The 72,089-nt window shown below is 27.3% G+C and overlaps 3 protein-coding genes across 3 annotated transcripts; all 3 read left to right on the top strand.

Moving 5' to 3' along the window:
- Positions 1–3,476: 3,476 nt before the first annotated feature.
- On the top strand, positions 3,477–6,186 carry LOC119683236 (phenoloxidase 2). Its single transcript, XM_038096873.1, has 7 exons — positions 3,477–3,697; positions 3,758–3,933; positions 4,002–4,182; positions 4,257–4,706; positions 4,768–5,395; positions 5,482–5,737; positions 5,877–6,186. Exons 1-7 carry the CDS (start codon positions 3,521–3,523, stop codon positions 6,070–6,072), a joined length of 2,064 nt encoding a protein of 687 aa, XP_037952801.1. The 5' UTR covers positions 3,477–3,520; the 3' UTR covers positions 6,073–6,186.
- A 37,477-nt stretch (positions 6,187–43,663) lies between these two features.
- LOC119674734 (odorant receptor 2a-like) lies at positions 43,664–45,068 on the top strand. The gene is made up of 4 exons (XM_038085889.1): positions 43,664–43,778; positions 43,833–44,427; positions 44,487–44,847; positions 45,063–45,068. Exons 1-4 carry the CDS (start codon positions 43,664–43,666, stop codon positions 45,066–45,068), a joined length of 1,077 nt encoding a protein of 358 aa, XP_037941817.1.
- A 6,252-nt stretch (positions 45,069–51,320) lies between these two features.
- LOC119674733 (odorant receptor 2a-like) lies at positions 51,321–57,989 on the top strand. The gene is made up of 6 exons (XM_038085888.1): positions 51,321–51,417; positions 51,490–52,075; positions 55,920–55,932; positions 56,440–57,239; positions 57,294–57,654; positions 57,939–57,989. The coding sequence occupies exons 1-6, from the start codon at positions 51,321–51,323 to the stop codon at positions 57,987–57,989; spliced, it is 1,908 nt and encodes a 635-aa protein (XP_037941816.1).
- Positions 57,990–72,089: the final 14,100 nt, after the last annotated feature.

Raw genomic sequence — 72,089 nt, 5'->3', positions numbered from 1 at the left:
TTAATTTGAGGCTTTACAGTTGAATTGCTTTCGTGCTTAAAACTAATACAAATAAACTTCAATTATTTCGATTGTGGTTATTTGATTTGAATTTTCAAAATTTATTGCATATTACTTTAAAAGTTTGGGATAATTCCTCAATATGAAATAGTTGAAATATTGAAGTATTAGTAACTACTGACTTATTCACTTGTTAGCAAAAATTATACTTATCTATGCAAAACTGCAATGTTCGCTGCTTAATATATTTATATACCAAAAGTTGCCATTACTTCAGATTTATTCAGCACAAATATCAAGAATTTATTGTCATAGATAAAATATTTATTAAATAACTGAATGACACATAGACAGATGCCTTCATTTTGAGTAACAGAAATCTGCTGTTGGGTAATAATTTACGCTCAGGTGGCTCCAGCCTTCATACTTTTATTCAACTGCAAGCAAAGTTACATTCTTGCTATAAGTTCATCCATAAATTTATGCTATCAGATAAACGCACTTTATACGCACTGCCTGCCAATTATTCTCGCAATGTGTGAATCGCATAGTTGAACAGAAACATTTAAATTATTCAGTATTATTAATTGTAAGAGCAAACTATGAAATATTTGATCTCCTCCAGAATTACTGACATTTGTGTCTGGTGTCTGGTATTTACTCGTAATTTGACATTTGACATTAATGCAAAAAGACTTACAGCTGCTAACGATGAAACTGTTAACATTTTATCTGTGCGCAATGATAACAATAGCAAATATGTTGTTGATATAATCTACTAGATACTATGTTTTGTTTCATTCAAATAAATGGGGTAGAGAAATCCAATTTGTAAAGTAGTTTTGCAGCTAATTTTCTTGTTAATTAGTAAAACTAATCATTCGAATAGTGAAAACAACTGGCATATCAGATTAGGAATTGCTAAACTTTGAAGCGCTTCAAAGTGACTAACTAAAAAGTAAAAGTTCGAGTGTATGTATTTGTTAAGACTTGTGAAAAGTTTCAAAGGCTTTGAATGATATATACTTTACAAACTTTGAACTTTTAATAAGTATAAAAATAATTAAAAAGTTCTTGTTAAGGAAATTGCAAGAAATTATTTAAAGTTTGCAATTATATAAAAAAAAAACAAGTAAGGATGTTACTTTTGTCTTTGCCGAAGCCTAGATACATTAAACATAACATTTTAAATTTATATAGAGGTGTCATTCACGTGATAATATTGTAGAAATATAATACATAGTTAATTGTTAATACAACTAATTTTATCAATAAGAATTTTAATTTCTCGGGTTTAAATCGTTTATTTAGCACATAAAAATGTTGAAAACAATTTTATATATTCATTTTTTCGTGTTATTAGTGATTAGTAAAAATCAGTACAACATAGACCATAGAACAAAGAGGAGGACATATATGTAGTTTTAATAATATTAACTTAAAGTATGTAAACATCACATAAAATTCTTATTTAAAAACTTTAATATATATAATTCCAAAATATGAAATAATTTTATAAAAAAATACTTGTATGTTTGTTGCATATTTTTGTTATGTATTCATTATTAGTCATAAAAAAGGAAAAATGAAAATATTAAAAATTGTTATAATTATCTTCATAGATCGATAATTATGATGATGACTCTCAAGGATAATCAAAATATAGAGTATAATAAAAGAAAAAAATTAAACAGCCAGATTAAAAATATATATAAAAAACCATTTTAATAAACCGATCAAAAAATAAATTAAAAAAATTTTATATTAAGAATGTGATAAATATTCTTAAAAAATATTTATAAAGCAGATAGAGACCATCTTTAAAAATGATTAATGATTATCTCCTCGTAGAACTTAATATCTATGTTATAAATACTTTCTACGAAAATACTTTCTAAGTGTAGTTTTTTTATCATTTTTATGTGTTAAATAAACGACTTAAGCTCGCAGCAAATTAAAAATCTTATTGATAAATATATTGTAATATATATAATAATAATAATATATAATTGTACTAAAAAGAACTGTTTTTTGTTAATGCTTATATATTTTTAACTATTAAAGTTAGAAATGCTTTTGCTGTTGATGGCAGTAGACATAATTAAGAATAAGATAAATCTGAAGTTTGTAATACAACCATATCCAATTCTAAAGCTTTCGATATTATTTTTATCACAAATATGTCTTCTGTACCAGATACATATTTCAAAGTGAAATCAAATATATTAAAATTATATTAAAATAAAAAGTTGTTCTATTAAAATCATATTCTTAAATAATCGGCTTAAATGGGAACTATATTTACCGATCTTTATCTTTAATTTAAACCACTTTTGATTTACAGGATGCATTTAAGTTTTGCAGGATGCTTAAGTTTTAAACACATACATCGGAAAATAAAATGTTTTCTAACAAAAAAATGTGTGTGACACTGCACTTTATAAGGCAATTATATCTGAATCTGAAAGGATATGAATAAAATTTTGTACAGAGTCTTTTAAGAATATAAGAACATTCTTTTTCACATTGTATTTATAAATATTTTTATCCAAGGCGAAAAAAAAGAGACAAAAATTGAATGGTTTCGGCCTTTCCGACAAATAATCAGGGTTCAATGCCAAGTTATTTATTCAAAATTTCATTGGAATAGCAAATAAACCTAGCGACTACGTTGAACTGAAGTATACAGACGAAGAAGACTTAGCTTGTTCAGCTAATCAAGAATATGTATACTAGTTAGAATCTGTAGAATTATCTCTCATTTCAAATATGTTTTTCGATATTGACTGTTGTGCAGCATCTATATTTTGACCACATGTTTACTATTTATATTCCAATATAGTAAGAGTAAGTTACCGCTTACACGATCCCTAGTCAGATCAGAGAACGTAATATACGTTTTTCTCCCCATTTTGAAACGCCAGCAGTATTATTTCTAAATTTCATTCCATCGGCTTGGAATATACCATTCGAATATCAAGACTGCTAGAATTTTGGATCGATTCGATTCATGAGAAAATATTAAAAAAAAACGGGCAGGAAAAGGAAAAATATTGTATATTGCCTAAACCGCTTCGAAAAAACATAGAATATAATTCTAATAACAGAATTCATTTATTTCTATAATTCATGTGCATGAAGTGCTATATAAAACATATAGCTCTCTATGGAATAGAATCAATTGTAATGAAAAACATTATTTACAAAAAAATTTTAAAGTAAACATTTCTTAGTAAATTGCGGTTTTCTAGTTGAACTCGTATTGTCCGTGTGCAAAATATCACCTTATCATTTCTTTACTAAGCTTTTATAGCTTATCCATATAATGTTAAAAGTTTCTTATCTAACAAAATAATGCGGTTAATAATATTTAGGTATATTTTACAAACTAACGGACACCAATAGTCTACAGCACTAAAAAATGTAATATAAATAAAAGCCCAGCTCTTGGAGGAAATCAAATCATAAAACGTCTTTACACTTGTTTCATTTAGTAACACCAGCAGTAACGATAGTTAAAATGACGGACCAGAAAGCATTGGAACTTATGTTTCAACGTCCATTGGAACCTATCTTCACTTCCAGGGATAATGGTAAAGCTGCGTTTGATGTACCTGATAGCTACTATACGGATCGCTATCAAAGTGCTAGAGATGAAGTGCAATTAGATCGATTTGGTGATGATGTTGAAACTAAAGTAACGTCAGCACTACTAAAATTAAGAAAAGAATAATATACTTTTCTGTCTTTACTACAGATTCCTCTAAGAGAATTGGCAAAGAAGCCAAATTTAGATTTCACTAAGAAGCTTGGAAAACGCCAACAATTTTCTCTGTTTAATGACAAGCATAAGGAAATTGCTGGTAAACTTATAAAAATATTCCTAGATGCACCAGATGTAGCCAGTTTAATTCCACTTTGTGCTTACGTCAAGTATGTGTATTATATAAAGTATCTATATAAAATATAACTGCATTTACACCTATTTATTATTTTACAAGGGATCGCGTTAATCCAGTACTCTTTCAATATTGTTACTCAGTGGCTATACAACACCGACGGGATACACGGGAAGTACAAGTACCACCAATCGCTGAAACTTTCCCAGCTAATTTTGTAGAACCGGCTGCATTTTTAGATGCCCGCGCTGAAGGTTCTCTTATTGGCAATGCTGGTTCCAGGGTGAGTTTTATTTTATAATTATATACCATGTTAATCTGATTATTCTTCGTTTCTTCCATTTATTTCGTCTTTAGGTACACATCGAAATTCCACAAAACTATACAGCTTCGGATCGTGAAGATGAGCAACGTTTAGCTTTCTTCCGTGAAGACATTGGCGTTAATATGCATCACTGGCATTGGCATTTAGTATATCCTACTGAAGGTCCACGTGAAGTCGTTGCAAAAGATCGTCGTGGTGAACTTTTCTATTACATGCATCATCAACTGTTGGCACGTTACAATGTCGAACGTTTCGGTGCTAGTTTAGCAAAAATCAAACCTCTTAGCAATTTACGTGATCCGATAACCGAAGGATATTTTCCTAAAATTTTGAGTTCCGTTAATAACCGAACATATCCTGGTCGTATATCTAATCAAAAATTGACTGATGTTAACCGCGAAGATAATAATATTGAGATTTCCGAAGTTGAACGTTGGAGGGATCGTATTTTCGCTGCAATTGACCAAGGCGTTGTTTTTGATGTAGATTCATATAACTTTTACTGATTTTTTTTTCAATATATTCTAATTTATTTAATTTTAGTCTACTGGAGCAAATATTCCACTTGACGATGTACGTGGTGTTGATATACTTGGTGATTTAATTGAAGCTTCATCCCTATCCGTTAATAGACAATTTTATGGTAATCTACATAATATGGGACATAATCTAATTTCACTAGCACATGATCCTGATGCGCGCCATTTAGAGGAATTTGGTGTTATGGGTGATGTAACAACCGCAATGCGTGACCCCGTCTTTTATAGATGGCATACGTTTATTGATAATATTTTTGCTAAATTTAAAAAACTACTTGATCCCTACAATGAGTCGCATTTGGGTTTTAATGGCATTACTGTTGATTATATTGAAGCTAAAATTAGATCCAAAAATTCTCGTCCAAATACTTTATTGACTTATTGGCAAAAATCTGATGTTGATTTAGCTGCTGGTTTAGATTTTGGACCAAATGGTAATCTTTATGCTTCATTTGTGCATCTGCAACACGCACCGTTCGACTACACATTCAATGTAACCAACGCTACTGGTAGTAAAAAGAAGGGCACATGCCGCATATTTATTTGCCCAAAAGTAGATGAACGTGGTACACCTTTGAAATTGGAAGACCAACGTTTATTGGCTATTGAAATGGATAAATTCACAGTTGATTGTAAGTAACTTTCGGTGAATTGGTATTTTCGTGGAAGTTTTTTCATGTTTCCGTTTATATACAAATATGCGTTCTAATTCTTGTAGTACAAGCTGGTGAAAATACTATACGCCGTCGTTCGGATCAATCATCGGTAACCATACCATTTGAGCGCTCATTCCGGCGTATAGGTGAACAATATCAACCGAAAGCTGCAGATGAATTGGCAAAATTCCGTTTTTGTGGTTGTGGTTGGCCACAACATTTGTTATTGCCTAAGGGTAGAGCTGAAGGTATGATGTTTGATTTATTCGTCATGATTTCAGACTACGAAGGTGATAAAGTTGAAGAAACTAATACAAGGTCAGTATTATTTTGTCGTTATTTTTTGGTTAAAGTGATTTTACTTTTAAGTTTTCATTGTACTTGAGTTTATTTAAAATATATTAATACTTATTAAAAAATTTTTAATATTAATTGTATATTCTAATCATTTATACAGTCCTGATGTATGTGGCGATGCTTATTCATTCTGTGGTTTAAAAGACAAAAAGTATCCAGACAGACGTACCATGGGCTATCCTTTCGATCGACGCTTACCTGGTGATAATCTGACTGCATTAGTCGGATCATTCCCAAATATGAAAAAAACTGATATCAATATTATTTACAATGACCGGGTAGTTGAGAAGATGTAGACATGCTAAAAATAATTATGATACTGAAATTGGCCTTTGACGTTTCAAAAATGAATATATTATACTAACAATTTTTTATATAACCTTTTATTCAATTTAATTTAATTTTAATAAGCTTCTGTACACTTAAATTACTAAATAAAAAACTAATGAGAGAAATGCACTTTTTGATGTTTTTATAATTAACTTTTGGTGGATATGAAAGCAACGTATAGTCATTATTTGTTTCCATTGTTGTCAGTCACTAAAGGCCGCCAATTTTTAATTAAAATATTTGTAAAATGCAACAAAAGTTTTACACTCGTGTTTATTAAAATTGTTACAAAAAATTTAATTGCTTAAAAATAGATATATATATATATGGCACACATATATATTAATATATAATTTATAAAACAAACATATTTAAAATAAACATATTAATTATAGTTAATATATATATTTTTTATAATGTAGAATAATATTATCATAGTTTTTGGGATTGTACTTTATAATTAATGGAGGAGGTGTGTTTGTTGCTAATTAGTTAGTGGTGATGTTTAAAAAGATATTCAGTTAAATAAACTAACATATAATGGACATTATGTATCCATATTACACATACTCGATTTCAACCTTAACCTTTTCAAATTTTAATGGTACTTAATTGATTCCACTTTTTATATCACTATACATATTTAACTTCCTTTTCAACATATATAATTTTGGTCAAATGCACAAACTTAACTATTGCGTTAAATATATATTTCTTAAATGTTACAATCTTGGAATAGTACCAACTCAAATATTTTATCACATTAAAAGAGTTGTGACCTGAATAGGTCACAACTGAAAAAAACAATGAAAGTTTTCGGCAAGATGAGTGCCACGTTTGGTCACAATTGACTAAAAACCACGACGACTTTCTTATTCAAAATATTGTTTATACACAATCTAGCTGACTGTGAGCATCGAATAGTGACAATTGATGAAACATGATCTACTACTTCACACCTGAGGGAAAACAACAAGCCCGAGAATGGGTACAGCCCAAACGACCACGAACTCAACAATCGTCTTGAATAGTTTCGGCTTCCATATTTAAGGATTTAAGTGTAATAATTTTCATAGATTATTTGGAAAAGGGAAAATGGAAATTAAATGAATAACGGTACGAATTGTTTCCTCACCCACCGTATTCTCCAGATTTGGTTCTCAGTGACTATTACCTGTTTCTAAACTTGAAAAGATTCTCCAACGAGAGATATCCATCAAATGATGAAATAGAATGAGAAATTGAGTTATACTTTGGAAGACTTGTTAAGTTGTGTTATTTAAAAGGTATCAAAACGTTGAAAAATCGTTGGACTCGGTGTGTCGAGCTGAAATGGGACTATATTGAAATGTAATATATAATTTTGTAAAAAAAGCATCAGTTTTTACTACTGCGGCCGGGTATTTATCAATCCATCAGTTTGTATAACCTAGTATTTATTAAAATATTAATACGGTGGATTTATTCTTTCGAAATAATCAAGTACTGATAATATGAATCGAGTTAAAGGAAGAATGAACAAATTTTATCTTGTAGCTATTATAACTCTATTGAAAATAAATTTAATATTTTGCTAAGCTGAAAAATTAAAAAAATGTTGTGGTTGTGGTCGTGTCAATAATGATATTTTAAGTGAAATTCTTCCAAAGGTGAAGACTGGTGTTATTTATCATTTTTTATTTCGTTTTGTTTAAAAAAAAAAACTAATAAATTTCGTTAAACTATTTTTCACACAAAGGCAATAATGTCCTTTATATATAATTTGTGTATTAGATATTTAGTATAATTTCAAATACTGTTAATATTGACACATTATATAATACTCAACAAGACACTCAAATATCCTATGGTAGCATAGTTCAGTCAAAGAATCTATAGTACTATAGATTTTTTGGTTCAGTGATACGTATATCAACTTTGTTGTGGCTAAGTAAAATGAATAGTTCAGTACATTTAAATAAATTTTGTATACTTTCTTCTCAGATACTATTATTAAGTTAATAATAGTAAAATAAATATGTTAGTGTATGTAGCAATATTTTTTCATGAAATTTTTAATTTTTCGATAATAGATTATAATAGTTATAATTGATTCAAAATATTTATTTGAAGAAGTTGTAAGGACAACATTTTGATTGCGATTTTTCTGAAAATAAAAAAAATCTCAACTTAAAAAAAATAAAATATACAAAATAATTGTATATTCTTAACAAAAAAATTGTTAGAAAACCTGGAACTTGAGTATTGAAAGTTTCTGCAGCCTTGGCTACTTATAGAAAAATCCGATTAATCAACGCTTCTAATTTGAAAGGCACGAGTACTAATTCTGGCACTTGCAGTCCAAACAAATTATATATGGACTATTAACCAATTAAAAAATTCGAATATATCCTAAGACCACTGATAATTACAATTTGGCAAGACTCGAAACGGCGTTGTATGGTCAGTCAAATATCAATAAATTAACTAAATTTTTGTTATTGTCTTTTCTTTTCTATTCGAACTATTCTAACTTTCAAATTACTGTGTTGTTTGCCACAACAAAACTACCATGACTTGTGATTATAACCCAATGCTTACTATATGCAGAGCAAATAAAAAGTAAGTATAGTAAATAAGTAATTCATTACCTGAAATTGTTTTTTTTTCCAGTGTATTTGTGTAACAAATTATCTTTAGCAAAACTTTGTACATAGAATTATGGAATCCACATGAGCAATCAACTTTTCTATGCCTAATAGGATTAGCTTTTGTCACTTTCTACTGTCAGTGACATATTTACATTTATTGTACATTTTTTGCTCTATTTTCATATTTAATTTTGTTTATTATTCTCATGTTTATTTATTTTTGTAAGATGTTTTTGTTTGCCATTACAAAAGTTTTCCAGTTTTCCACAAAAGCCTAACCCACAAAATATGTTAACGTATGATGTGAGTTCGGTATCATGTGTGGCTTATAATCTCGTTGTCAACTACGAAATTGAGGAACACAATACTCTTATGTCTGCGAAAAGTCGAGGAATGCTGGCAAAGTACGTAATTGTTCCATGGTTTCGGTCAATTTTCTTCAATTCAACAGTTTTGCAAGGATTTGTGTATGAGTTTGCATTTATGTAAGTTAAATAATGTAATAAATTTACATACTTTCCGCCTATATTTTATTGTTACCACAAATATTAAGTACTTAATTATAATGTCGCAGGCGGTGTGAGTTTTAGTTTTAAACACCAACAAGAAACTTAAAACCACATAACAAATTTATATCGCATTCAATTATGTGTCATTTAAAAATAATTGTCTGAAAATTAATAATACTAAAGTAATTAAATAAAAACAAATCACATAAAATAGTTTTAAATTTATTTACAAACTTTTCACTATTATTGCTTGTTATATATCAATAAAATTGTGTGTATAACTCGAACACGTATATATATTAAAGAGTTAAGACATTTGAGAGTAGTACAAGTCTTTTCGAGTTCGGAATGGATATAGAATGTATCTTTCTATCTTAAAATTAAGATTTAGACTCCATCTTAATAGACATGTGATAGTAAAACGGAAAAAATCATTAAATGACGTCTATGGAATGTTATCTTCTGACCTGCCTTTGCAACCAACTAACCTGTATTTCGTCTCTCTTTGTGATGGATTTCGAACTATGAAGAATACGAAGATAAAGAAATAAATTAATAGAAATAACTGAAGGCCTTTCCAAATAGATAATCTAATCTAATAACCTTGATCTCTAAACCATTCTGCAGTTTTATGAAGACAGCACATTGTAGAAAAACTCAGATATTAGAAGGAATGACTATTTAAGAACTTCTGTACAAAAAACTAACCAACTAACTCAACCAACCTATTCAAGGCAGTCTCAAATAGACTCTTTACTCTAAACTATAAGGTTGCAAAAATTCTTAATATTATATATTTATATACCATACAGTATATATAAACCCTAAATGACAGTCTAGACGACAATTACGGACTTTAATACAAACACTAAGCTATGCAATTTATGAACTCACTATCCATGATATTACCATAGTTAACTTGAACATAAAAAGATCTACACTGATGGTTGTTATTTTTCATAGTCACGTAGAAGTAACGTACCACGGCATTTTTTACTTTAAAGTCGCACAAAACTTATATTATTCCCATACTCATTTGAATTATATTCACCATGTATAGCTCATTCTTTAAGAAGCAGAACGGATTTTTACCTCATCGTCCTAATTTTTTTTATGACTTTTTTTTAAGAATTTCTTTTTAAAACAACGTATTTGCATTTCGGATATAAGAGATTCAGACTCATTGGGTTTTGAATATTTAAAACCAATGTTAAAATGACCATATCTCGGGCGCTGTCAATTGTAGTCACGAAGAAGTAAAGTACCACGGCATTTTTTACTTTAAAGTCGCACAAAACTTATATTATTCCCATACTCAATTGAATTATATTTACCATGTATAGCTCATTCTTTAAGAAGCAGAACGGATTTTTACCTCATCGTCCTAATTTTTTTTATGACTTTTTTTAAGAATTTCTTTTTAAAATAACGTATTTGAATTTCGGATTCAGACTCATTGGGTTTTGAATATTTTAAACCAATGTTAAAATGACCATATCTCGGGCGCTGTCAATTGTAGGTATAAATTTCCTCCATGGTAAAAATAATTGGTTGAACTTTGTACAAATAATATAATATAAATATATATATATATATAAATATAATATAAATATGCATAAAAATTTTAATTTAGATTTATTACGAAATTAAATTTAAAACTGAAATATCTCTGGTGGCATTATTTTTAGAATTATTTTTAAAAAAATAATTTAATATGCACTTCTCATATAAATACAAAGCATATAAGAACAAAATTCCAGTTTAAAAAAATATTAAAAAACATGTCCCCAAAAATTTATCAAGTTCTATTTAAAAATAGGGATTTCCGGAATAATATAACTTTTAGAATTATGATAAATAATATATCATTCAATTTACATATAGTACGCATTGAGTTTCAATGAAATTAAGTTTTAATAAATGTATAAACAGAAATATTATTTTTTTTAAATTCTAATTATTTCTAATATAGTCAACATTCTATTTTACTTAAAAATTATTTTGTTCAAGATAATATTATCTTAGAAGTATTTTGATTAAAAGCAATATTAAACAAATAACATAGCATATCTACCTATATAAAGTATATTAAACATATGACAAAGGGAAGTATGAAGTCTATAGAAGCATATATTTTTCAATAAAAGTATTTAATTTATTTATGTTTTCTATATATATAAATAAAAAAAAATAACGCATATATCAAAGTGATCATTCTGTTTTACTTAAAAATTATTTTGTTCAAGATAACAATTTTGTTCAAGATATTATCAAGATAGAAGTATTTTGATTAAAAGTAAAATTAAAATAACTAATTGATTCATAACAGATCTACCCATGTAAAGTATCTTTAAGCTATGTCTAAAACAAGCAAAAGGTCCACAGAAGCTTATATTTTTCAATAAAATGATTTAATTAATTTTCGTTTTCTATATATACCTTCTGCTCAAAAAGTATTCGGATTTTGTAAATAAAATACACAAATTTAAATTTTATTCCAAATTTATTGTATTTCCTTAAAAATATGCTTCTTCTGAAGCGATACACATATGCCAACACTGAACCCAATCTTCCATACACTTTTCGTAGGCCCCTGCAGGTATGGCTTTTAGTTCCTTCGACGAATTCTATTTTACCGATACAATCGACTCAAAACGCTTACGACAAAGGGGCAATTTGAGTTTCGGGAACAGAAAAAAGTCGCACGGATCCAGATGTGGTGAATATCGTGCCTGAGCGATGACAGTGGTGCCGGGTTTGGTCAAAAAATCGCGTACAACAAGAATTTTCCATAGTAAAACTCGCTTAATGCACTTGAGGCAATCTCACATTAACAGCTGCTGTAAACAAACTAATTGACAGATGGCGCTCAAATTTGTACCATATGTCAAGAAAAGGTGTACCAACATAATAAAAAAGAATTTTTTGAAAAAGGTCTATTACTTAAGGAATATTTAACAAACGACAAAATCCGGAACAGAAGGTATATAACTAAACAAATTAAGCTTATGGTACATCGGCAGATATAAGATGACATTTATAGAAATATATATACTACATATCATAAAAATTAAAACAACATTATCTTGATATTACTCTGCTTACTTACAAGATGAAAAAAATAAATAAAATTAATTAAACTAAAAAAATGCTAGTATTATCAGAATTTATTATCTTTAGTTTACCTGAAGCACAATAAAATTTCCTAGAACTAAAGTTAAATAACATCCTTTTAAAATAATTAAACTAAAATGAAATAAATTAAATTACGCTAAGGACATTTTTAAAGAGTATAATAAAAGGAAATTTCTTGATTAAATGTGCTCGTTACCTTGTAAACTGCAGGTATTTTTAATTCCAGCTCTAATGAAATAACTCGATTAACTCGACTTTTTTATTATTATCCTTTTTTCTTGAGATGTTGAATATTTCCTTTTATTTGAAAATTCACAAGTAACCTTTTTTGTCATTAATAATCTTTACCATGTTTCTCTCTTTTACTCGGTTCCATTTGCTTTTGTTATTAAAACCAAAAACCTACCGCAAGGATACCTCAACCAAACCCTAGCAGATAATATAATTGTAATTAGAAAACTTTTACCAAACACAAATTTAATTATAAAAAATTTTATTTGATATTGCAAAAGTATATAGAAATAAGAAACTATTTGTAGATAAAATCAGAAAAAAGAAACTGCAGGGAATTTAAAGAAATTGTTAGATTGTTATGAGAAAATTTATAAACTGTTTGTTAGGTGTGGTTTTGAAGTTTTTGGACACAATAAAAAATGAGTTAAGAATTTTATTGGAGACATTAATAAATTTTACTATAATCTTTTATATGACAATAATTTTAATGTGTCTGAAACAGTCGAAAGATAATAACTAGATAGCTATTAAATTTTTATTAAAAAAGTCACATTCCAGAAATACAAAGTCAGATTAAAATTTTAATATGTTTCTGATTTAAAAACAAACTGCATAAATCTATGTTGTCCAAAATTGTTACCATTCAGTTTTATGAGATCACATCGACTTTTCATTCAACAGCCATACATTTTTACAAACAATGTCTAGTAAATGTATTTCAAATCAATTTCTAATGTATAAAAATGGTCACCTTTATTACGGTATTTGGAGCAATAACTTACGTTAAAGTTGTTATAAGCATTCCTAAATTTTTTTTATAAAATAATGTTACAATTTATTCAATTCTTTGAAACATTTGTAGCCTCAAACTTAAGCGTAAAATAATTGTATTGCCCTTTATAAAGATTGAAATGGTTTTCATTCAGCTCACAGGGTTATATATTATTATTATCAGAACAGAACTATTATGTCATAACCAAACAGCGAAAACATACTCAACTGAAGGACAAACTTATTACATATGGAATGATTTACAACTGTGAAAGGTGCTTTCATTCATTAACACCACAATAGACTACTAGAATTGAGTTGTATAGTATTATTATTATTTTGTATTAAAGAGTTGTCCTAAGTTGTATTAATTCAAGATAACAATTTATCAGTGTTTGTGACATGCCTACAAAAGACCATAATCATAGATTTACTGAGGTCAACTTCTATATTCCACAAAATTACAGGCTTGGATACTATACTCGAGTATATAGATTTAGATACTGTGTGATATATATGGTATGGTATACAGTGATACACTACATATTGTTTAATAATATTATGAAAATCATAATATTAACGAAATGAAAAGGTAAACGGTTGCATTCTCTGTAAAATAAAATTAAAAGGAATTGCATCGTATATATATAAAGTACATTGACCAAAATCAATAATTGTAAGAATATTTATATTTTCTATTATATGGTGTTTCAATATCGCACTTCTCACCCAAAATACGGTTCTGTCATATATACTTTAGATCCAGCAGAAATGATATCTTGACAAAGTCTAATTTGGAAAGAAAAATAGTTAGAAAATAATTCTAATTTTAACTAAATTAAAATTAATTTTAAAGTTCAGTCCATCAATGATTACTCGTATGAATCTTGAATGCATCACAATGTATCAGAGAAGAATCAGCACAATTATTTGAATTCAGTAAAAGAGAATAGTTTAAATAAAACATTATAAAAATTGGACCATTCAGTGTTTGGGAATGATTTTATAGAATTTCAAAGATTTGTTTTTGATCGATTATTTTTAGTAATCTGAAACTATTAACAGTTGAAAAAAAATTTACTTTAACTAATCAATCAAACGATTTCACTATTTAGTTCAAAATCATTCATTGGTTCTATTCAATGAAGTAAAATTCCAAAACATTTAATCTCTTTGAGTATTACCTAAGAATATTTCCATAAGCTTCTCAGTTCGGAAAATAGTTATATCACATGACGAAGCAATTTAAGTGATGAACATTTAATTTATTTTTGAATTTTGAGTTTACTATACCTGACATTATAATTTTTTGGTTGTTCAGATAAAGATATAAAATGTGTCTCAAAAAATTTTATTCCAAAATTTTTCCATAAAATCTTGACAATGTTGAAGTCAGATATTAAGGTACATTTGGCAAGATTCCAGCATGGATCCAAGGAATATATACTGTTTAAAAATTTTATATGGTACGTTTTTGACAGAAAATCCCTATTTTTTCAACTGCCTGAATATATATGGGGATTTTATTATTGCATGCTGTCTCTAATATGCTCTTTAATTTTTTTTTTTGTGAGTTGTTACCGATACTTCTGGACTTTTTCTTTCGTTATTATTAGCCTTTATTTTTTCTTTCAGAGTAGGAAAAATATACTCGAAACTTTCGAAAGTAAATATGTGAAGCAACAACTATGCTCTTAAAATCTGCAGAGTTAGGTTTTACTTGCAAAAAATTGTAAGTATTAAGTTGCAGTGCAGCCAAATTCAAAAATCTGCTTATTGTGAGTGTTCATTGAAAATATGTTGCAAAACTTCAATCATTGCTTAAAATCATATGAGCATTTACTAGGAAATTCAAAAACATAATTAAATAAATTAATTTAAATATCTAAGATGAAAATGCTAACCATTGCCCTTCTGATATTCATTTTATTGCCTTTTATTTTTATTAATTAATTTTTAGTGTTTACAATTCTTATATTTCATATTATATACAAAACAACAAAAAAACATAAGCCAAAAATAAACATTTAACATATTTCAAGTGATGCCAATTGGTTTCAACCAGATCTAATGCTTTTTTTTTACAACTCTGAAATAAAAAATAACGGCTATTGTAATTTATGAATGCGTGTATGCGCACATATGAAGAAAATTTGTAAATATTAAGTTTATTAAGATGTGAAATTAATCATAGTTATTGTTGTTTAAGTTTTTGTTTCAAGTTTATTTATATGATAATATAGCCTATCTAATAACTTATTATAAAAAATAAAAGTTTTTGCATATTTAATTTATGGTCAAATAATAAATAATTTAAACTTTTAAGTTTTATATTAAAGTATAAAATTAATGTATACTTTAAAGCAAAAAGTGTGAAAATATTTACATCTAAAATTTTTTAAATTAAAATGGCACCCTAAACTTTGTTGATTATCTTAAATTCTCAAAGGAGCGCAAGCATAACCTATTCCCTTTTTTTTACTTGTTAGTATTGGTAAACAAAATTAGCCTATGCAAATGTCCTTTGATATACATAGTAAAAGTATAGCAGTTGTTAAAATATAGCAGTAAACTAAGCAAACCAGAAGTAAAAGAAAATCTACAAAGCAAATTTATAATGAAAAAATTATTTCAAAATTACAATATGGAACCTTTATCTTTAAACTAATGCTTTATCTCCTCACTGAAATTTCAGTTTCAGTAACATTTCAGTTTCACATTCATAGTCAACACGTATATATATGAATATGTATATTCATTATTTACAACCACAAAGTTTTTATTAAATAATTTCGAAAAAGCTAAAGGCTCTTATATGTACTTTAAGTAGTCAACCAAGCATCAGTAAATGTTTTTCACGTACTTGGATCATCAATTGTGCGGTAAGTGAAATGCGAAGTACTTCTCGGACATGCATCGAAAAATTGTGGAAATTCTTCCACAAAATAAAAAACTTTTAAGTAATTTACTTTTAACTTTGTTAAAATATAAGAAAAAATTTGTTGCGGAATGAATGTAACTTAACAATTAATTAAAGTAATTGTGGTAAAGAAGAAAAATATTTGTAGCGAGCAGCGAGCATTTCTATTTGAAGTAAAGTAAAAAACTAGAATATAGTAATTACCAAAAATATCTAATCAAGCTAGCGATTTTACTTTAACTACAATATTTCACATTATTGTATATATTTAAATACATATATATAAATATATAGTTAAATTCATATGTACTCATTAACATACATATATTTATCTATCTACTACATAGCTACTATTATTTATTTTGAAAAGTATTTAAATAAATTCAAATATGCAACAAAAAATGCAACAAAAAATGCAACATATAGTGCTCTAGAACGTATGCATATCGAGGAAATTGCTGTGAAGGGAGCAAAATGTATTTCTGAAAAAAAGAAATACATATAATAATTTTTTTTTTTGGCACAGGAAAACTTTTGGAATTTTGTTTTCATCTGAACTTTAAGGAAATAAAAATAACAAATATCATTTAAAATGTTACTCAGCATTTAAGTTTGGAAGTGTATCGAAATTTTAGTGAATTGCGTAAAAACTTAAGCAAATAGCAATTTTAAGTAAACAAAAAAATAGTTTTACATTGACTTTATCATAGCTTAGAACCCTACACACAGATAAAATATATTACTTATGTTGCACACAGATTTATATCATAACCATTAACTGAAGCGTTTAAGCATTAATATACTCAAGAGAATTTCAAATAAGAAATTAAGAGTGATGGCTACAATAAAAATGTTAAATAATTTGATTTCGATAGCGAGAAGTACTGTCTCATAAGTTAAGAAGCATCAGTCACTCCGTCCAAGTCAATTGAATAATCCTAGATTTCCACAATACATAACCTTGAAATCGAAAACTATGAACTGCATTTGGTGGTGAACTGCGATTTGAAAACCAACATTTGTGGCAAAGTGGTATTGAATCATGCGTACTACTAAGATCACATATTGTGGCCTGTACTCCTAAAATATAGGCTATACAGTTTTGTAAAATGCAGCAAAGTGCACGCATATCAAAATTCTCTTCTCCAAATTTGAATTCATTATGCACTCAGAAAAATTATTTGGTTGATTAATCAGATTAGTTGATTTAATCAGATCAGTTCATTTAATCAGAGTCAAATTATTCTTACTCGACGTATCATGTTCGTTCAACCATATCATATGTTGGTTGTCATATGCTCTTTACCACATGAGCTAAAATTTTGCTAATAAAATAATTAGATCAATGTAACTAATATGTGATAAGCATATTTTTTACTTAAGGCGTTTTCTAAATCCGTACTTCCTACTTCAAATTTATGATCAACAAGTAATTGGCTGAGATCTGATGAAAAAAAAACAGAAGATTCTTTATAAGAATAATTATTTTTGCCTGAATTGTTAGAGTATCGTCCACCATAAAATATAAACAATGGTCGTGGTGCTCCGATCCGTTTGAAGACATTACCCTGCTTATTTCTATTCTAGGGAATAGTCACATGTAAACGTACCCTAATCAGTTAGAAGATACTAGAAACTCATCTATTTCTAACGACTTAGCCTGATTTCTCTAAATTGATGCCTACTGAAACCAGATTAGCTTTTAATCATTATTTTCTTTCATTTATTCATTATTTTCTTACTTCAAAAGTATCCATCTGCAAATGTTGTAAACGATTTTGTTTCTCCCATTGATCCTCTACCATGTTAACTGATTTGTGTTTTTAGCTAGGCAATATTTTTGAGTAAAGACTGAACGATACAGTTTACAGTTTATACCAATAACATCAACAGTATAATTACATATAAATGGAAATGTCTAGAACATACTACGAAAAATAATGCATTTTTTTCTAATCAGTGATGTTTTAAACTTTAAGAAGAAGAAGACACCTTCTTCATGTTTCAAGAGATGGAATAATAACTAAAGACCTTCAGAAATTTTGAATCCCCTATGCAAAAAAACTGGGATGTTCAATAAGGTATAAACTAATAAATAAGTAGATAAGTATAAAAAACTGTATCATTTTGTTTAACTAATCCATCACCTATTTATAGTTTGTATTACAAACATCTTGAAAAACTTAATATACCATTTGTGAGTAAATTCTATACAAAACTAAGTAGAAAACTGGAAATGAAAAATTCCAGTTTGTTTCTTACTTGCAGTTTGTTCTGCAAGTATTTTGTAAGTTGATAGTTGGATAAATGTAAAAACATAAGCGAAAAGCGTAATACTTTTCATAAATAAAAAGATATTTGTGCAAATAAAAACTTTAACTCATAACTCAACAGAGTTTTAAGTTCAACTCTGTCCTTTGAACGAAAACACATAAAAACCCTTAAGTAGTTGCAAACAAAGTATATTGTGTATTGTATACAGTAAGAAATCATTACAGTAAGAACATTTTGAAAATATTTCTCGTTTATTTTTTAAATACAGCCATTTTCTACTAGTTTATTTAAAAGATTCTAACAATTGCCCTTTTATAAGCGTGCATGATAACACAAAACATTTCATTTCGATCTTTTAAATATTGAGAAAGTGCAATATGACTTATCACGTACAGCTTAAATAAACTGCAAAGCAGATTAAGTCTTCTATATTAGTAGTGAAGTGTTTAATTCCATATATTTTACCTTTTATATTAGTAAAGTATCTTTTGAATCGCTCTGTACTTGTATAATATATATATACATGGAGAGAAAGTATACCCCATCTCCTTCAAAAATGAATATCTTTTCTTTAATCACGGAGTATTATGGTTGCAGAATTCTTCTCAACTGGAAACCAACAACCCTGTAATCCAGAAACAGAATTTATTTATATATTTATTAAACTGAATCCAACTGTATAAGCAGCAAAGTAACTGCTTATATAGTTAAATTAGAGAATGTATAAAGAATTTCTAATGAATTATATAGAATTATGTAGAATGAAGGCAAATTAAATTATTACAAATAAATAATTTTCTTTTTTAAATATATTAACTTGCCTTCACATCCAAAGTAAACATAGTCAGCTATTGTCATACTTATCGTAAACATATTATTATAGATTATAGAAAGTTTATTAGTATTACAAATTTATAACAATAGTTAAGAAAAGTTCGGAGAACATATAAACAGATTATATCTCTCTATATATATATCTGCATTACTATCTCTCAAGACAGATAGTAATACATAGACAGACAGAAATAGTCTCTAAACAAATAAACCAGACAAAAAATTTAAAAAAAAATTAGATAAAATCTCAAGTCTATTTTGTCTCATCATTATTGAATCGGTCTCATCGAATCAGTCTCATCGAATCAGTCTCAGATCTTATAAGACTGATTTCATCTGTAAGTAAATCACAAGACATGACTGGTTTACACTTTACCTACTTACTGTCATTTAAATTTAAGGAGGTAACTTTCAATTTCATTGTGACTAGTCTTTTCTGCAATTTTATTTCGTTTACATTGATCAAAAATCATATAAAATAAAGAGTTAATATAAATTATATATATATGCATTCGTATTATATAAATTATATTATATGAATGCATGTGCCGCAAATATATTTTTAGTATAGAACTTTAAAAACGTTGACCAAAAACTAATATCAAAAACCACTCGCAATGGAAAGTTCATCAAGAAACTTAAAAAATTTTTTTAAAGTGATAACAGTGTGTCTGCAAGACTCATTAAAAACAAAACTCGGATGCTGGAAAACAAGCGCATCAAGCTTTGAAGGATGATTTGACATATAGATACATGGCAGATCTATATGCGATTCATACCATTCACTCTGTTATATGACCAAAAATATTAGAGAGTTCAGCATAGTAAAAATTTGTTAAAATTTGTCCTGAACAAATCCGAAAAGTACGTCAGGCATTTTAATTGATGAAGCTCTACTACCAGCTGAAAACAAATTATCAGTGTGTGGCGTGGTTTTCAGTGGTGAACGTGGTTTTTGATTTAAAGAGAAATATCCGTAGTGAATTAATTTCAGAAGCTCGCAAAAGAAATACTGACTATTATCTGTGTGTTCTGGAACTATTGTAGCGCACAATTCTATGATTTAGACTGATATGTCAAAAACCTGACAGGTGGTTTTTTGTTGCATGATAAGTCGCCATCACAAGAAGCCAACATGGCGCCTGAGTTCGTGATACAAAAAAAAAATGTTATGTTGAACTCATACCCGATTCTTGCTATGGCCTGAACTTTAATTGACGATGAAAGGAAATTATTTAGACACATTATTCATGGTCATCCACAAATCTTTAAATAACATTAAAATTAAATCGTAGCGCTGAGTATAAAAATTGTTTATAAAAATTTGTTGACTAGGAATTCGATAATTTAAAAAACAAAATACAGAAATATTTATCAAAATAATAAACGCCGTCCAAAGCACTGCCCATGAACCAAACCGTATTTTTAATGTTCTCCAAGAAAAAACTATGCACAATGAATTTTATTGGTCCGCGATCGTATAAGGTCTGGACAGCTCTGATCTATCATATGGGACAGACTGTGTATTCGAATTATATTAAAGCTTCTGCATAATCGAAGATGTCTTTATTTCCTGTTTAAACTAATTTCATAAATCATATGTAATTTATATCATGTCAAAAATATTATTAATTAAAAGTTCTAATGGAACAATATACAATTTTTTGAATACTAAAAAATGTATTTCAAAACTTTTTGAATGGAATAAGTTTTTAAAAAAGAAACATTTTTCAGTAAAATTTGAAATATATTCGTTGGAAAGGTGACATGTGGTATCATTCACAAATTTTTATTAATAATGCTGCCATATTTAACAAAAGGGAATTTTTAAAGATATTTTTTATTTTAAGAATTTATTTTTGTATTTTTTTTTTATTCAGCGAAATTTATTCTCGTCGCTTTATTTTACTGAAATATGTAGAACAAAACAAAAGAATTCAATTTGTGGAATTAAAAACATTTATCAAGTGCAAAGCCAATACCGATACCAATAGAAACAGGTGTTATGAGCAGTTTTTCTCTTAAATTTGCAATAAATTCCAAAAGGTGTTGAAAATTTATGCCTCAATCGTGCTGTGCAGGAATACTCATCCAGGCCATACCGAACAGCTTTACCACTTTACCAAGCACAGCGGGTCGTTCTTCTGGAGTAGACAGACGAGTATAAACATGGCCACATAAAGGCGTGTGTATATTTATATCGGTGGAAGCGTGTCTGCCAACAGCAATAACAAGGTAAATGCCCAAATTGCTTTGATGCAAAAGCCAATTTCGCCAAAGGCATTTAAAAACAATTTGACGCAACTGTATTTTTACCGAAATACAGTTACCGAATTACCTGTAGAAATCGGAAAAATTGAAAAAATTGTACTTTAATTTTGTCTACGCAAAGCAAAAAAATAGAAAATTGTCGATATCGTGACTTGCATTTTGGTAGCTAAATTTGGTTAATATATGCAAAAAGTTTAGATATACATGTAAATGTATAAAAAGAGGAAATTTTAGTGAATACGAAATGCTTTCACGCAGATCCTAAGGCTACTCTATCACGCATCAATTACAGCAAAAGTTTCTACTTTCTCTATTATGGAAATATTTTCTCACTGCTCGATATTACGTTGTGTCACTTAATTATTGGCCACACAAAATTTTTTTCCATACTTCGATATTAGGAGGGGTCTATACCTTAAATTCATAAATTTCTTATCTTTTTTTTAGATTATTCAGTACGGGTACATTTTAACAAAGGCCTCCATGGTTTAGGCAAAATTATGATTGACATTCACAGCGTGAATTCTGGTTTAAAATGATTAATTACAATTTCAATATTTATTGAGCGAGTCACTGCGGGTAGCGGTTTATTATTATTATAATTAATACCAAAATTCTAATCAAATTTGTAATCATGAAAAATTATTTATTAATATCCTTTTTTGATGTTATTTAAAATGTTTAAAAAATTCAAGCGAGATATTTATAATATTAATATTAACAAGATATTAGTACCAAATTATAACAGGTTAATCATGGTAACCATATACGAGTATAATGTGAAGTGAATGATAAAGTTCAAACCACAAGTCCGTTTTAATGAAAGTATTAATTAAAAGTCATGTAAAACTATAGACTGTAATTTTTTATGCTTATATTTCTATTTTTTAAATAAATTTTACAATGTTTATTTAATTTAATAGTTTAATACTAAATTTATTAAGTTTAAAATTAAAAAATAAAATTTGCGAACCACTGATTTGGTAGTAGTGTGCCAAAGACAAGCAAAACAGCTTCTCATTCCAGCTAATGGTATATCAAATAAAATACTTCGCTTAATAGATTTGGTTTCAAGATTCTAACTGGTTATGTTACAGTTCATCGTAATACATACGATTATATTAGATACCACTTAAACAAATTGTGTTTACAAGCAGTGATATCTGTCAATTTTGCGAAAGGAATATTGAAAGCTTAGAGTACACTGTTTGCTTTGAATTTCAAAAATTTCAATGCCCTTACTCGTAATATATACATATATAATTATGTTAAAAAAATTTTTATTAGTGGAGATTTAAACATTTTTTTTGGTTAAGATTCATTGCTGATATTATATATATTTTCTATGAAAAACTAAAAGTTTCTGTGTGTGTTGTTGCAGAAACTAGCAGACTCTGAAATCACAATTAGTTAATCTTAGCTGAGAATCATGCAATCCCATTATTATGTATGATTCTTATAATAACTATTATATTAAAACATCCTTTCAATAATCCAATCACACCTTACCTACTTACTTAATTACCCATAACAAATTGTTATCTGGTTTGTGCCTTACGTTTTTCATTGACGGCTGATTTTGCGTAATGATTTTGTTAGCTGGAGAAAGAAGTTATTGTACGTTTCGTAGAGGGTATTGTCAGATATCTAGAGCTATCAAGTGCAGTCTGTATGACAATTTACATTGATCATGAAAAGATTTGCGCTTATATTTTGCAAAGTAAGTGCCATCAGAAACGTTTCCCTGAATATCCGCTCTCAGTGGCTTCAGTAGGAGTTGAACTGTGCCTCCTATAGGCCATAATAAAACTATAATAAGTATATATCTATGGAGGGTATATCCATGATAATTTCTGTAAGACTATCTATTTTGAATTAATCATAAAAATCTGTGTATTTTCTTTGGCAATAAAATCTAAAATATTACCCAAGCTCCACTCATAAGGGTATAATTATATATATATAGAAAAATTTATTACTGAAGTTTAAGTAATAACCGATTTCTATGTATTGTTAAAAGTTAACTTTAATACATAGAAGATGAAATGTTCGATGAGCGCGATCACGAGTCGAAGTTATCAATTTTTTTGTTTCAGTTTTACTCTTGAAGGTTCTGATTTCAAATACCCAGGGGTTTTTCTTTCACACTTAAAAGTACCATATATACTCTATATGAATAAAATATCAAATAAGAATAGAAAATAAATAAATACACTACTGAACAACTATAGTAATTATTTTTTCCCATATAAAGGTAATTCAAAGAAAGCTGTTATATAGAAACCTGTTATCAGAGCCGTTCTAATCTTCAGATCTGAGGTTTGGATTCTTGGTGCTGTTAAATGTTAGCATTTTATAATTTTTGAAAAAAAAAATATCGTAAAAAAATATTTGACTTAATATTCTGCACATATTATTGATGATGATAAAATTTAGAGATTAAGTTGATCAAATTTGTTATACAATAAAAAAAAAGAAAAAGAAGGCAGATAGGTAGAAAAGGAGATAGCACATATTTAATCACGTCAGTAAATTTTTTTTTATAAAAATTAAAAAATTATAAATGAATAATAAATAAATTGTAAAATATTATAAATAAATTATATTAAAATTAAAATCAAAATAAATATATGTAAAAATATATGTAAGTGTTGTCCACTTTTAAGTAAAATAAATTTTGGTTAAATTTCAAATTTATTATAAATCTTGTTTATATTTTATTTGTACTTATAATTGTATTTACTCATTACGTATTTACATATGAAATATTACATATTTCATTATGTTGCGAATAATATAAATTTGATTTGAAAAGTAATATTATTGCAATTTTAATTTTATTTCAAACTTAGAATTAATTAAGAAAGGATAATGCACGTGATATTGATTTTTATCAGTTTATAGTAAAGAAGTATAAATTTTGTCAACAAGTTTCTGAATAATTGTTTTATTTATTGTATATATAACAAATTATACAGTTTTTTTGTGTGATATGAATAATACTGTATGTCAAGGTGCTTTCACGGACAAGGCGTAAAGAGGGGTTTTGAAAATAACTCGAGTTAAGAAAGAATAAAAGAGCTCAAGTATACTAGCTCAAATAACGTCAACATAATAATATAACACATTTACATATCAAACTTTTAAAATTTTCTACTAAAACAAATTTAAAATAAATTTAAAATCATTATTCACTGCCCTTAAAAGAAATAAGAATTAAGCTAATAAAACTACTAATTTTTTTTTTTGTTAAAGAATCTGAATTACCACTTTGCAGAAAATCAAAGCTAAATTTACAGCAAATTGTTAATTGTTCCCAATTATGCTTTGAGCATTCCTTGAACACGGTTTTATATTGCGATAAAATTTCAAACAGGACACTGAACAAGGAAAGTTCGTAAAAACTTTTCTCCTTTGTAACCACAGATACCCAGTGCTACTTGTATTTGCATAATGCGCTATAAGTAGCAAATACTTCAAGTTGGTTCCAAGGCTGTGAACAATAGCGAATAGTAAAAGTATATAGAAAGTCTAATAAAACTAAATAGCAAAGTAACTCGGAATATGATTATATCAGAGGAATTTTATCTAAATTAAAATTTCTTATAAAAAAATTTAAATTTATTATAAAATTATAATTTTTTTTTTAAAGTTCAATCAAGCAAAAATATTTTAATAAAACTTCAAAGAAGTTATAGTCATGGTATAATACTTATTATACCATGAGCTATATTTGTGGATCTTTATTAATAAAACTAATGCTATAAATGTCAAGTTAATTATTCAACTCTAATTCATAATAAAAATATGGGTTAGTTTTTTTGGACACTAAAACTATTTAATTAATTAACGTAGAAAAGTTGGACAAAGCTTCAAAAATTTTAATATTGTTAATTATATCTTGCACTTACAAATTTTCTATTACTGATTATAAACACTTAAATATACTTTAATAATAATTAACATAAAGTAATTATTTGTTTTAGGATACGGGATTACTAATTGCAATGTATGTCAGTTAGATTTAAAAAAGAGCACCTATTCAATTAAATTTTATTATTTTTTATTTTTATTTATTTACTTATTTATTTTTATTTATTATTTAATTATTTTATGTAATTTTAAGGGGGCAACATCCCACTTAAGTTCAAAGCAAAATATTTATATAAAAGGTAGAAAAGGTAGTTAATTAATTGAATTTAGGCAACAACAAAAATTTAAGTTAATTAATTGAATTTATTTTTTTTGTCTTTTCATTTAAATAGACAGAAAAAATATTAACATTAAAAAATGAGAATTATGAAAAATATGAACCATAAGCGAAGTTCAGCTTTACCTAATCGCGATCTGCAAACTTCTAGGGTAACATTTGTAAAATTGGCGCTTACGTATAGTAAGTGAAAATAAGCAAACAGATGTTTGCAAAAAAAAATAGATTTGAAATTAAAAAAAGCAAAAAATTCAAATAAAGCTGTAGTTTATAAGCTCGTTCTAATTTAAAGCATGGCAAGTGGTTAGTGTCACCTCTAAATAAAAAAACAAAAATCTTGAAACTCAAGCATTGAAAGTTTGTTCAGCCTTGGCTACTTGTGTTATTATCGCTTCTAATTTGACAAGCATGAGTTAAAAGCTTGGCATTTGCAGTCCAAACAAATTATATATAGACTATAAATTAATTTAAAAAAAAATTCTAATATTTCCAAAAACCACTGATGATGAATACTTGGCAATACTCGAAGCAACGTTGTATCCAAATTTAAATAAATTAACAAAAATGTTTGTTGTCGTCTTTTCATTTCTATTCGAACCCTTCTTACTTTAAAATTGTTTCTTTTCGACGGCAAAAAAAAATTAACAGTAAATTATTTATATACTCATTGATATTATGATCAAAAAAAACTTACCACAAGAGTCTGGAAATATTTATTATAAATTTGATTTATACACTTACCTAAAAAAAAAAGAAATTATGTACATTAATTAATTAAAAATACTATTATAACAAAAAAAATGTTGTCTGAACATATTACTAAGAAAATTTTATTATGGAATACGTATAGTATATATAGTATATAACAAACAACATTAAACCGCTGTGACTGATAATTCAGAGACTGCTGAAATAATTTACAATGACATAAAAGTAATTTTAATAATTTATTTCATAAATAACCAAATTATTTACAACTGAAACAGACATTTCATACATTGTAAAATAAATATTGGAAATTCAACAATTTCTCTTTTTCATAACAATCTAAAAGATCTGCAACCTTCTATATGCAACGGGGAAATTTAATTGTATTAAGAATGAAGCAAAAATAATAAATATTGAAACGAAATGAAAATATTGCCATTTTTACTTTCAATAAATGCATTAATTAAAGCTTTCACCCTGAACGTTACAAGTAAATAAATTCGATATTTGGTAGCTTGTTTATTTTTTAATTTACAGAAACAAAGTCAATAAATTGCAAAATAAAGCAATGGAAAATTTATTGAGTAATCAGAGTATATATAAATTTTATGCAAAAAACTTTGTTGCAATTAAACATAAATTAATGAATGTATATGAATTGTAGATTTTTCTTAATATTTTTTATTTGTTATTTTCATTACACAAAATTGTTTAATAAGAAAACTCATACGTCACGTTGCACATTTAAGTGCAGTAACTGTTGTAGTAGAGGACTTTATCATTAATATTTTGAATTCTTGATGTATTTATATTAATTAATGATATATTAAAAGTTAGCATACACGTTAAAGTAAGAAAACATTAATTTCTATTACTTAATATTACTAAATATTAATTTTATACTGACCTGAAAATCTTTAAAGCAATGAGTAAGTAAATAATTTATATTATATGCGTTTACTACATTAATATTTCTGACTATTAAAAAAATATTTTGCAATCTCATGCACATATTAATTACTATAAATGATAGTTCTCTTTATATAAAAGCTTTCTTAAAGTGAAAGTATTGATAAATATCCAATTTATTTCACAAAATGTAAAAGGTATATTTTCGATGGACTTCTTCTTCAAAAATTCGTTACCATTCAATAATATATTTTCATTGGCAACATTCACTCGATGTTCATTCTTCATTGCAACTGTATACTTTTGAATGCAATTAACTTATTGATTCAATACTTTTGATTCAATACTTATGATTCAATACTTATGAAATCGGTAGCAAAACAATTAAATAAAATTGCTTTAATGGAATGAACTCAAAAGTTTTATTGCACTAAAATATATTTAAGTTCATTTAATTTAATTATTTTTGATTTATTGTGGTTTATATGTAACATTTGTGTATGCATGTTTGCAAATTATTTAATTGCACAGGAATTAATGATCTGCAAATTAATTAAGCCATTCGATAATAAATAATCAAATGTTTATAATTGAACTAATTGAATGAAAATTGCTATTTTATTGGAAAAACAATTGTACTTCATACCATTAAGACCAATTAAAAATTGCTTAAAAAATGCACTTGTGTATTAATCGAAATAGTTAAATTAAATAATTATTTAAAACAATCTTTAAAAATAATAAAAATATTAAGAGCTCCAAAAAAGAGACTTGAATTTATTTCACGTATATATGCGTTGCAAAATAGTTCATAACTACTCAAGTTTTAAAGTATTCTAGTTATTTTTTAATGGACTAAAAAGAGCAATTGTATTTGTAATAAATATTTTCAGAAAATACGAAAGTATATAAGTGCATTCAGTTTTAAATTTCCTTCTCATAATAAGCAACACTTATTATTAAAGTTTAATTACTGTAATTATTATCATTGTACATTATTGTTATTATTTTTTACTGTATTTATGTTTAAATATGTAATATGATAAGAGTGTCTATTAAAAATAAAAACAAAATTTGCAATATATTTTGATTTAAATTATTCAATTTAATGTGTTTTTTTGTTTTATAAATAAATGCTTTACCATTCAAATTTATTTTTTATTTTCAATTAAAATTATTGCTTAAATATAACTTAACTTTATAAGTTCACTACGCTTTTCTGGTGTTTCGTTTGTTATGTCGACCGTTCATTGAGATTTTATTATTTGAACGAAATACATATTGAATTTGTTTTATAACTCCTTATTGCTGAAGTTTACAAAAATGTACTGGCTTAAGAGGTGAAAATCAAAACTCTTCATATTATAAAATTATAATTTACAAGCAAATTATTAAACCTATATGGTCTGACGTTGCAAAAATTTGGTGCTGTGCCACCCAATATAATATCAACACAATTTACCGGTCTCAAAATAAAATTCTCCGAATGATTTTTAACAATTCACAATGTCTTCACATCTCAACATTTATTGAGAAAATTAAAACACAAGCGGAAGATCAATCTCAGCGGTTTCAGAGATATGTAAACGAGGAAGTTAGCAAGTTTCTTATTTTAATTTTTTTTATTTTAAATATGGTGCGTGTTTATTAAAAACTATTAGTTTTACCTTAATCATTGCTGTTATTATCAATTTGCGTTAAAAAATATACTCTAAACTTGATATATTAAAAATACTTGATTTAAAAATTTGCTTTAATATTTAATATATAACCAAAGAACTAACAAAGTAGATAGATCATAAAGTGAGGTAGCGTAACCTCATTTATAGAGCTAGAAAGTGTTTATTATTCTTTATATTCTATAGAAAACTATACATAAAAATAAAAAACTCAATGTTTTATATTTAATTAATTAAATCTTCTCGACTGTTTACACAGGTATTTCAATGCTAAATACTAATCACGAGTGGACTTATTACTATTCTTATATACTTTTCAATACTGTTTTGTTGCAAAAATAATTGTTTTATGCATATTTTCTAGACAGAATAACTTAATTAGATTCGCGAGAAATAAGCTTATACTATGATTTTTTTGAACCAGTTAAAATTCATAATCATTTTCTTATACTTTTGACCTAATTCAACAAGGGTTGTATCAACTATAAATTATATATTTTATAGTATTATATATCTATAGTATGAATTATAACAGATCCAACGGTATTATCAATATAATTTGCTTGCAACATTCTATATGATTTCGATAGTTTGTAATTCTCATTGAGTTTATTCGCTCAGTACCATAAATAACTTCATTCGGCAATGAAATGTATTATAAATTTAATATAAAAACATTACTATATTTAATTTGAATGACAGACATTGCTATTTACTTTCGTTAAACGCTCTGAATTATTGTTCTTGACTAATGTAATCTTAATAAACTAAGTAAATTTAACATTTAACATTTTCATTTTTTTACATTTTCGGCGACCCAACTTTATTGTGGATATTGTATTGTTTTATACTTTTTGTACATTTTATATAAATTGTATTTTCTTATAAAAGACAATAGAAAAAATTTTGGACCTTTTTTTACAGAAATGGTACCTTTTTAAACCAATTTTGGTACAGAAAAAAATTTTCAAGTGGCTACCGTGCTTGCAGATATTTCAATATATATATAAAATGATAATTATGAGAAATTATGTGTTGGGTAATATTAATAAATTCCCGGCATCACGGAATAGGTGGTGCTGGTAGCTATATATCTGGAAACACTTATCCATTTATGTCAAATGAATATGTGTTTGAAACGTGATATTTCAGGCCACAATTATGAAAACCAGATTTGAAAATGACTGATATAGTACATTTAAAGAAATGCACTATCTAATCTTTTAACAAATTGGAAAATAATAATAAAATAATATAGAACTTATTAAATGAGCTTATCGAATTCATGCAATGTATCATCTGTTTTAAGTCCCAACGTCTTTATTGAAGGTAGCATTTGATTAATTTATTGCATTCATATAAATTATAAATTATTCCATAAATTCTTTTAAGATTTATTTTTGATATGAGTATGTCAGCATATTGTACAGATGATTTTACAAGTTTTCAGAGATATTCGAAAAAATAAATTAATAAAATGAAACATATTGATTCTTTCAATGTTAAAATGTTATTTGTATGAATGCAATATGTACTGATAAATCAAAAGAAAATACAAAATGGATTATAAATTGAAAACCAGACGGATATTAAAAATTCATTAAACCCAGAATATATAAACAATAATGCAATAAATGTAACAATTTGTAAACAAATAGAAAATATAGATATTATTCTGATAAACTCATAGTGCACGGAACTACATTTTTGTGCGAGTTGCAGAGGCAAAATTTGTAGCGTTTTGGTCATGAAAAAATCTAAAAACTTCCACAGATGACTGAACCAAATTGATTTTGTTGCAGGAAAACTTAAAAAAAAAAATTTGAATATATAAATAGCGGCAGGAAAATGAAATAAATAAACAGTGCTGAAAGCAAGTGACGTCATTGTTTTCATTTTTACACTAATATATACAATAACAACTCTGCCGCTGTACAATGGCATATGCTTGGTAATTGCAAATAAAAGGAAATCAACAAGTCCATAATTGTTATGGGGGAAAACACTCTCCCATAGACTCGAACGGAAAGTTCTTTATTAACAGAAATTTAAATGAATTTTTTGTTGTTGCTGTATGAACTAAAATAGCTTTTCTTTTGTTTATTATTTTTGAATAGATTTTTTTTCCTTGTTTTTATTGTATCTTGTTTTGTTTACATTTGTTTGATTGCTTATTTTGTATATTGATCCCAAAACCATTACAAAATATTCGAGGATGTAGTTAAAACTCATTTCAATGAGAAAAATTAGTTGGTATTATATGATTGGAAGGAGTTGTGGTAGGGTAGGTGCATTACATATGCAAGGCCTATGTATGTAGTACATATATCGTATATTTTGCACAATAAACGGCGATAAATTATTGAGATATATGTACATAATTTGAACACTTTTAAAGTGACAACTTTAAGTAGATTGTTACATTTATTAATTATTTACTTACTCAATTGTTGTCAAATAGATACTTACTAGCACTACTCTATTTATATTCGGTTTTACAAAATATTCGCAGAATCTGATTAATCGGATTATGAATGAAATCTCTGGAGTTGAAAAAAAAAAAGATTTTTTGTAAATTATATGTGTGTAATGTATGTGTGTACGTTAATTTGCATTTGGTACTCTTTGTTTCCTTTTGCTCACGAAGTGTACGAATAATTTCACTGCGTATAAAAATCGCAAATCCGAATATTCGAAAACTCTGAATCAACAAAAAACCCTATTTTTTTTTATTTTTTTTGAATAATAAAATAACTTTAATCGGTTTTTAAAATATTCGAAAATGAACAGTACTAATACGTATATAGGGAATTTGTGGCAGATGCTTCAGGTGAATATATTCTTTTTAGTTTATAAAAAATTATTTAGAAAGAATTTAAAAAATATCGGGACCTAAAGAATTTTTAAAAATAAAGAAAAACAACTATCTTGTTGTAACTGAATATTTTAAATTCAATAATATGGGTCTTTGATTACAAACAAAGCTTACAGACTTTTAGGAACCCCAAAAGTGGTGCTACCCTCTAGAGCCATTTTATAAAACTGAACACCTGTGCACAATTAAAAAGCACTAGTTTTACAATTTAAAAATTCTTGGCGATCCTTTTTGTATTCATAATGTCAATAAAAATGGCTGTACCTCCCTCCCTGTCCCTCTTGAAATTTTGCGGAACTAAGACAATGCTACGAATCACATATCCAACTTGTTCTTTATTTTCAAATTTGGTAGTGGAAGGTGGGTGCGGGAGGTAAAAAGTTCTAATCAAATGGAGAAATCATATTATTTGTATGTGGATATTTTGCAGGCCTTGACACTATAAAAAAAGTTAAATCATTGTTGGGCGACTTGATACAACTTAAGAAACTTTTGGTTCTGGTTTTATTTCTATATTGAGCATATTCTGCCCTATCATATCTTTTTTAGATTCTGTTCACCCGAGCTCAATAAAAAACGTTAGCAACCTTGTTGTCTAACTATCTGCGAAAATTCAGATTCAGGTTTTAACGTGTGGACCACAATCTTACAAACATATATTATAAAGTTTCGAAAAGTAGTGAACTACAACAATAAAAATTCATTTTATATTATTTTAATTAATTGAATTTTTGGCTGACCATACAGCTGTTTCAAGTATTGCCAAATATCCATAATCAGTAGTCTTAGAATTATTTCTTGGGTTTAATTATTCGTAAATAATTTTTGAGACTTCTAGTACCAGGGATTGAATTTGTGCCCGCCAAATTTGAATCTCAGACTAAGCGCTCCTTAACCAACTGACCCAAAGCTGTACTTAACTATTATGTTCGCACTTTTTTTTAAATTCAAGTTAATTTGGTGTGGAAGATATATTAACAAATTCAGTAGCTGTAGAATAATTGAAATAGTTAAATTTATTTATTTTTAATTGTTAAATTTCAATACTATTCTGTTTGTAGAGGCATTATTTATTGCATGCTTTTATATTATTCTTTTATGTATTTATATTATTCTATTACATATTTTATAAAAATAGCAGAACATAGAATTATACTTAACTATAATAACTTCATAGAATTTGTGTAGTTTTAAAAATATTTTAACCAAATTCATAAAATTTTGACACATATTTTTATAAGATTTAAATGCGATTTCTTTATTTTAAAATAAATTTCTAAGAATTGTAATGCGAGAAAAATATATTTACTTCGTACACTTAAGCTATGTGCTATAATGTCCTTAAAAATAAAAATTAGCAGCCATTTTTATCATACTTATATATTATTTTATAATTTATTTATTTATTTATTAGTCTTATTTCGCAAGAAGAGCCAAGAACAACAATCAGATAATGTATTGCATGTAAACAAGCATGAAACAAAATAAATACCATTGAATTTGTACAGAATTTGCAATTGTACGCACAATAAAACTTTGAGTGTATTTATAAATTAAACATATCTACACACACATATATATATATATATATACGACTACTTAGATACTCATTTATAAGATATAGATATAAATATTTAAATAATACACACAAGAATTGTACGTGCTGCAGGGAACCTTGTTGATTTTTGTGTAAAAAACGAATTATTTAGGCATTTGTACGTTTCGTATGAAAATGTGTTTAATTTTTTCTGGCATTTTCATGGAAAATGAGTTCAGCAGAGTAAGTACATCAGTTTGAATGGACAGGTTCGTCGAAATGACTTAATGAATACTCTGAATTTAATATAGTATATACTGAAATGTGCTGCTCTAGGCAGATAGTCAGACCTCATGACAACTCAATTATTTAAATATTTTAGTGAGTAAACTCAACTATTGACTTCGAAATGCTATGATGAAGTGAACAATAGTGAAGAGTATAGCTGGAAGAGCAAACATAGGTATTGATGTGAATACATTATCTATGACATGCAAGTGAACATGTGAGTTTCATGGAATTTTCAGTGTGATTTTTCTTTTCCATTTCCATTTTCTTCAACTTTTACTTTTATTTATTTATTTTTTCAACATTTAATTCGATTTTATTAACCTGGAATACATATACATAGATTTATATATAAATAAATTCATGCTTTGAGTATAGTTTATTTATAATATTTTTTCTTTTTCATAAAAAAGGAGTTTATTCGATAGCGACTGTTTGACTTTTGCCCAGTTCTCCCCTAGGTATTTATTTGCTTTCCGATAAATTCGTATTTGTTCAGGCTAATTTGTGAGAAATATCTGTAAATATTTTCTTGTGGTTTATTATTTATTTTTTATGCTGACCAATATTTATTACGAGTACTCTCCAATTCTCTGTTTATTTTGAAATTTCTTTTTGAGTTGTGTATTCATACTTATGTTAATTCTGCAGAGTAGTTGGCTTTACATTGTAAAATTTAATTAAGCTATGAAAGTTGTTTAAATTAAGTGTAAAAGTATGTAAAAATTATTCCAAAAAAATATTTAAAGGAATTATATTGAGGAATATGACTTTGCTTCTTAACACACGGATCCATGATTCAAAGTTTACAGTATTCAATTTCTAACACTTGCAGCTTAAACGTTATATATAAGTAATTAAACCATTAAATATTCTAAAAACTACTAATGATTAATATTTGGCGATACTTGACATTACTCTGCGATCAGCCCAAGAATTTATTTAAAAAAATCAAATGTTGGATTTGAAAATTTCGTCATGATAATCCTCTTTTTTACTTCATACAGATTTCTTGTCATAAGACAAAAATAATTTTCAAACCCCAGAAATTTTATTTGATGGAAAATTTTTTTTATTTTCTTTGTACCTTAATCACTCATAATTTTAGAGATTTATTGAAACTTCTTGTGTACATATTTATTTTTAATTAACTTCACAATTTTTAAGTCTTAAGTCTTGTTAAATATTGTGTATATTAAATTTTTTAAAACAATCTCTAATTCTGTAGAAAATTTTGATATATATACGCTTTTAATCACAACTTTACAAACCAGTGTTCAAAAGCCATAACATACGTACGAGTTAAGTGTTTTAATCTGAAAACTTATACTTGCATAATTCATTAATTAAATAATTTTAATTAATTTTAATTAAATATTTTATTGTAAAATATCACTAAAAAAATCTAATTTGCAACCTTTGAAGATCAAAGAAATAATAAAAATTAATATGTTTTTATTATTGGGCGTGAGGTGTAATTTCTTTTAAATATTTTGATATGAATATAACAATAATATAATAATTCATAAAATAATAAATTATAATATGATAATTTATAATTCAAATAATTTATAATAATAAATTATGTGAATTAATATATTAGAAGGAAAATATTATCTCACTCTCAACCCACATTATTCTACAAAATTTTAATTTAAGAATTTTTGAAACACTTTTTCAAACATATCACAATTCTATGTAATAATATGTTATTAAAAATATATGTCTACAATAATATGTTGTTTAATATAGCCTTTTATAGAAATGAAAAAATGCATCTATTAAGAATTATAATTATTTGTAATATTTTTTGAATGCATACTTTATAAGAATAAAAAATAGTTGTTAAATAGGTTGTTTAGTATATAACAAATAATGTTGACATGATATTTATTAAACTCTTACTGAGTTTTGATAATATATATATATGTACTGCAACATTACAGTTAACCTCCAATTAACATTCAGTTTATTGATAAACTGGAGATAAATAGTTTTTCATCTGATAATAAATATAATAAATCTAAATAATAAATTAAAAAGAATAATAACAGATTTATAGTATGTCTGGTATATAATTATACTATAATTTTTTAAGGAAATATCAGTTTGAATTCTATTGTAAATAGACACATGAAAATGTAAGTATGGACTTAACTTCACATTTGTATTGTCAAAAAATTTAAAGATATTCAAGTAGACATTAGTTTGTATAGGTATTAAGTGTTTTAGTTCCTAAGTGTATCTCAATCTAGACACCAATTTTCATAAAAAGTTTTAAAAAAATTAGTAAAACGTGTCTATATTTAAAATAGAAGTTTTTGGAAAACAATACCAACATATCGCCCGAGGAGAACTATTTCAAATTATTCAAGTAAATATTTGACAGGATTGTTCATATGATTGTAATTGTAACAACTGCATTGCAAATAACAGAATTTCTAATTAAATATTCAATCTACATGAACAAATTAAAATGAGCAGCAATATGTGTAGTTGTGCGAATATATCAAAAAACATTTTAATAAACATTTTACACTACACGAAACCGTATGTATGGTAACATACATACATATTTGCATGTAATTAGTTTTGTCAGATAGGAAAAAGGATTTTAAGTGGTTTGATTTTAAATGAAAATGCTTTCAAAAATTGATACAAATATATTTCAGCGAAATTGAAATGTGATAATGAGTTCAGTACATAAATTGTATTGCGAATGATTGCACTTAAAAAGGCATTTTTCAAAGGATTATTAAAAAATATGATTTCCAAAACTGTACAGAATTAATAGTAATATTAATTTAAATGGAGCAAATTTCGAAGGGTGTCCTTCAAAGATTATGCAGGCAAGAGCTGACTTTATTATAAAGCATCTATGTCTCATATTATTAATGCTGTAGTGTTGTAAAAGTGATAATGCTATTAATAGAACTGCATTATTGATTGCAATCTGTATGCAATATTTTTTTATAAATCGTTATATTGCATATGAAATATATAAGATTTGTTACCTACTTTACTTTTTTATTAACCAATTTTATATATAGACAGACAAATTAAAAACAAAAGAATCTGCATGCCGTGTATTATAACAAGATCTATATGGTGGATCCAATAACATTTTAAATTAAAATATCAATAGATATTTTAATCTTAAACAAAAAGAGAAGAAAACTAGAAGACAAAAACAATAGATAATAGACAATAGTCAAAAATAATAGAAGTTGGAGTTATATAGGTTATTAAATAACATTTAATCATTTCATGTGATGGATTTAAAAAAGTGAAAATGAAAATTAATAAAATACAATCGATGAGCAAAAAACTCAAAACAATAAAAATGAAATATTTTATTAAAAATTAAGATAAAAAATATTGTTTTAAACTTGACAAAATAAAGTAAAAATAACTATTAATAAATAGTAAAAGAAATTTTATAATTATTCAAATGGAAAATTTATTCCAAAATCTATATTGGAGAAAGTTAACAAGATTACTGTCAATACTTACAATATCAATAATAATATTTGTGTAACATTGTTAATATGTATAGGAGGAAATTAAATAGAAACCGTAGACGACAAATTTTTGCAGAACTTTTCTGGAAACATAATAGATTCTAAATTATTTAAAAAGCATACTGGTGGATTGATGATTACCTGACTTCACAACAGATGGCAAAGCCAGAACAAAATCAATTGTATTTTGTATATCTGACAAGTTTTTAACGAGAGCTGTTGAAGTTTCGACTTCATCAGATGTTAGGTTAAATTTTTGGTAATAATTAAAAATAAAACCATGATATTGTGTTGGATAATCTAAAAATTCATTTGTATGAGATAGCAGAGATGACAAACATATCATAACAACGTGTATCAAATACTTTGTATGAATATTTGAGTATGAAAAAGCTTTCGGCAAGATGGGTGCCACGTTTGGTCCCAATTGACCAAAAACGACAATGACTTTGTCATTTAAAACATTGTTTTGAAAATGTGTATGCACAATCTAGCTGATTGTAAGCATCGAGTAGTGACAATTGATGAAACATGGATTCATTACCTTGCAGCTAAGGGAAAACAACAACCTAGAGAATTGGTAAAATCCGGGTGTAGTGCTCCCAAACGCCCACGAACTCAACAATCGGTTGAAAAAGTTTTGGCATCCGGATTCAAGTGGAATTTTCATATATTATTTGGAGAAACGTGAAACAATAACATTAGACTACTATTGCATATTATTGAATTGATTAAATGAGAACACCAAAAAAAAACGACCTATATGTCGAAAAAAAATTTTATTTTTCCAAAATAACGCACCCGCTCACATCTCAATGAAAACCATGGCAAAATGACATAAATTATAGTACGAATTGATTTTTCACTCACCGTATTCTCTAGAGATGGTTCCCAGTGACTATTACCTGTTTTTAAACTTGTAAAAGTGGCTCCAGGGAAAGAGATTTGCATCGAATGATGAATTGGAATGAGAAACTGAGGTTTATTTTGGAGGACTTCACAGAACGTATTATTTAAAAGGTATCCAAATATTAATAGATCGTTAAACTTAGGTCTAATTTTTACCACCTAAAAGTCACGGGTTAATTATCACAACTTAATAATTGATAGTTTACTTGTATATATAATTTTTTCTGAATTCTTAGTAGTCGACTATAGAAGGATGATTGTTTGATGAATAGATATAATAACTATCTCATTAATAATAACTATAACATTTTAGTTTGTTTTTATAAGTATTAATGTTTGATTTCAAACCAAAAAAATGAGACAAAAACTAATGCAGTGAATAGTAAATAACTAATTTGTGAACTAACTACTTGCGTATTATTTGTGAAGGGTATTGAAATTTTGGCAAAACTCTAAACATAGTAAAATAATATTAATAAATTAATAATGTATAAAATTTTATTCAATTACATTGAATATTGTGCCTATTACAAAACAGACTTTTTTGTGATCCCTCATTATTTTTGTGAGTTCAGTTCTGCCTAAAACATATTTAAGTAAATAATTATATTTTAAAATTACGAAACACTCACTTTATTAAAATTTACAACACTATTCATTTATTTTCAAATTGCTTAGTAACTTTTCACTTATTGTTCACTACTTGAGCTTCTCTAACCTTGTATATGTAATTTTGGTGAATTTTTTAATTTCTGACCTATTTTTTTATAAAGGAAACACTGAATAATTGTTTCGAATTGTTTAAAGTTTCCGTAGTAACATTTCACTGAGTTCAAAACAATTATACTAGAAAAGTAAATTAAGAGCCTTCCACTTATGTTAAACTCAGTAAAATTGTAACGATATCCTTGCAACAACTAAACTAGAAGTCTTTCGTATACTGCCTCAACTATAGTACTGCTCTCGTATGTCATATTTATACATTAACACACGCATTTAAATGTTTTGGGGCATAAACATTTTATCAAAGATGAGCAAAAAAGGAATTCTTTTATGCAAATATGTACCCTTAGTACAAAAATACAGGATATATACGTATATACTTTATGTACATTAACACTACACAAGTCCATATACTCATATGGATGTAATATGGATGTAATAATGTTGGCTAAACAAAATTTTATCATTTTAATTTTAATGCAAAACTTTAAAGTCATTAAAGAAAACCACAATTAAAATTAAAGTTTTAGATATTTTAACAAAAATTTCTGAATTTTAATATTCACAAATGGAATTGACAGTTGTGTTATCCGCAAGTCCAGGCAGTTAAATAAAGTTTTACCAACAGTTACATTATTAGTTGAAATGTATTTATCTTGTATAACGATCTCATTTATAAGGATGACATGCAGTATATCTGTTGATGATTTCTGTTCACGGTACTGTACCCGCAGAAACGTGAAAGTAGCTACAGTTCACAAAAAATACAGGTAAATAGATAGTTAATGGTTTAATGTACAAAACAATTGCATTCAACTGATTGAACTTAAAAATAAATAATAATTCGTAAAAAATTTAAAAAAAAAGTGCTATCGAAAAAGTATAAAATTGTCAATAACCGGGATGTCATATCAATAAAAATTGTAAATGGATTGCTTTGTAGAAATAAAAGGTTGAATAATCTTACCAGGAACACATAAACGTTTAAAATAGTAATAAAATAATAATTAAATTGTTTTATCTTCGAAAGAATTATTTAAAGCTAGGAAAGATAGGCTCTATACAGGCTTTCATTAAAGAAATCGGACTTAAAAAAACACTCTAACCCGACTAAGGGACACAATAGATCCTTTAGGTCGCAGTGTACTACCTTTTTACTAATAATAATATTCTCGAATGGTTCAAATGATGCATCTGTCAAAGAATTCTAAAAATGCGACTAAACTAAAAAATTTCACGAAGAATTAATAGCAGTCGGAGATTTGTACACAGTCATAGAGAAAAGAAGTGTGTAACATATTTAGGATATGTAATTCTAAATACGAACTACCACAATAGATTATCTAGAGAAATATGGAAGGAAATCACCAGGGTTTTGTCTTGAATACTAAAAATAATATTCCATCCAAAACAGACATTGGTGAGAATGATGTTAAACCTAACAACTTTGGAATCATCTAAGGCTATGTAAAAATCTCCGAACTTTACGAAACGTTTTCGGTAAACAACCTGTATATGTCTTCTTCTTCTTTAGCTGTAACAACCCATTACCGGGTTTCGTCCTGATGCAGCAAGTCTCTTCAGGCGACTCTCCTGGAGTTATACATAATGATGTTGAGTTGCAATATTGTATGCAACAACAAAAACAACTAGCTTTTTCTAAAATACTTTGTATATTGCATTACTTAATGTTAAGTCAGCATTATGCTGTTACACTTAAGATCGCTTAAAATATAAAGTTAGCAATTGTAAGCTGTACTAGTGGATTGGGAAGAAAATTAAAAAATAAGTTAAACAGAGCTGTTTCTTTCGAGTCATCTCGATCAGGGCTTTTTGTGTTCTTCGGTTTTAAATAAACAAATTATTGTATATATTTAAGAAAAAATGTAGTTTTATTAATCTATAGAAACATGTAACTTGCGCGCTTTCTCCAGTCTTGCACATTAAGTCCGATTTGTACTCCCTTGTTCACTCCACCGGAGACACGATCTACCTCTACCTCTTTCTTCTCTCCAACTACTGGAATATATTCATCCATTCTCACGACATGACCACGGCAGCGAAGCTGCTGGATGTTAAATCACTGAATTATATCACTACCGTGATAAAGCTCATACCCTGTATATGTAAGTAGCAATAAAAAAAACTTTTATACTACAAACATAAATGAGTAATTTTAAATATATTTCATTGCAATTGAGTATAAGTTCCCTCAAGCTTATCTAAAATAGCTTTTTTTAAATTATTTTTAATTAAACTTCTAAATACAACAGAAAACATACTCATATTTAGTAAAATTAATAATTTATGTACGACTTTTAACGCAAACTGGGTGTTTAAGTACTTTAAATAATAAATAAACATAAATTATTTTTAATTGTTCATTTTTGTGCATATGAAATATTAATAATATTCATTTGAATATTAAAGTGTTTAAGGAAAAGCGTTAATTAGATAATAAAGTTTATCGATTAAAATAGGTGCCTATACAAATACCTACTTTGTATAATAAATGTAAAATAATTACTTCTATTCTATTTCGAGAAATTTTTCTATAAATAAAACTGTATATTATTAATATAAAGCAGTTCTCATACAGGCAAGGAATAGTTTCTGCCAATGCATGAAGTACAATAAATACAACTCGACTTTATTAAAATAATTCTAGGAATTGAATAAGCTGCAATAATAACTAATAATCACAGGATTTCATAGAAAACTATCATAAACACCAGAAAAATTTTCCACTTATAATGTGACTTCAGACAGGTAAAAATCAGATTTCTTTCAATAATAAGCAATCCATTTTAGAAACTTATTTACTTTATTAATTTAATTAAATGATTATCAATCAATGATTTAAACAATTTCAAGCAGGACTTTTTAACAACCAAATGACTGGTGTTGTTAAAACTTAAGAGGTACTTTTTCACCAATGGAAAGTTTGGAAATTTTTTGGACTAGTGTCTCCACATATGTCGATTACCATACAAAATTGATCCATTGTTACTTAATATGACAATTTTTACATGATTGTAAAAACTATGAATTATTAAGATCTAAATATTTGTGTTCTCAAGTGATAAAATTTCTTTATTCTGGATTTACATATCTAACCAATTTAAACCAATTTAAGGTGATCGACCTTTTCTTTGCAACTTTTGATAACATTCTATAAAAATAAATTGCACTTAATTATAACAATTACAGTTTAAAATGAGCATTATAAGTATTCGTATAATTAGTATTATAAAGTAATGAATTCATTTTATTGAATATGAAGTCAAAAAAATTATTTTATGCATACAATCAAATTCTTAACGTCTTGAAAACAAACATTTATTAGAATATGGCCATACTATTATCAGCTATGTACATTAAAATCATCCAGTCCCACGGAGGATATTTAAATAAAGCATTTTGCACTTATTAATAAAATTCAAATATTGAAATAAACATTTTACAGAAAGAAAAAAAAATAAGGTATCATAACTGCGATTTACTTTCAGACTCTAAAAAAGGCATACTAATATATTAGGCATTATAAGATACACTTCAAAAAACATGGAATATATAAATGTACATGACGACTAAAAAAAATTAAGTAAAAAAATCCATACGTTCCTTTACACAGAATTTTTTAGAGACCTTTAATGAGAGCTAAATATACGTCTGCGTTATCGCTATAAAAAATCAAATTCCAACATTAAACATTTTGATATTTTCTAAGTTTTCGTTACTCAAACCAGACGGATTTTGACATGATCTCCTATTTGGCTAAAAATTTTTTTATGAGCTCCTTTCATAAAATAAGAACACCCGTATCTCGGAAAAAAATTTTGTAATTTTTTTCCTAGGAGATATGGATCCATGGGGTTTTGAAATTTTGCATCGTAGACACATTTTCCTTTTTAATTCATGAAAGTCATAAACAAAATTTCAGCCAAATCGGAGATATGAGGTCAAAAATGTGTAACGGTACACTTTTTAAAATTACCTATAACAGGTACTACATGAAATAGATAAAGATAACACAATGTACCTAAGATATTCTATAATGACTTGTCCGTCTTAACTTAGCGTTAGCCATACTATAATTTGAAGATTTGGAAAATATTAATAGTAAAATATTACACCATACTTTTTAATTACTCATATTTCTTTCTATGAATTAATAATATTCAATTAAATATAATTATTTAAGGAAAAGAGTTAATTGGTTAATGAGAACAATTGTTTGACAAGGGTTGAAATAATTTACACACCTCTACTATTCAATTTCAAGGTAAATTATAATTCTATATATATGAGTAAGTATTCCTAATGAAATGAAGTCTTTAGGCAGACAATGGAAAGTATCTACTAACGTCGTGTTTCAGTGTTGAACCTATTTCAATTTAACTAAATTAAACGCAGAAATTAGTAAAATTGCAAAAATAATCAAATACTTAATTGATTTTATGTAAAATTATAATAAATACTTTTATAAACTTTTCGCACTAATAATGTGACTTTGGTCAGCTGAAAATATATTGACTAATAATAAACGCATAAATAAACTGGACTTACTAATTGGAGAAGTAGTGAATTTAGCAATTTCAAAGTGAGCTTAACATTGCGATGACATCTCAAATCAAAACTTGGGAAGCACTTACCTATCAATGGAAGGTTTGGAAATTCTTCGGTCTTGTACCTCCACAGGAAGGGTCCATTTGGCGATTACCATACAAAATCTGTACAATGTTACTCAATATATCAATTTTTATATTATTCTTCGTAACATTAATAGTGAATTGCTTTCAATCGCAAAATGTTTCTGAATTCTGTGATAATTTCTATTTAACAATTACCGTCGTTGTTTGTACTTTAAAAGTTTTGAATGTTTACTTATCTATTAACAAATTATTGAAAGTACGACCAATACTCGAAGAGTTGGATAAAAGAGCAAAAAGTCAAGCAGAAGATGACATATTGCTAAAGGGTAAAAAAGATGCTAAGGAATGTTTAATGTTCTACGTACGCGTTTGCTTTTTGACGTACATTACAGGCAACTTAATCGTGTATTTATCAAATGAACGAAGGCTTATGTATCCAGCATGGTATCCCTGGAATTGGAAGAATTCTTTTAAATATTATGCTATAAGCTATATATATCAGTTATATGCACTAACAGCGTTCGCTGTTATGGAATGTATAAATGCAACATATGCTTCGATGCATATGCGTCTATTATCAGCTCATATTGGAGCTCTGGGAATACGAATCCAAAACATAGGTTGGCAAGAGAATACAATTGGAAATAATGAATTTGATTTCAAACAACATGAAGAAAATGTATACGCTGAACTTATCAATTGCATAAAAGAACATGAAATTATCGTAAAGTATGGGAATGAAATAAGATATAAGAAGCTTTTAGATTATTTAAATTATTGTATTTCAGACTATTTAAAATTACCGAAAGTACAATAAGTAGTACATTCCTGATTCAATTTATTAGTACTGGCCTGGCGCAATGTACTTTAGGAGTGTTTTTTCTGTATCATGGCTTCAGCGTTGATATGAATTTATTGAATATTATATTTTTCTTTATAGCAGTTAGTTACATGACATTCAACTTGTGTTACTATGGCACTCAACTTCAGGATGAGTTTCAAAATCTGAATGCAGCGTTATACTCCTGCAATTGGATGGATCAAAACAAAAAGTTCAAAAAATCGTTGTTATTTCTTTTGCACAGATCGCAAATATACGACAACATAAATGCTTATATTTTACCAATTACTTTACCGACGTTTTTAAAGGTATGTGTTGAACAGATTTTAAATTTTATATGAAAGTATAAGATTTTAGAATTGTAAAAGATTTTTATATATTAGTAATACGAAAAAAAATCAATATATTAGCAGTGGTGTAGTAAACAAAACAACAATTTAAACTTATGTTAATATTATGTAGGTATAGAATATTTTCGAGATATTAATATAATACAATTAATAAGAAAATACTATATTTACAGGGTTAGACGATTGAAGTGTTATCTATTCAAGCGACCATATCTCTTTTGTGTCAAATTATTTTTTATTGATTCAATTTACAAAGATTTGTGGAAAGAATTAAAATTTTAGAATACATAAACTTTAGCTCGATGTGGCCACCTTTCGCCTTGTTCTTGACTATGGCCATCAAAAGGTTAAAAAATGAGTTGCAAGCTTTACGAATGTGAACTTTCGGTATTTTAGCAAATTCCTGAACAATGGCTTTCTTCAGCGCATCCATATTGGCATATTTTTTGTCCTAATCTTCACTGAACTCTCTAAAAATGGCCCATATGGAATAGACCATTGGATTTGCATCTGGCAAATTCGTAAGCTATTGTGTGGACCTTCATTTGAAATAAAGTATAGAACATGATGTTTTAATCATTCTTGATTAACACGAGCTTTATTAAATCGAGACCCGTGCCAAGTCTTGTTGGAACGTCCATGGTCTACGACCGGAATGTTTGCGTGCATTTCAGCAACTTTCGAGATATTTTCCCGATAATAAATCGCATTGAGTTTTACACCAAACTTGATAAAAATGATTGAGAATTATCCATCAGCAGTCACAGCTGCCCATGCGATTACTTGAGATGAAAAATTACTAACGGTGGTCATTCGAGGTCTCAAATTTTGGGCTGTGCGTTCAGTTAAGTAAACACGATCATTTCAAGAGTTTATGAACTGTTTAATGGGGAAATTTTTTTCATCAGAGTATACAATGTTTGAAGATTTGTCACGTTCGTGTGCAAGCGTAATAACTCCATTGCTCTTCCGAGTCTAAATTGTTGTTGTTTTGGTTTAAGATCTTGTGCGTATTGGAACATGTAAGGCATTTAATTGAATCTTTAGCTCATTTTGGAATAGGCGTCTGGTGATTCGCTAGGATATTTTAGTTGTTTGGACATTTGATTACCCATGTATATAATAAGTTTTATAAAATTAAATATATAAAAGCTATATAAAATAAATATATAAAAGCTATATAAAATATACTTATATATAAAAACTATACTGCACGATTCAATGTGTTAGTAAGATGAACTTTGTCTAATAAAAACTATTTTCTAAAATTTTAAAATCGTGACTGATGATAAGTCACGTGACTGTGATAAGTGTTGAATATTTTTTAATAAGTTTCAGAAAAAATAAGAAGGTTAAAATATCAATATCAAAATCAATAAACTCCTCATTTAAAAACATCTGTAATTTCGGTTTTAAATTCAAATTTAACATATTTTACCTGAGAAACAATGAATGAAAATGATTATGTTACAACAATAAATAATTTAAAACGTATTTTCCAAAATCCATCAATATAAGAATTTAAATTTTCTTGAAAATCTTTGTATTGGAAACCATTTGGCTTTTTTTTTACTAGTGGCACCTAGACCATCCTTGCCCCTTTAACTTTCCATCAAATTGCCACATCACTGCATATTATTATAGTAAAAAATATTAGTTTCTATTCACTACATAATAGTTAGTGAAGATCTTTATAATAATGCAATAGTTACTTACAGTCTTTTAGTAACTAACAGAAAAATGTACCAAAAAAATAAAACATTAGTATTTTATAATTAAATTTTCTTGATTTGTTAATGGTTTAATGAAACCTGATAATGTAAATTTAATTATACTTATAAATTATTAAATGTATAAAATAAACATATTGTTTTTTGATTTCAGGTCATGAAATTTTCTTATTCTGGATTTACATTTTTAACAAATTTTAAGTGATCTGCTTTATTTATGCAACTTTGATGACGTCCTCTAACAATGAATGACACAATTACTGTTCAAAATAAGCATTCAGAGTTCATTATATTAAATATGAAAACAAGTAAATTTAAATGATTAAATTTTCAATGATAATTAATATTAAATGCATTAAAATAAAGAACAATTACATTATTCAATGCATTTTAAAAATTTGATAAGTTGATACTCTAAAGTTAACCAGATTACGATAAGAACGAGTATATGATCTGATTAAACTGATATATTTAGTTTTTAACATATTACCCAATATACAGTTCCAATGAACAAAAATAAACTGAATTGTACTAACATAGTGCGTTTATTTCAAGTACATAGAAGAGCCAAATAACTTTTTATCTAGCAACAGCAAGAAATAAATGGAGTTTCAATTTTTACAGACCGAGAAACACGATTTGACTAGAACATTCTAAAACATATATTAAATAAATAGTGTGTACTGTTTATTTTGGTTCACTGGTGAAGATCAATGAAATCAATTCACTAATATTTCCAAAAATTCTTTACCGGTATTTCGGCATTAATAGCTCCTCCATATTAAGTATTGTATATTATATACTTTATTATAGTTATATATATTTTACTCCGCCAAGTAAAAGTGGTAGGAAAATCATAATTGTTAGAATTAAGAAATTTAACTAATAAAGAAACATTTAAAAATTAATATTTAACACAGTGTCCTTATTTCGTAAAAATTTATTGTCACGATCCAGCAAAACTGGTCGTTACATACTAATAAATTTGAAATTACATTATTTGTTTATAGTTGATTTTTGCGTAAAATATATTTTATTATATTATTTTAAGATTTAAATGAAATCTTTGATAAAGGGATAAAATTGTTAAAGGTAAGTTTGTGAATAAAAAATATATAAAGTTATATTCATATTCAAAGAAGATAACTTATACTCGTATTATCTTATCCACTAATATGAGAAGTAAATTTGCATACAACTATAACAAAAATAAAATATTTTAAGTGTAAATATCCTATCGTTCACTAAACACAACATTAGTTTATCAAGATTTAAGATTTTAAGGTTAGAAATGTTCTACGCATTTAAATATATTTAAATTGTACAATTAATTTTTGTATTAATATGCAAATAGGTTAATATATAACCTTAGAAATTAAAAATCATTTCTGAAACCTTAAAAGGCAAAAATACGACGAACGCTATGGTTCACTGGAATATAATCTATGGCGTTTGAGCGACCTCGAGTTAAAGCCATTCAAACTAGAAGTTCAAGAATACGACTTCTGTAGAATACAATTTAATGTTTCTTAGATAGATGGAAAGTAATTCAATTGTTTAATATCTTCATAATTCCAACATCATACATCATATATCTTCCAGCTGGATTTTCCTTTTTAAGAAATCGGAAAGAATTTTTTATTTCTGAAGATACTCATCTGATACAAACTTGCAGTGTGAGTTTTGAGTTCCCTGTAGCTTGTCATATATACTAATAACCAAATGAGCCCGAATTGAGGTATTGCAGATTATTACAAGGATTAATAGTACGATTACAATATATTGAATTGCGTAGAAAATTTCTGATCTTAGAAGTTAAAAGTTTTTGTTATACTAATGTTGTTTATAGTAAATAGATAAATATTTATACCGAAAATTTGTTATTTTTGCCATGCTTGGCAATAAACAAATTTGTCAAAGATTTAACTAAAATCTTAAAATAATATAATAAAATATAATTATATTCAAAAACCAAATTATAAAGTTTTGGATTTGCTTATTATATTTATAAGACACTTATGTGTAAAAAATCATTTTGTGATTTTATAAAAATGTCATACACTACTGTATCAGTTTTATCCAGTTATAGATTTGATATTCTTGCGTTCACTAAAAGTTTGTAAAAATCTAACTCAAACCGACAAAAACAGCATAGATGGTTTGCATATTAATACTCGGATGAATGTTGTAACAACTATTTATTTTGCAAAAAATAATTATATAATATATTATAATATATAATATTATAATATATATATAATATATAATAATATTATACATGCAATAAATATAAAATATCGTCACTAAAATGTTAAGGCGCTATGCTCCACTTTGGGAAAAATGACAGCAGTAAGTATCACTAATACATTACCTTATTCTAAATTGGGTAGCGTACAATTAAATTTTATAATAATTTAATACATATGAAAATATCAAGATTAAATTATATTACTATAAAAAAAGAAAGAAAAATTGTATCGGAATTGCAAATGATTCTCAATACAATTCACACATATCATTATCATTAATCATCAATTTATTTTTTTTATAATAGTTTGTGAATAAACTATTATAATTTCCTGTTATAATTATTAAACAGTATTATTGGTTAGTTAATTAAAATACATAATAATGTTCTTAAATATTGTTTTCATTAATATAAATATTTTTTAATACATATAAAATATTTCTATCGGAACAATATGAATACTCATATTTCTATATATTTGTATAATAAACAAAAAGCAGAAACAAAAATATAAACGAAAAACAATAAAAAAGCAATGAAATACAATATATAAAAGCCATAAAAACAGAACAACTATACAAATAAAATAATATATAATTAAATATGTTTTTGATAATACTTAAATAAATTTATTAGTTTACCAACAATAACGGAAATAGTCGAAATATCGGAAATTAATTTTATTATAAACATTTTTCTTTACAAACATGGAAAATAAACATCATATTTGAATTTGAATTAATTGATCAATTACCCATTTCATAATTAGAATGTAATTTCATTCATAAAAATAAAAAATAAATCAATGTATATACAATAAGTACATTAAACAGGGTTAGATGATGGAAGTGTTACTAACTATACATAGGTATAATTTCAAATTTTTCAAACATTGTGTTCTCTGATGAAAAAAATTTCCCCATTAAACAGTTCATAAACTCTCAAAATGATCGTGTATACTTAACTGAACGCACTGCCGAAAATTTGAGACTACGAATGGCCACCCATTCGTTATTTTCCATCCCAAGTATGGGCAGCTGTAATCGCCAATGGTCTTCAATTGTTTTCATCGAGTCTGGTGTCAAAATCAATGCGACTTATTTTCGAATCTTTTAAAAGTTTATTTAAAACGCAAATATTTAGGTCGTAGACCATGTTGGTTCCAACAAGATTCGGCACCGGTCTCATATAGCTCGACTCAAGATTGGTTAAAAAATCATGTTCCACACTATATGTCGTATGAATATCCACACAATGGCTTTCGAATTTGCCAGATGCAAATCCGATGGACTATTCCATTTGGTTCATTTTGGAGAATAAGATAAGGATTAAAAGGACGACAGTATGAAATGGGTCAAAATACCGTAAGATCAGATTCGTAAAGCATCCAATTCATTTTTTAATCGTTTAAAGGCCATAATCAAGAAAAACGTGCCCACATCGAACTAGAGTGTATAGATTCTAATATTTTGATTATTTCTACAAGTTTTTGTAATTTGAATCAATAAAAAATAATTTAACACAAAAAAGATATGGTCACTTGAATAGGTAACACTTCAATCGCTTAACTCTGTATAAATAGTTGTCAATTCTTCGACGACAATCATCAAACAATATAATCGAAATATCGTATATAATTTTGTTATAAACATATAAAATAAACATTATAACAATTCATAATTAATATTAGGTTTTAATCATAAAAATAAATTTATTTATAATTTATGGGTGTATCTATAACTATTTGCCTGTAATTTTTACAGATTATTGTAAAGATGCATATTTTATAAACGTTTAGTATTAATTAAATCTACTTTTTTAGGCATTAATAATGTTACTTTGGAGCATAAAGGTATAACTATTGTCCGTGTAAAATTAGCGTTTCTTATACTACGATTTTGAAATCAAAAAAATATTAATATACGTAGTAAAATACTGCACTTCCTATTTTAATTACTCATATTTCTTTCTATGAATTATTAATATTCAATTAAATATAATTATTTAAGGAAAAGAGTTAATTGGTTAATGAGAACAATTGTTTGACATGGGTTGACATAATTTACACACCTCTACTACTCAATTTCAAGGTAAATTATAATTCTATAAATATGAGTAAGTATTCCTAATTAAATGAAGTCTTTAGGCAGACAATGGAAAGTATCTACTAACGTCGTGTTTCAGTGTTGAACCTATTTCAATTTAACTAAAATAAACGCAAAAATTAGGATAATTGCAAAAATAATCAAATACTTAAATTATTTTATGTAAAATTATAATAAATACTTTTATAAACTTTTTGCACTAATAATGTGACATTGGTCAGCTGAAAATCATATTTATTTCAATATTATATTGACTAATAATAAACGCATAAATAAACTGGACTTATAAATTGGAGAAGTAGTGAATTTAGCAACTTCAAAGTGAACACGTAAATACTTAACATTGCGATGACATCTGAAATCAAAACTTGGGAAGCATTAACCTATCAATGGAAAGTTTGGAAATTCTTCGGTCTTGTACCTCCACAGGAAGGGTCCATTTGGCGTTTGCCATACATTATTATAACATCTGTATTTAATATATTACTATTTTTACTATTCCCCTTAACTCTTATAGTGAATTGCATGCAATCGAAGAGTGTCTCTGAGTTTTGTGAAAATGGCTACATGGCTGTTACTGTCATTGTTTCGAATTTGAAATTTTTAAATTCATATTTTTCTCTTCACAACTTATTGAAAGTGCGTCCAATTCTCAAAGAATTGGATAAAAGAGCAAAAAGTCAAGCAGAAGATCAAATATTGCTTAAGGGTAAAAATAATGCTAGAAAATGTTTTATGTTTTATGTACGCATTTTTAGTGTGACACATTTTACAAGCAATTTAATTGTCTTCTTGGCAAAGGAACGTAGGCTTATATACCCAGCTTGGTTTCCTTGGAACTGGAAAGATTCATTTACATATTACGCCATATGTTATGTATATCAATTATATGCCATAACAGCTTATGCTGTCATTGAAGCTATAAACGTTACTTATCCCTCGATGCACATGTGCATATTGTCAGCTCATATAGAAGCTTTGGCTACACGTATTAAGAATTTAGGTTCCAAAGAGGCTATATATGACAATAATTCTAAGAAACAAGAAGAAAAGCTATATAAGGAACTTACAGAATGTGTTAAAGTTCACGAAATTATAACCAAGTATGAAAATAAAATCAAAATGGATAAATAAATATTTATTTCATTACATTTTAGATTCTTTCAAATTACGGAAAGTACTATAGCTGGCTCATGCCTAATACAGTTCATGAGCACTGGACTTGCTCAGTGTACTTTAGGAGTATTTTTTCTCTATAATGGCTTGAGTAATGATGTAAAGCTATTAAATATTGTTTTCTTCTTCATGGCAGTAAGTTTCATGACGTTCGATTTGTGTTACTATGGCACTCAACTCCAAGAGGAATATAAAAATTTAAGTGCAGCTGTATATTCTTGCAATTGGATGGATCAAAGCAAAAAATTCAAGGATTCAATATTAATTCTTTTACATAGGACACAAGAATTTAATCATATAAATGCATATATTGTGCCAATTATATTACCAACGTTTTTAAAGGTATGGTTAGCAGATGGTTGAGGTATTAAAAGTCATTATGTACTTTTCAATAATGTGACATATATTTAAGAGTTATTATACTCTTTATGCTGTCAAATATTTAAAAAAAATGTAATCAAAACAATGGTTATTCAAAATTGTTTATTAAATTATTTCATCTGTGATGACTGCACATGTATAAATTGTTAACATTTTTAAAAATTATAAATTAAAATTAATTCTTAATTTTTGTTTTTTAGGTGATGAAATTTGCATACTCTGGTTTCACTTTTCTAACCAATTTCAAGTAATTAAGACAGAAAATTATGTTTGAGACAGGCAGAAGATGATCAAAAAAGTGTAAATAGAATTTGAGAGTATCCGAGTATGAAAGAGTGACCTTTAAAACTAAGTTATATCATAATAAATATATATCACTATGAAATATAAAAACTTATTATTAATATGAACTTATTCAATTCATACTTGAATACATGATTTAATAAATTTATTTATGCAAAGAGTGTGTACCTACTATTGAGGTAAAATTTAGTACTGAAACATGTTTTAATTATTCGCTATTATAAATAAATATTAAAAATAAACATTAAAGTATCATGTTATCTAAACTTTTTAATACTTTCCATTAAACAAAAGCAATTCTCTCAGTCTTTTTTTTATTTTTGATAATCTGAGCTATTAAAATAATGATGAACTTTTTTACTCAGGATGAGGATGCCGAAGCCACCTGCAAAGTCAAGCAAAGACTACTTTAGTATTACCATTTAAATTTGAAGTTGGAAATCTCTCAATTATTAAGATCTATTTATTGAGTTTACAGATTTTAATCCCGGAAGGTCAGAACTGGAATTTTTGCTTGATATTAATTGATTCTCATTTACATTTTTATCGTTAAATAAAATATTAATTGATTTATTAATGGAATGAAAACTTATAAGTATTAGGCAGCTCTTATATTTTTCGACAACTTTAATAGTGAAAAATACTTTTAATTTGTCTTAGATTTACTTGTATCTGTTTTTCAAGAAACTCTTACAATCTTGAAATCTGTAAACTAAATTCTGAACTTAAATGGAAAGCAAGAATAATCATGGTTCTAAATGACAGTTAAGCTGCTTTTTAATGCTTGGCCATCCCAATTAGATTACTTCAATTTGTCGATAAATGCAAATACTGGGTTAAGCTATTCGGCATATCAGGAAACGAAATAGCGAACAAACAGTTCTGAAACGATACCTTGTGATTAGCATTCACATCTTATTTTGCCAACAATTGATGTGAGAATAACTATTGATATTTGGATCCAATTTAAATCGAACAATTAATGTCGAATTAAGCTATATCATATCGGTCTTTCCTGAAGTTATTAAAAAGAAACAGATTTTCCTATGACTGTTTTATATGAACTATAGACTACTAATTAGTACGATGGACTCTTACGCGAAACACCGCTTCCGTGTTGGTCTCACTGCCGTCAGGCTATGTCCAATTTTATTTAGTAAACGATGACCCCAAGAAATATTTTCTATGCTATTGTTCCGCCCTCTCAAAACTTAAACTTAAAGCTCTCGAGGTTGACGCTTTAAGTACCACAAAAATTATTTCCTTATCGGTTCCCAGCATTTTCTGTCTCCACAAAAAAGTAAAATATTCGTTAAACGTTTCCAGTGTCGTGTTGAATCGGCAGTAAAACATAGTTTCATATAGTTATAGCGTGATTTTTAAAAAAACATCTAGCCCGTGTTCTCTAGGTGGATGCCCACCTAAAGATTAAAAGATTTTACAGACATTACTTCATCAGATAACTACTTGTTCAGATTGATGACTAATGCTCTTAACGAAAAACTGTTGTGAATATTGAAGAAGTCGCAAAGCAGTCACTGTGCTGAATCAGTTTTATAGATGTAGTTGGAAAGGTGAAAAAAGTTGAAATTTCTAATAGGTAACACTTTGAATATTCAACATATTAACGAAAAGTATATGGATTTATTTCACAACTTAACTTACACACCCAATATTATTATATGTATATGTTATATTCTTAATGCATTTCAAATTTATGCGCAATACTATATATTTGTACTGAAAATTCTGTTTAAATATACAAATTGTTTATCTGGTGTATAGTAACAAAATACCTTGAAACAAAACTTTTAAACTTCAATAAACATTCATTTTTGAGGTATGAGAAGTAATATGTACTACTTTAACTTTTATTAGTAATATGTGTCAATACATAATCCTGCAAAGTAAACAACGTAAATGATGTATTAACTTGATACATTTTTAATAAATCTATTTTTTATTTACGTAGGGTGTTCGAAAAGTTTTTCAACCAAACAGCAACTGTATTGCTTTATAGAGCAGTCTTGAAAATATCAACTGGTATCGAAATTCGTTTTAATAAATTTTTTTTGGCCGACTTCAAGAGTTTTTTAAAGAGAATCAATTATCTAGCTGCAATTTCCTAAATACCTATTTTGGTATTAAAACTTAATAAATTGTTAAATATTTAATATATTTAATTAAATTTGAATAAAATGATGTTCATGTAGTCTCTATTGCATCGTATGCCATAGTAAAGCTTCCATTTCTGACCTCAAATGTAAGTATTTCAGTTTAATTGATGAACGTCACCCGATCACTTAAGAAAAGGAACTTTTTTGGTTTTTCTCATAAGCAATAATAATAATAAACGTGTCAAACTTCAAACATATTTGTATCGGTTAAGTAGATAAAAATCATTTTTGGAGGCCAAGAACCTCCACTACTTCCCAAGCCAAAACTTTATCAAATAGTATTGGATGATGGTGAAATAAAAATTAGAAAACATACTAAAGTTTTGAATTAAACAATCGACTTCATTTAGAATATATTGTATAAAAATTTGCGCATGGTAAAGCTTTCCTCGCATTTGAGGTTAAGTTTAGTTAGCGTCTTGAGAGAAAAAAATGTAGTGATTCGAACACTTTTAGCAAAATGAGATAAATAGAGTTGCGTACAGTTGTGATAACTAATGGAAAATGAAGCAACCGCTAATAGTCTGAAGACTAAACAATAATCAAAGCAGTGAATTAATAAGTTGAAGAAGTTTAGAAGATGATAAAGTTCTTGTGCTGTCAGTCAGAAATTAGCTGATAGCCTGTTCAGCTTTTTTTGGGTGATATGAGTATATGGCTAAATGGGAAAAGGTAAACATTATTGAACACCAAAACTCTCTGTTTATAATAGGTAAAGTTTTATTTCACCATGACACTTTGGCTTACACTTTGGTAGTTGCCAACAATTGGTTAAAATTCATGAATTGCGTCTCCAATTTATTTACTGTCTTTCACCAGATTTGATCTCCAGTTACTACAAAATTTGCAACAAATATATATTACCGCAAATGGATATTGAGCTTAATTGTATAATTAAGAGATATTAAAGAATTTTGGACATCGTTGGCAAAAGTATTCCGAATTAAGATGTTGAAAAATAAACCACAACAAAGAATTCAAAAAAGCTACTTTCTATGCTGTTACCTAAACTCTTCGATCATCCCTCGTTTAAACTTATAATATTAATTTCAATAAAAAAGTTAAAAAAGTAAAAGATAAATTTGTTTAAGAATCCATAACTGACATGAGTTGTGTTGCTATCAAAATGACTTAATTTTGTATAAACTGAAGGGAATATTAGCATTTAAATATTAATACTGAAAGAGACAAAGAATAGTTTTTATTTTTGCTGTATCTTAGAGTAACTTTATTTTGATTTTTTAGTAATTTCACTAATTGGATAAATTACAAACTTGTTTAAACACATTTTCTTTTACTTAAAATTAATGTTAAAGTTTCACAAACTTTTCGAGCTAATCATGTGACTACGATAAGCTGAAAACAATTATTCCTTTTTTATAATATATATACTTACTAATTGCTAGATTTAAAAAATTTTGATTCTATAGATTCCAACATCAAATGTGAAAGCACAGACTTTCATTAGTAATATGATGACTGAAGTCAACACTTGGGAAGCACTTACTTATCAATGGAAGGTTTGGAAAATTTTTGGTCTTGTGCCTCCGCAACAAGGATCACCATGGCGTTTGGTATACATAGTTGGCACCACTGCATTTAATATATCAGTATATTTACTATTTCCTATAACACTTATAGTAAATTGCTTTCATTCAAAAAATGTAGCCGAATTCTGTGAGAATTTCTACTTAACAATTACCGTCATACTGTGTACCTTGAAATTTTTAAATGTGGCCTTCTCACGTAAGAATCTGTTAAAAGTGCGTTCCATACTAGAAGAGTTGGACAAACGTGCAAATACTGAAGCTGAGCGTGAAATACTGCTGAAGGGGAAAAATGATGGCAAAAAATGTTTTATGTTCTATGCACGTATTTTTGGAATGACGTTTTTAACAAGCAACTTAATCGTTTACTTAGCAAAAGAACGTAGATTTATGTATCCTGCTTGGTTTCCTTGGAATTGGAGGGATTCACGTAAATATTTTGCAATAAGTTATTTATATCAGTTGCAGGCTTTAGCAGGCCAAGCAATAAGTGAATTTGTAAATGTTACTTATCCTTCGATACATTTACGCCTAATATCAGCTCATATCGCTGCGTTGGCAATACGTATTGAAAATTTGGGCTTAAAGGAAACTAATACAAACGCTGCTGATTTCAATGAACGAGATGAAAACTTATATAAACAACTCACTGAATGTACTAAGGATCATGACATTATTAGAAAGTATGCATATATGCAATAGAAAAATAAATTTATGTATAAGATATTATTTTTCAGTTTATTTCGAATAACGGAGCGCACAATAGCTGCCACTTGCATATTTCAATTTATGAGCACTGGATTCGCTCAATGCACTTTAGCCATTTTTTTTCTATACAATGGCTTAAGCAGCGATATAAAATTGATAAATAATTTTTTCTTTTTTTTGGGAGTCACTTTCGAAACTTTTGATTTGTGTTACTATGGCTCTCAACTTCAAGAGGAATATAGAAATTTGAATAAAGCAATATATTCTTGCAATTGGATGGATCAAAACAAAAGATTCAAACATGCTTTGTTGATTTTATTACACAGATCACAGACATTTACTAACATAAATGCTTATATTGTACCAATTACTCTACCAACATTTTTAAAGGTATGCATAGTAACAGAATACAAATATATAAATTAGAATAAGCAAATAGCTAAATTAAGGATAATACTAACTATTAACGGGACAGTTATGTTAATGTTTCAGAGATTTTAAAAATTTGTTATATATAAAAAAATTCATTCCGAAATTTTTTTTAAAAATTTTTGATAATAATACTAGCACGTTTTTTTCTATTATCTCTGATAAAAAGTTGACATTATAATTCCTTTTATTTAATGTTTAAACATGAATCTATATTATATATATTTATTTATAATTTTTTTTAGGTTATGAGAACAACATATACTGGATTTACTTTTCTATTCAATATAAAGTAGTAAGCAGTTTTGTTTCTTTTTGAAAAATTATGCTAAAAATGTATTTCGCTTGAAAAGCACTGCAGCTGGAGTTTAAAATATGCACCGAGTAAATCAAATAAAAATCAAATTTTGAAAATTTATTACATTATCTTAAATTTTTATAGAAAACGTATATGGCTTTAGATTTACTATAGCTGCTATATCATGCACACAACGAGTTCTATTTTAAATCAATTACTTTCTATTTATATATTTAATTTTTCAGTAGTATGCATTCTCCAATTCTTTATTTTATTTAAAATAACATATGTGCATACATAATATTCAATAATGAAGACATATATTCAATTCCTGGTACTTGCAGTCTCAAAAAAATAATTAATAATAATTATATAATAATAATACAAGAATAATTAAATACAAGAATTATTTCCAAGACCACAAATAATGGGTATTTGGCAATACTCGAAACAGTTGCATGGTCAGACAAAAATTCAATTAATTAAAATAATATAAAAAATAAAATTTTTGTTGTAGTAATTCACTACTGTTCGAAAAAACCTCTTGATTGAAAAGTATAAATTCGTTTTCGATAAAATTTCATTTGGGATATAGTCAAACCATATTGTCTTTTTATCTTCACATCCATCTATATTCTACTTCTATATATATATATGTATATATTTATATATCTTTATCTATTTTACCTATTTATATCTTTTGATATCGTATTATATTAGCTTTGTTAAATTATCCATGAAAGAAAATATAAAATAGTAAAAATTTTTTTAAACTCAAAACTTTAAAATAAATTTAAAAAATGGTGGGGTTGCAGTAGGGCCTTGCATATTAAAGCCTATTTGAGTACTTATAATACTAAAAGTTTTATTTTTATTTTAATTTTTTTATTGTCTTTTCATATATAATATTTTTCTTTTTATTATTTAATAATTTGTAAATTGTTATTTATTGTGTATATATTTTTTATCTTTTTTTTTGTCACTTTTTAAGTTAGTTTTAAGAATTAAGGATTTTTCCCTTAAAGCATTTTCTTAAAATAAATAAAAATAAAATTGGCATAAAGACCAAAGCCACAATCAAACAGATTGCCTTTAGAGCATATACAACGCCAAAGAGATCAAGCACTTCTCTCCCATGTAAATAAATGTAAAGTGTGAAGTTAAGTAACCTGACAAATAAATAAACTTGTCTATATCCTTTACTTTAAAGGAAGATAACTTTTTCGGTGAGATCGGTGAGAAAAGGTACTAAAAGGTCCAAAAGATATTAAAACTTCTACTGGCCAAATATAGGTGCCGACACATAAGATAAAACATAATTTTCCTTCCTTATATAGAAAAATAGCTACGACTAAAGTCAATTTGGTTTTCACTAAATCTCATTGGATCTCTCTTTAATAAGGTTGGATCTCTCTTATAAAAAGTATAAAAATAGCGTCAGTACTATACTTTTTGTAGAAACATTATTCACTGCATATTTTTACATTATTCATTGCAGATTATTTTTTCTTATGTATAGATACTTATTTGGAACATTATTTCCAAGAAGTTATACCTATGTTACTCTACGATCACTAATGCAAAACATAAAGTAGAAGAATATATTTTGTCCATTCTTTTATTTTAAATTAATAAAAAAAATTAAATTGAATTAAATTTAATTTGAAAATATTTTCTTTACATAATTTTTATAATTAGATATTTTAATACAATTTATTGCATTAATACTCTTACTTCTAAGATAAACATAATAAATCAAATGATAGATATATTTTGTTAGTTTTTCTAAATTATACAGACCAAATTATGAAATGCATTTACTCATATGTTCAATTTATAAGTTTTGGGGAAATCAATCTTATTACTGACATGAATTTTTCACGTGATTTATTGTTATCATTATTAATATAATATGTGTATATATTATAAGTGAAGTACTTATAACAATTAATTTATGAAAATGCGAACATCAATCATCGAATTCCAAACAAACAAACAAAAGTAAATTTGATTTGTTTGAAAACATTTTGGTTTGTTATATAAATATACATAAAATAACAACTAACAAATGGTAAAGATAATTTATGAAATCATAAAAAAGAAAATAAAATTTTCTTAATAGAAAAGTTTATAGTTCACACCGTAAAAGAAAACTTAGGAGTAGTTCAACCAGAAACTATTCGTTTTCCACATGAATTTTATTTATAACAAAATTAAAATTTCAGATATTATTTTTATGTCAGTGGAAGCAACTCTATTAAAGCACTGACAGTGATAAAGCAATATCTCCGATGAGAACTCTTCCCTGCACTTGGTTCCATGCAGTGTGAACAGATTTGCATGTAAATTTCCTTGTGTGCAATGCGAAAAATGTACATAAACCGTGAATGAGATTTGAGGAAAATAAAAATAATATTAAAATGGAATGGTAAACATTAACAATAAACTACTGAACTTCCTGTCTCAGGGAAACGGATAAGTATAACAGCAATCCCTGCAAAACACAATAAAAAGTTTATAAGCAAAATTGAAAACTATTACTTCCGCCAACTGCAAAGACAAGCAGGAAAACGGAAAAGTGGCAATGGCAACACTTAAAAAATGTCTTACAGAAAATTTTTTTACTACATTTTCCATTTTTTTTTCCTCCTAACTTTTTACTTGACACTTAAACGTTTACACGATGCAATAAGAAAAAGAGTTTAAAAGAAATCATAGAAAAAGGATTTTCAACGATTTTCTCTAAGTCAGCACAAGGAGCACCAGTAGTAGTTAAATTGGACTTCAGTTCCCAGTTCCACTCGTAGAAAATCGTTTAAAGAAAAATATCTGAAAATTAATTCAACTGATGTAGATTTTACCTAGTAATTCCTTGCCTGAATCATGCATTAAAAGGTGTGCAAGTGTGCTTTCCCAGTAGGAAAATTTTAATTTAATGCAAAACTGTGCATGCCTGCTTATGGAAGCAGTCAGATTTTACAGGAAATTGCGGCTCTGACAGGAAACTTATTTGCCGTCAATTAAATTCCAACCATGCCAAACGCAGTGTTGAATTATGAAATCCTGATAATACAAAAGGGTCATAAAATTGTGTATGAATTGAATGCAAATTAATATTAGTAGTAATATTAGTAGTTTTAATATCACCAACCACTAATGATAAATATTATGACTGCTAAATAGTAATTAAGCGTTATTAATTTTACAACACAAAATATTCATATTATCAGATATGAAATATATGCAAATATTTTTATATGTAATGCAGAATATGTTAATTCTGTGATGACTATACATTGAATATGGCATAAATATGCATAGTGGAGTATATCTTTACAATTTTATATTCAATATAAAATTAATTTTACGATATTTCAATAATGTAACCTGCAGTTGATGCACTTGTATGCTGTACAGGATGTTAGGTTGATTAAGGTAAATATACGTTTGGAAAATTAAGTCAATCACAGAAAAAGAAATATCAAGAAAAATGAAAAATATAATATAAATTTCACATCATTATAAGTTTTATTAACAAAAATAATAATTAAAAAAGAGTTCTATTTCACAAATACAAAAGAATATGAATTTATTTTCAATAGTCTTATGCTATATTCTGCGGTCTAGGTAAAGGAACTCTATCCATTCTTCTGAATGGCGCAGAGGAAAAGGAAAGAGAACTTATTGAGAAAAGCTACTAAGACTATCACAATCTAAACTGCTTTTAGGGACTTACAGCCTGGAACAAACAAAAAGTACCTAAGAATTATTACGGAATTACTAAGCCCACCTTGTAGATTAAATAATTACCTAACAAAATTAGGAATCCAATTCAACTCAGACTATAGATGCTGTAGAGAAAAGAGAGAAACCGCTTGCCATGTGCTAGAGAAGTGCCCGACATTGATGAACAAGAGGAAGAAACACCTAGGAATGTATTTCATGGAGCATAAGGATTCAACACTAGGAAAGACAGACCCTATACTGTCTTTCATTAAAGAAATCGGACCTGAAGAAACACTTTAATTCGACTAAGGAACACAATAGATCTTTAAGATCACAGTGTACTATCCTCTTTTCATAATAATATGCTATATTCTTTTTTCGTTAACTAAAAGCGGTTGCGATATTCTTGGCACTTTCTTTTAATAAGCAATATTTGTAAAGACAACTATTTTTACATTTCTTTATGTTATTAATTGTATCATGTATTGGGTCTTTAAGTTAAAAATTTTCGCATGAAAACTATAACAATTAAGAACAATTCATGATAAATTTATATATACTCCTTGGCGCTAGTATTCATAGATTTTTTCTCTTTGTGTATCGTTTGATCTCCAGGCTGACATCATTGTTCTACGTTACGACGATGCCAAGGTAGATGTAATTCTTGACTGATTCGAAAGTATAGTCGCCAACCACTAACTCAGCTTCCGAACCACGACGAAATCCTCCTCTACTGCTTAATATAAATAATTTAAAAAGGCTTCAAGGAATGAAATCTTTTGACTGACATCTCAAGCTCAGTAACAATTTTCTAAAGGAATTGTAATATATTAAACCATTGAGCATAACTTTAGCGAATTGTAAACAGATTTACTGTTTTATAGTAACATATTATTGCGTTATTGCAAGTTCCATGGATTTTGGTAAATTCCAATATACTGAATAACTTTACCACTATGGTTTGTGGCTATATAGTTCTAGGGGGTTCAGGTTTAAAATTTACACACATGTACCAACAACCAAACGGATCCTCTTTTACGTCTTCTTGTTGGTAATTGTTATGTTAGAATCGGTACTTTGGGTATTAAGTAATTCGAAAAAGGGGAAGGGACGTTGCTGCAATTGTGACGAAAACTAACAAAGATACGTTGTAAAATGGCAAAAAAATGGTATGTATTTCCCTAAAGTTCACACATCCATTTAAAAAATGAATACTAATTTTAATTAACCACTTTTTATAAAACTCGAAACTTATTTTAACTCTGCAAATGGGTGATTTTTTATACCTCTATTTAACATAAAGCAATATATATGTATCTCCAAGTTGCTTCTTATATAAAATGAAATTGAGTTTTTATTTTTAAGTAACTGAAGTCGAAGGAAATATCAAACAGATTACGATAACATATTCAGAATATGAATTTTAATATAAATTTATGAAAAAAAAAGTTCAAAATACACTTTTGAAAGGAAATAATGACTTCAATTATCCGTCAATAATTTCAACTTTCATGTCTTGGAGATTTCCTGGCGTAAACATATATTATGCATTACCTTTATGGCATCAACTTACATTGTCACATCATAATTTGTTATTTTTATGTTCAATAATGTAGTACATGATTTTGATATTACAATATTAAGATGAAAAATTCTTACATATGTAAAAATTTGAGAAAAATTAGAATACCTGAATTAAAATGCATAACGTAGTGAGATAACTTTTAGTAGAAATTTTAAATTGGCATTTGAGTGCAGCGAAAACGAAAAATATCTCAATAAGATATTTATTAAAAGTGCAAAATAAAAGTAATAATAATAATGTTATGCTGTCAATATTTTATTTCAGATTTTGTTTCCATATAAATGTATTATTTATTTACTTTTTTATTTTATTTGAAATAAATATTTGCTAGATTTGTTTACTCTTTTCTTGATTTTACCAAAATAAGTTACTAAGTTATTATTCAAATCAAAACTACATTAGCATGTTTTCTCCCAACTGTGAAATAAGGTTGAACTCATGAATATTATATTTAATCAGAAAACTAAAATTTTAAAAAACATTAAATAATATATAAATTTAAACGATAAATTTCTAGAGCTTTTCACACTATGCAGAAACCAATAAAATAAAAATATTGCAAACTTTAAATGAAATCTAACACGACAAGACTTTCGAGCTGCCTTACGGATATGATTACAAACAGTACTGCTATCAAGTAGTACGGGCATAACATACCTCAATTTATTATTCTATTATTTAAAATTCAATTATATACAAGTTTGGGACACAAAAATAATTAAAATGTTTCGAGTAAATCCACAATACTTGGTTAACATATTTAATATATTAAATGTGAAGTAACTAATAATATATAAACTCACAAATCTATATTGAAACTGACTAATTGAAAGCAAAAGGAACTAGTAGGTCAATAGACGGTTACGCGGCTAAGCTTTTAAGAAATATCCTTTACTTGGACTTTTTCCAAATTTAATATTATTTATTCCAGAAACCTGAATTTATATATTATATAATAACAAAGAATTAAGGTAGCATATTATATTATATGAAAGGTATAGTACATTCGAGTTTTATAAACAAAATTTGGAAAATGAAAGAAACGTAAAGTGTAGTTTTAAAAAGGTTAATAGATACATATTTGGTAGGTAGGTAGGTTATGCCTGCGATCCGAATGTGTCCACTTAGGCCTTTAACAAATCTTATAATGGTATACAAGGGGCGAAGTTGCAGTTCGCCAAGATCTTCAAAAACGAAAACCCGTAAAGTGATGACGCCGCTTATTGGCTAAACAAAAACAAAGCAGATGGGAGGCACTTTCATCCTCCTCTCCACAACTCCTGCAGGTATGGTTGAAAGACACATTTAGTCTCCTAGTATGATTACCTAAAATACTATAACCTGTAAATAAACTTACTACAAGACTGTTATCTCTACAGGGTATTTTAATAAGACAGTTTGATTTATATCAAACTCAGAGATGAGAGAGATAATAGATATATGGTATATAAAGAATTAAATATAAAATGTCAGAACTTGCAAGTAAACTTATTAGTAATGGACAAAATGCAATGTTATTGATGGAACAAAATCAATTATGGATTTTTTTCTGTAACATTATATATTTGGAAAGGTTGACCAATAAATATTATTTTAATTATCTCTTCGATACAAATATAAATCCAAATTTATTTCTTATTGTTGAAAATATGATTGATGATCCATGTGGTTCCAAAAATATGAATTCTTAGTATATCGATAATGATAGTTGTACAAAGAAATTCTCAACAAATTTTCTGATGGATACAATTACTTGAATAAATGGTTATTTTTTTCAGAGAAACGCTAGCAACCATTTATATTAAGCTTGGAAAATGATGCATTTAAGGTTAAAATCAACCTCAATATTAAATTATATTATACTGTGAAATCAGTTTAGTACATACATATATAAATATCAATATAAAGATATATGATATGGCAGTTTTTGCAGTTGTTAATGCTAAAATGTTAATGAAAATGACGAATTTAGACGATATCATATGAGGTGGTATATAATTATAAATAAATTTATTTGATGTATTCAATTTTTCCCGATATATAAATAATATCGAATAGTTATACACTTAACTATACATCTTGAGAATTCTCAATGTCTAGTCTTCAATGAGTAAAACTTATTGGAAAGAGGAAAGAGAAAGCTTTAACAGAGTCGTTTGAATTAAGCAAATAGTGTATTTGCACGTATATGATCACGTATGATCACTTTCCATCATAACGCATGTGAAATAAGGCATTTAGAAATGGGAACCAAGGAAAATAAGCAAACATATAGTTATCCTGATAGTCTTTCCATAAATACATTAGATAGACTATGTGATATACAGCATTAGTAATGACAGTGTTTTTATTTATACATACTAATTATTGATATTCGTGACTCAACATGATTTGTCTATTTTTTATAATGAACTGTTAATAGGCTGTTTTATTCTTCAATTTAGTTTCAAAGACGATTTACATTGAGATTTAATATTGCTGATGCTGTATTTTCTTCATTTGTACACCAGACGTACTGCAGTTTTACTAACCACATTTTAACCAACCTTATCAAACAACGTATGACATAAATACAATGACTAAATTTACATAGCATCTATCACATACAATACATCAAACTACAGTATTAAACTTCACACCAGAGTTACACAATGAATTATTGGTTCTTATTGAGAATAATTGTTTGCTCCTTGCAAATAAAACACTTGCAAATTTAGAAACGTCTGCACCAAATCGGCCAGGAAGAGATGCCTTAAATCGTGATATGCAACGAAAACTATCATACAATGCAAACGACTTCAATGCATATGTTTACATTAATAAACCAAAATTGATACCAAAGCATGATATATGAGAAAATTGTACATGATGTTGTTACTCAACAAGACGGCTGCTTTTTCCTTGATGCACCTAGATAAACATTTCTAATATCATTGATGTTCACCACATACGTGCTCGAAATAAGATTGCCGTCGAATTTGCATCACATAGAATTGCTGCTACAGTATTAGACGGAGGATATATAGCGCATTCGTCACTTCAACTGCCACCTAACATACAACGAAACGAAAATGATGTTTGCTAAGGACGCAATGTTATCATTGCATCTTTGACTGAATAAACAATAGCTCATAAGCGTTCACTTTTTTTTAAACCGGTTAAAGAGATCACAAAACTTCGTGAAGTGCAAGCAACTGTAGTACAAGGCAGCTTTTTAGGCTCGATATAATATCTATTATACACAAATGTCATACTAACTATGACAGATACTGCGATTGGTACTTTTACGAACTACACCGTAGCAATTGCTATAGATACTGAACGACAACTGTGATGAAGCATATTATAACCAAGTCTAGAAAATATAGGCGGCTCAAGAACTGGAAACTAAAAGACAATGGAACCAAATCAAGACAAATTACTTTTACAATAAGAAGAAATTCCTTTTCTTCAGTAAGTCTTAACAATCGTTTAGTATCCCAGTCAACGAAATTTAAGTACCTTGATACAAGGTTAATGTGGCAGTACCAAATATTCATAAAACGCAATACTTTTTATCGAAAATAAAATAATTATTTATAAAACGACCCCAAAACAGATCTGGAATCACGGCTTCAAACTTTGAGAAATCTATAACAATTTCAAATATGCAGATATTACAACGTTTCTAGTCAAAAGTTAACTTCATTCATTAGCTTCATTTTTTTTTATTTGTATTTATCTTCATATCGTACGAGGAATTTACTATAATTCTTATAAATATGCACAAACTTGATTAGTTGGAGTAATTATTTTATTTTTAGTAATAGCAACAACTTTCATAGGATATGTCTTACCATGAGGACAAATATCTTTTTAAGGAGTTACTGTAATTACTAATCTATTATAGAGTACACAGAAAATTTGAAATCTGCACAGTAAAATAAGGTCTATAAAACACGTTAAAGAATCCACTCCAATAACATTCATCGATAGCATTCAGTCATTTTTATGTAGTAAAGCATTTCCATATTAAGATCCGAACGTCTATCATGCACCATACACTCAATAGTTTCGAAGACGGCACCGCGGCAGTTAACATTTCAATTTAATATTTTAAACTACTGTTGGTATTATACCATATGTGGTTCTAATAAACCCAATAGTTATTTGTACCACATGTCCAATCATATCGTTTTTGTTTTGGCATTCCTTTATTCAAGTAACATATAAATTAATAGCAGAGACAAAGATATTATTCAGTTGTAAGAAACTGAAAGTTCGCTTAGCATGAATATATCTTATATATCCCAATATCCCTATAAATATCCCTTTATATATATTCATTTATAAACTGCTTATTTTAAAGTAAATTTATTACTCTCTTATATATTCAAAGACATTATACCTACAAGATTAACTTCCATGAAAAATAACTGTGACTTCTAAAACAAGATCTTAATTATTTTGTTCTTGTTTATGACATTGATTAAAATAATTATATAAATCATCATAATGAACTAAATTACAAACAAATTTAATTAATTAACATATTTGTTTTAAATTAACTACTTTATATAAAAAGCAAATATTTTTGCGTACATTTCTTAATTTAAAATATTTTTCGTTAGAAATTTTAAAAGAACTAATAGACGAATCCTTGACAACTTCTAATAGAAACGATTCGACAGGAGTACGAAATTTATAATTAAATAAATTAGTTTGTTAGTGTGTTTGATATGAAAATAACAATACACACATATACACATATTCAAAATAAATTTATGTATTTTCTCTGCAAAGAAAAATAAATAAATTTAAAATTTGTTAGCAAATTCATGAATCTTAATGGATTTCATTTTCAATTGTTATCCTACTGCATTCTATAATCCTGTAGTCAATTTTGTTTAAATATTTCAGTGCATAAATAATGCATTGGAAAATAAAGTCACGTATTTTATTTCAATATTGATAAAGCTTTAAATCCCCAAATTAAATAATTAGTTTTTATAAATAAATTGCAGAGACTCTGATTCGATAGGAGTAAAACAATATTTGATGTATTCATTAGATAAAATTTTTGATTTAAATTTCTTAATTCACCTCGCAATAGAATTTTAATTATATATACATATATTTAAATATATATTTAATTTAAATTTAAATTATGATTATATTTGACTTTAAAGTTGGCATTTTTAATATGAAACCAACCAATAAATATTGTAGTTTGTGTAATCAATGTTAAAATACACCGCACCGCAATAGATATCTCGAAAAGTAAGCTACTGTATATTAGCATATAGCGTAGTTGATAAAAGTTGCTAAGTCTAGTTTAAGTTATGTCGTCTATCCAAAAGATCTACTTAGGCTTAAAACTTCGAAACTTAAAAACCACCTTAAACTGTTGGCAAAACTCAAAATGCTTTTTAGTACGAGGTCTTGAAGTTTGTCAAGATTTTTAAAAAAGTAGATATGAAACACTTTCATTGTTCTCTCCACAACTGTGCCAGGAATGGTTAAAAGGACGATTCAATCTTTTAGCATGGCTCCCTAATCCCCTGTGAACCATGACTAAACCAACCACAATTTCTTTTCTATTTATTTCTAAAGCTGCTTAATAGGGCAATACTCGCAAAGATCTTTAAAAGTTTTTCATAAGATCTTAGTAAGATCAATCGGAGGACCGCTTTACTATACAGGCAAAAAGATCTTTTAAAAAAAGTTTTATCATTTTTGATTCGTTGGAGAAAGCTGTTTTGTTCTATTTCTTTCGTGGTGAAATCAAAAAGGTTTATAGAGAAAGAGAAAGTAGTGAACTACAACAACAAAAATTATTTTTATATTATTTTAATTAATTGGATTTTTAACTGACTATACAGCTGTTTCGAGTATTGCCAAATACCCATCATCAGTGGTCTTGAAAATAATTCTTATATTTAATTATTCGTAAATAATTTTTTGCGACTGCAAGTAGAAAGGATTGAACTTGTGCCCTGCCAAATTTGAATGCTTATTAGCCAACCGACCCAAAGCCGTAATTGACTTATATGTTTAAACTTGGACACTTGTTAAATTCCTGTGAAAGTTCATTAACAAATTTGCTTACTGTAGTTTATTAGAACGAAATCATAAACCAGCTGTAGAATAATTGAATCAATTAATTATATTGAAATTGTTAAATTTAATTGTTAAATTTGTTAAATTTCAATACTATTGTTTTGTAGAGGCATTATTTGCTGCATGGTTGGTTGGTTGGTTGCAGTGGTACGCCATTAGATAACTTCAAATGTACCTAAATTAGCGATTTTCGCTGTTTTGCTATCACATTCCTCGCAAGAACCGTAGTATAGAAGAGTAGAGACTAAATCCATCCCGCCGAATTTAGATAATTTAATAGGTCTTTCATCTTCATCGTTGAGTAGTCTGATAAACTATCACAGAAGTATTTTTCTAAGAACCTATATCTTCTGAACGCTAAGGTCGGGCATTCACGGAAAAAATGAATTATTGTTTCTTTCTCCTGCGGGTTCATGTCCAGGAACCCAGATGAGGGTGATATCGATTTCCGATTTACCTCGTCGATTACTTCTCTACATTCCTTTACTATTATTGATTTTGTTATAAAAGATTCAAGGGCTTTAATTGCTGCCTGACTGTCAATAAAAATAGCAACACTACATCTGTCCTCGATGTGGCTTGCAATTTATCGACAGGCTTCTCTAATTGCTAGGATTTCAGACAGAAAAACCGTAGCCTTATTAGGTTATTTGCTGCATAAGTTTATTTCTTTCTAGCATCTAATCTAGAAACTTAGGAATACGGAGAAAGTCATGTTACTCTACGAATTGTAGAAGCGAGACTGGAAATTGCATATATTTTTTATTCATATTATTTCCATTATAATTTTATATTAAATTCTGTTTTTACCGTCAATATGACAGTAGTGAATATTTTTACTTTAGTTGATACTATAGTATTTAATAAAGACACTATATTTTTTAAAACCTATCTATTAAATACCACAATTTCTATTAAAGTAAAAATAGTCACTACTGTCATATTGACATTTAAGTCAAAATTTGATATGTATTTTATTTTCTATAAAAAAAGTTTATACACGAAATACGTAAACAAACTAACTCAAGAAGAAGAAGAATCAAGAAAATCTTAATTGACAATCGAAAGACCTGTTCGATCGAAATATCTTTCATTTAGTCTAAATGAAAAGCTGTAAAGAGTTTTCACCCTTGCAAAAGACCGCTGCCAGAACACGAAAGATCTTTTCAAACGATCTTTCGTACAATTTTTGAGTTTTTGAGTGACGAGCTGAAAGATTGTTGCCACCATTGCTCTGTAAGACTACTGAATTCACTATTATATTAACGCATCTGCCAAATCGAACTCGCAACAAGTATTAGAAGAATCTATTAAAAATGTGATGCTTGGCAATACTTGAAACAGCGTTGTATAGTCAGCCAAATTTCAATAAATTAACTCAAAATTTTTGTTGTTATTTTTCCATTTCTATTCAACCTCTTTAAACTTTTATATAATTTCTTTTCGTCATTAGACACGTCACTTTCGATAAAAGAAATTAACATTAAAAAATGTTTATAATTTTTAATAAGTTTAGATTTCTTTGCTGTTTATTTCTAATATGACAAAATTTTAAAAAATCGTATTTTTAAAATTTAATTTTATATATAATAATATATGTTTGTTCACCTTTATATTACCTAACATTTATTGAATACTATGATTGCTACACAAACAAAATTTAAGTTTATAAGCCATATTTTCGCTTAGATATCACTACAGACTGAAGTGTTAGTAGAATTCATATTAAAAATAAATAAATCCTTTTTTCTCTCCAAATAAAAAATTCATATATCAGCCATTCAGCTGCGTATAAAATGGATTTAAAAGTAATACCAAACTAAGTATCATCATATCCATATATGTATATACACAAGTGTATATAAAAACGTATATAATAAAAAATATTTTAAATAAGTAAAGCAAATATTATAAAGCTACAAAATGGAAAAAAAAGTGTTTGTGAAAAAATATTTTTTTACATCTACACTATAAATAACTTGGCAACCGTTTTTTTTACTCGATAGATACACGGTTGCTTCTGGTGATAACAGTGTGGTAAGGTTAAGGGAAAAAAAAATTTTTAGAATATTGTCAATAAGTAGAGCTTGTATAGTAGTAAAATATTGACTTACCGCTGGCTGAAGTGATGTGCCTTTCTCAGGCTACAAAATGTACTTCAAACTCCAAGTTTCAGTCGCGTTGAGTTAGAAACAAATTCATCAAAGTTATAGGATTCTGTTGCTGAAGAATTTCTCTATGGTGACGAACAGGAGAAGTGTGCAGACAATGCGACAGATAAACTTTATTATTGTCCTCACTTAAAACTTGTTGAGGCAAGTGAGTTTTGTGTATGAATTGCGAACGAAAAGGAACAAAATCCTTTTTAATGCTGTCGCAGGAACCGTGTCAATCACATTTCTTCGTAAGTTCAAAATTCGACAAAATTCCGAATGCAGGGAAATGCCTCAAAATTGATAATAATCCGTCTTAGATATATTATAAAGATTTTTTTCTTTCTGTGTTTTTTTGTGTACTTTTTATATGAAGTAACTTTTTTGTGTTTTTTGTGTGTCTCTGGAACGCGAAAAGGTAATCAGTGTCGTAAAAAAATTTATTGCCGATTTTGTAGTTAAATTTCAATACACTGGCAATATTTTACGCTGTTTGCTTTTTGCTTAAATATGTTTTTTATGACTTTTCAACAGA

This window comes from Teleopsis dalmanni, chromosome 2 (assembly GCF_002237135.1).
Source record: "Teleopsis dalmanni isolate 2A chromosome 2, ASM223713v2, whole genome shotgun sequence".
Taxonomy (NCBI): domain Eukaryota; kingdom Metazoa; phylum Arthropoda; class Insecta; order Diptera; family Diopsidae; genus Teleopsis; species Teleopsis dalmanni.
The sequence above is the reverse complement of the archived record's forward strand: the minus strand, read 5'-3'. Positions and strand labels throughout refer to the sequence as shown.

Excerpts from the sequence above, each read along its gene's own strand:
- LOC119683236 (XM_038096873.1), top strand. The coding sequence starts at position 3,521 with ATGACGGACCAGAAAGCATTGGAACTTATGTTTCAACGTCCATTGGAA. Across the intron at positions 4,183-4,256 it reads TTGGCAATGCTGGTTCCAGG|GTACACATCGAAATTCCACA; the intron begins GTGAGTTTTATT and ends TTTCGTCTTTAG. Across the intron at positions 5,738-5,876 it reads GTTGAAGAAACTAATACAAG|TCCTGATGTATGTGGCGATG; the intron begins GTCAGTATTATT and ends TCATTTATACAG.
- LOC119674734 (XM_038085889.1), top strand. The coding sequence starts at position 43,664 with ATGACATCTCAAATCAAAACTTGGGAAGCACTTACCTATCAATGGAAG. Across the intron at positions 43,779-43,832 it reads GCGATTACCATACAAAATCT|TGAATTGCTTTCAATCGCAA; the intron begins GTACAATGTTAC and ends TAACATTAATAG. Across the intron at positions 44,428-44,486 it reads GAACATGAAATTATCGTAAA|ACTATTTAAAATTACCGAAA; the intron begins GTATGGGAATGA and ends ATTGTATTTCAG.
- LOC119674733 (XM_038085888.1), top strand. The coding sequence starts at position 51,321 with ATGACATCTGAAATCAAAACTTGGGAAGCATTAACCTATCAATGGAAA. Across the intron at positions 51,418-51,489 it reads ACAGGAAGGGTCCATTTGGC|TGAATTGCATGCAATCGAAG; the intron begins GTTTGCCATACA and ends TAACTCTTATAG. Across the intron at positions 57,240-57,293 it reads GATCATGACATTATTAGAAA|TTTATTTCGAATAACGGAGC; the intron begins GTATGCATATAT and ends ATTATTTTTCAG.